Source organism: Miscanthus floridulus, chromosome 2, assembly GCF_019320115.1.
Source record: "Miscanthus floridulus cultivar M001 chromosome 2, ASM1932011v1, whole genome shotgun sequence".
Taxonomy (NCBI): domain Eukaryota; kingdom Viridiplantae; phylum Streptophyta; class Magnoliopsida; order Poales; family Poaceae; genus Miscanthus; species Miscanthus floridulus.
The window spans coordinates 64,424,218-64,495,557 of record NC_089581.1 but is presented as its reverse complement, the minus strand read 5'-3'; the positions used below and the strand labels follow the sequence as shown (position 1 = coordinate 64,495,557).

Here is a 71,340-nt window from a genome sequence, read left to right as displayed (position 1 = left end):
CTAGGCGACGAACTTGTAACAAGTGAACAAGCTTCTAAATTTTGTTATAGCTAAACAGATTTTTAGCCCTTCTTCCTTTTTGTATAAAAAGGTTAGTGCGTTTTGACCCCTTCCGTCATTAAGGCCATAAACCTCAGGGTGCGGGTGAACAAACTCTGATCTGGTGAGCAAAAATGCCATAGCCGTTGGGGCGTAAGTTTCTTATAGTCCAACTAGTTTTACTCAGCGTTCGTTTCCACAACCCTAGCTTCTAGGTCTCAATGTGAGGGAGGGTCAGGCATAGAGGATGTTCGCTAGGTGGATATACTCTTAGACACGTACCAACTCTTTCTGTAGTTAAGGCTAAAAAGCTCAGGGTACGAAGAAAACTCTGATCACGCTGGTGAGCAAAAACGTTGTAGCCGCTAGGGCGTAGGTTTCTTGCAGTTCGACCAGTTTTACTCAACGTTCGTTTCCACAAACCTTGCTTCTAGGTCTTAACGTGAGAAAGGGTCGAGCATAGAGAATGTCTACTGGATAGATATGCTCTTATCCACCCCCGAGTGAGGCCCGACCCTTTGCCATTGCAGGGGTCGGGCGTCACTTAAAGATCGAGGAGTTGATAGCAAAACTAATAAGAGAAAGTGTGTGTATATTAACGGTAAAAGCAGCATAGCTGCTCGATGTTCTAGGCATGGATGAAGACTATGCCGTCGATGGTCCTAAGCTTGTAGGCACCTGGTTGGAGCACCTCCGCGATGACGTACGGTCCCTCCTATGGTAGAGATAGCTTGTGGCGGTTCTTGTTGCTTTGGACAAAGCAGAGCACCTGGTCCCCGACATTGAAGGCCCGACCCCGCACTCGGTGGATGTGGTACCGGCGCTACGCTTGCTAGTATTTGGTCGAGCAGAGGAGGGCAATGTCGCGCGCTTCATCTAGCTAGTCCATGGCATCTTTGAGGGACTCCTTGGCTCCCTGTTTGTTGTACGCCCTGACCCTTGGCGCTCCATAGTCGAGGTCAGTCGGGAGGATAGCCTTGGAACCATAGACCATGAAGAATGGTGTGTAGCCGGTGGCACAGTTGGGGTCGTCCATAGGCTCTAAAGCACCGCGAGAAGCTCTATGACCCATTGTTCGCCAAACTTATTCAACTGGTTGAAGATCCTAGGATTGAGGCCTTGTAGGACCATGCCATTTGCGCGCTCGACCTGCTAGTTCATGTAGGGGTGCGCCATGGTGGCTCAATCAATGCGGATGTGGTATTCATCGCAAAATTAGACAAACTTCTTTCTAGTGAACTGCGTGCCATTGTCCGTGATGATGGAGTTTGGGACCCCCAAAGCGATGGACGATGTCAAGGAAGAACAGCACGGCTTGCTTGGACTTGATCACGGAGATTGGTCGAGCCTCTATCCACTTTGTAAACTTGTCTATGGTGACAAGCAAGTGTGTATGGCCCCCGAGTGCCCTTTTGAGAGGTCCAACCAGATCGAGCCCCCAGACCACGAATGGCCACGTAATGGGGATCGTCTGGAGTGCTTGGGCCAGCAGGTGGGTCTGTCGAGCATAGTATTAACACCCTTCATAGGTGTGCACAATCTGTTCAGTGTCGGCTACTATGGTCAGCTAGTAGAAGCCTTGTCAGAATATGTTTTTGACTAGGGTTCTAGGCGCGGCATGGTGACCGCAGACCCCACCATGGATATCGCTCAGGAACCACTTCCCCTGTTCGATGGGGATGCAGCACTGCAGGATCCCAGTGTGGCTTCACTTGTAGAGTTCGCCCTCAATAAGGACAAAGGACTTGGCTCGATGTGCAAGCCGTCGAGCCTCCATTTTGTCCATCGGTAGTGCCTTATGGAGGAGGTAGTCGAGGTAAGGTGTCCTCTAGTTGGCCAGAGGGTCGGGCTGTGTCGCTGGATCCTCGTTAAGCTCTATGACCTCGGGGTCGGATGGAGCCGATGGCTGGTTAGCCCCTGAGCCTAGGGCAGGCGGCCTGTCACCGGTTTGTGGGGGTATGACCTTAGATACCCACAACAGACTACATGGGCTATGCCGCTAGGGGTGGTTCAGCCCACAAGACGAAGACTTATGGTGCATGGTACTACTCGGCATGTACCGCAAGACATCAAGGGCGATATCATGAGGATGCTACGAGATCTGTTAGGATATGCTCGATCCCGTAATTCTTGTAATCTATTATTACTTACCGGTTATCTCCTAGATCTAACCGACTTGTAACCTTACCCCCTGACTATATAAGGTAGGTAGGGGACCCTCTCAAAACACATGCAATATCATACGATAGCCAATACAAACCAACATACCATAGGAGTAGGGTATTACATTGTACAGACGGCCCGAACCTGTCTAACTCTTGTGTCTCTGTTGCCTTCTTGTTCTTGATTACGCGCACCTATGCCGATCAATCTACCTTTGTGGGATACCCCTCAAAGGACTACCGATGATATTCTATCGATAGTTGGTGTGCCAGGTAGGGGTGTGTGTACTGTTTTGATGACGAACAAGATGGTACACTTTTCAGGCTCCTCATCCTCCCTAAAGCCTAGCCAGATCTTTATGGTCAGATCGATCTCCTAGGTCATCAATGCTGACAAAGATAGAGAGATCATCAAGCTAGTGTAGATCAATTCTATGTCGACCACACCAACACCTGCAACAGCAGATTCAATCTTGGAACTGCTTCCGAGGTCGTCTTTACCAACAACTCGCCACCAGCTACCCTGCTACTCGAGGAAGCAGGTCAATAACGACAATCTGATCGCATCTATCGATCTGGACTACCAGAAGCTCACCGACTACCTCTCCCTCACATAATCAGCTCTGACCACTCTGGTTCAGCACCGACCACCTTCTAGTTCTGATCTATCATAAGCTGATTGACAAACTCTAGGGGATTCAACTACCATCCATCAGGATGCCCTAAGGGACAAATTCGCCGACCAGATTGGAGATATCGATCCTCTCGTCGACCCAATCGCCGACCAGCTCTCACCGACTATCAACATGCTACAAATCGGCCAACATCCCGAAGAATCCCTCCACACCATTCTAGAGGAAAATCTAGACTCTGAGCCCCAGGGTTCTACGGAGATTGTCGTCGAAACCGCCGCGGCCCAACCTCCTTTTCTACCCTTCCATGGAGGTGGAATTTTTAGTGTCAGCATCGACAGCCCTCTACGGGATGGAGAAACCGATGAGGACCGCGTAGCTCGTGTCAACAGAAATGCCAACTATGTGCAGCGCCGAGCGAATGAGGCCACTATTGTGCTAGCCACGGTTGCTCACAATAGAGAACAACTCAACTCACAAGGGAGGCCACGCCCACTCCATCACAACCTCAATGATGAATTAGTCCATGTCGACGGCCACGATATCTACAAGACCCCAAGCACCAACCTAGTCGTGGCCGCTAACGAGCTTGCTCGGCTCGAACAAACTCTAGAGGTCACCAAGGTCGTCGCAATACTTAAAGTTGCGTACTGCTAGGTCAACATGATCTGCCAGGATCAGGGACCTTCCTACTCGACAAGCTCAAATTGCCGATCCGCCGTGCCAAGATCCAATCACCGCCCTAGTAGAAGCCATTTCGCCAACCAACATTGTGATGATAGACAACCCCTCTAGGGGGAGCTTCGAGGAACCATATCAACAACTCTCGCCAACATGACCAAGAAGTTGATCAAGATGTCCTAGAACACATCAACAACCTCTGGGATGCACGACATCACATCGATGGGCGTCGTTTCTCTTGACATGAGGAGGAAGTATGTTGGCGCCAAGAATACGACCAAGAATTTGGTAATCCGAATGTAGCCCTCCAGCCACTTAATGCCGGCAATGCTCCTGATCCCAATGGTGATGATCCTGAAGGGCCCCGAGCATTCACGAGAGCACTCCGAACACTCCAGTGGCCCGGTGGTTTCAAAATCACCGAGGTCGAGCCCTATGAGGGGCGGATGAACCCCACACAGTGGCTACAAGCTTATGCCACCACTGTGCGTGCCGCTGAGGGAGATACCAGTGTCATGGTGAACTATCTTCCCATCATGCTCACGCTGACCGCAATGAACCGGCTCACGAGCCTTACCCTAGATTCCATCGAATCCTAGGAACAATTGAAGAAGGTCTTCACTAATAATTACATGGCTACGTGTACTCGGCCAAGCACCAATCACGATCTTAATTGCATTTATCAAAAACCGCTCGAGCTCCTCCGTAGTTACATCAGACAATTTTCCAATATGAGGAATTCTATTTCCAATATCATGGAAGGAGAAGTCATCACCGCCTTCGTCAGAGGACTCCATAGCCTATAGAATTTAGGGTAGGACTATAAGAATAGCTTGAGGATAATGGAGGTTAGCAAGAATGCGATTGACATTACTTATCCAACCACTATTAAGGGGAATTATTATGCAAGGTGTTCAAACATGATGCATGAATCGATCTTACGAATCTAGGTACAAAAGATTTATATAATCATAAGTACTAGATTTTTAATACATAGGACAAACCTGATCATATTATCTGCCACAAACTTTCAAATAATATAGGATTGAGGCTAGATCAAAGGTAAGAAGAAAGAAATTTGAACTTTAAAATATCAAGTTTATTTTCTTTGATCCAAATCAATTTGAAGGTTTTCCAAAGTAACCTACAATGATCTTAGATAGGAACTGCTCTGATACCAGCTATGGTAGAACCTTCAAAGAAAATTGAGCCCACGTGCACCTATCATTGTCTCAACAGACCTTTGATAGCGTACACGAGTTCCCAACAACTTAACAGGTCTGTCGGGTGTCCTCGGGAAACCCAAATCATCCACGATTCTTTTTCGAATAGGATCCCAATCACAGACATTGCAGATTACAATAGTTTATTCAAATATATACATCAGAGTAAAAGATAGCAGAAGTCTTAAGATAACATAGTTTACAAACCAGTTGTTTTCAAACTTACAATACCATAAGTGTCATACAACCATAATAGCGGGATAATATTACATTAACATTATTCATCATACAAACTAGTGCCTTGTCCAGAGGCCATTCATCATTCCTTATCGCCATTGACTTCAAACACAGACATGCAGCAGGGACCAAAACAAGCCTGCGCATGCGACTCACCTACAACAAGGGTTAACAAACCCTGAGTACAAAAGTACTCAACAAGACTGACCCGACGAAAAAGGGGGTGAAGGACTTTTGAGATGCAGGTGTTGGGTCAAGGTAAGCATGTAGCAAGATTCAAAAGTTCTTTGCCAAAAGCTTACTATTCTTGATTCTATTTTCAAGTTTTACCCATAAGTACTTTAGTTCATTATCTCAAACTAAGTGTTCATATCCCATGTTCTAATCCTTCTCATTCCATTCCTTTTTCTCATGTTTTAGTAATTCACCAGTCCTGCATTGCTTCTGTAATGAATTGAGTCTCCATATCCGCAGAGCATCGGCAATTCGAATTGATTCAAGTCCCAGCTGGGGATTCCTTATCACACGACATATGTAGAACTTAATCTTGCATACATCAACCTCGCTACCGGATCCTCCTATACTAAGTCATCTCCATGCCACCCGAGAGCACAGCACACCCCAAATCCGGCCACATTCCAGCCACGAGGGTACACGCTACTCCCACCATCTCTCCATTCCCAGTGCGTGGGCATTCGTCTTAGTATCGGATTAGCCGAAGTAGGCTTACTAGAGTATGTGACCAGTACTACAAAGTGTCTCATTCAGAAGATCCATAATGAGTGGCCTTTAAGCAACATAGTCAGCAACATTACCCAACATTCAAGATAAGTCACCCGACTAGTCTCAAGTTCATTCTATCTTCTTTCTTTGGCCAGTATGCCATCTTTGATTGTATTAAAACTTTTACTTTGAAAGCCTACCATAAAGCATACTAAGCATTTTACGCCTTTGTAAATGAAATCATCTTCAAGGATGGTAAACAATTAACAAGGTAGGCAATGCATCAAGTAGGTAACATTTGAATAAATCAACTTAATGCAATAGGTAACATAGGTGATAAACTTTTCAAAGTAAACAAGGTAATGGTTTAATGCATAAACCGGGGCTTGCCTTCGTTGATGATCTTGGGTTCTGGATCAGTACCACAAATATCGAATCCCGAGGCAACCGGGGATCCTTCAACAACTTGCTCAACTAGGATCGGTTCACTCTCGGATTCTACACGAAATGATAACATATGCTTCAACATGATGACAATGTAAACATGATGCTTTCATGGTACATGAAATATAACAACACCTCGAATACAACTGTCTTTCACGGTACAGTTGCAAGCCAACAAAACCAACCTGCAATTCTACCATCAAGGACCACACATGTGACTTGACCAAACTGATCTTGAAACCCTACTAGTCACAAAACATGACCAAAACAAGATCAAAAACTAATCTAACACTTAGGGTTTGCTTTTATTCATTTTTGAATTAATTTGAAAATAAGCCCAAAAATGAACTTGTTCCAAATGACCTCAAAATTTTATGTAAGCTTCCTCATGACAAATTAGTGTACCAAAACAAATTTCATAATTTTTGAAGTTATACAGTGGCCTACAAAAATCATGGAAATCACATTTATCAATTAATTAACTGAATTTTTGAACATTAAAAATTTATTCAAATTTCAAGTTTCATATTTTTAAACCATACTAGAACATGTACAGAAGCTACACACAAATTTTCCGAATTTTTGGAGCTATGATTATTTTCCTATAAATTCCCAAAGTTTTAGCACTATTCAAAATTCAGAAATAACCAAATCTCACTGTTCTCTCTCTCTCACTGACAGCGAGGCCCTGCTCGTCAGTGACACAGAACAAGGATACAGCGGTGTTGCCATCATCGGTCGGCCAAAAGGCACCGGCGGTGATGCTCCGGCGAGGCTGACCGCACCAGCATGACCTACACAACCCTGTGAATCTACCCTAGTCCTCAAACTAGCAGTAGGCGCACCGGAGTGAACTCTACGCCGGCCATGGCGGCGCGACGGTGCACGGCACAACCTCGACCATGGTGCGGTAGAGGCTAAAGTGGAGCGAGCATCACGCTCAGGAGCTCACCACGATCACGCCGGTGTGCTTGGTGAAGGCGGAGACGGACTGGAACGACGTGGCCACGGTGAGGTCAATGGTGGTGGAGCTTCGGCCGGTCACGGGGAAGAACGTGTTGCGCCGGGCGATTCCGGCCAACCCAAGCGATGCGAGCAAGCCGAAGAGGAGCGCAAGGTCGAGGCAATCACGCTGGTGTAGCTAGGCACGACGGACGTGGTTCGATGGCGGCTACGACGAGCAGCGGAGCTGATCGATGGCGGAGCAGAGCAGAGGGGAAAAACAGAGGACGACGGCGGCGGTGCTCCTATTTATAGCAGGGAAGAGCGCGTCTGGTGTCGACAGCTCACGCACGAGCTCACCATGGAGCTTGCTGCGTGTCACCACGTGAGAAAGCGGCGCAAAACGATCGGCGGCGGCAGCTGCGTGGCGCCGGCGGCAAGCAGGGAGGTGGTGCTCGGCTTTGTTTTGATTTTTGAATAATTTACAGAATTGCCACTGCATTTATTTTACAAATTACTCACAATTTTTCTAAAGAAGTTGAAAATCTCCAAAAATGAAAGTTGCTCAACTTTTCAAACTCTACAACTTTGCTTCAAGGAACATTTTCAAATTCTACCTCTATTTTGAAATTTGAATTTGGGGTGCATTTGAGTATTTGAATCATTTCAAAATTACTCCAAATTTTATATGTAAACTTGAAAAACTTTGAATACCAAAGTTGATCCTTATAAAATAAGCTTCAACTTTGCTTTTTGTCACAACTCCAAATTCCAAATGGTTTTTGAATTAGAAAAAAGAAAGGGCAAAAAGGACTTTTATGATTTGAATTTGAATTCAAATTTGATTTGTTTACCTTTTTATTTTAACTTTGATTTTTGACCAGTAACATGGCCCATTAGGGTTATTTGAGTCAAATGACACATGGCCTCACATGATCACATGAAATTTGACCCTTGTGGTCATGATCTTTATTTAGAGTTTTGAATCACATCACATAAAATAACAACTTATGAAATAAGACTTATTTAGTGAATGCATTCAAAATTTTCTACTTTATGAATGCTTTGCAATGCATATGATGACATGTCAAGTTTTAGTGCTAGGTCAAAACACCAGAGGTGTTACAGTGTGTTTCTTAGTCTTGTTGCCCACGCCGTCGGGTATAAGGTGGTTTGTCGGTGCCCACAACACTATTGGTGCATGTGGTAGGCTCCATCGTGATCTTCCGGTATGGCCAATGTTGGCGCCTACCATACTACAGGATAAATGTCGGCGCCCACAACACTATTAGTGTTCTGACATGTCTGCAAGGTTGCGGTGCATCCTTCTGACATGGCCTGATAGTACTGTCCTACAGGTGCGTAGGGTACGGTCCTTGATATTGTGGTTGACTAGAGAGCCTTACCTTACTTGCTCTGTCCGTTTCCTGGGTCTTCACTGAGCGGGCATCCCTAGTCGGTCGTTCCACAGTCGGCTCTGGCCTCCTGATTGGAGAAGAGTTGTACGCAGAGGCTCGGTGTACTCCCGGTCGGAGAAGCGAGTCAGAGTTGAAGGCGAGTGTCGTCCCTTCTCGGCCAAGCCTTCCGGTCAGAGAGGCAGGCTGGAGTCGGAAGCGATAGAAGTGAGCGCTGGAGTCGGAGGCAAGCGTCATCCCTTCTCGGCCAAGCCTTCCAGTTGAAGAGGCGGGCTAGAGTCGGTGGCGATAGGAGCGAACATTGTTCCTCCTTGGCCAGGCCTTCTGGTCGGAAAGGGGGGCTGGATTCGGAAGCAAGCGCCGGAGTCAAAGGCGAGATGGCCAGGCCTTCTAGTCGGAGAGGCGGGCCGGAGTCAGAGGTGAGCATTGGTCCTCCTTGGCCAGGCCTTACGGTTGTAGACTAGATTGCCCCTAGCCAGTCGTAAGGTTTTTGGGCCAACTTAGGAGTTGCGCGTCATTCGCAACATCGTCTATTGGGCCAATCTTTTGCTAGGAAGCAGGTCCATGAGGGACCCTAGGTTTATGAACCCGATAGGAGCCCCCGAGCCCCTAGTGATTCGGGTAGAATCGTTTGGGGGTCTTTCATTTTGATAGTGGGTGTGTGCGAGCACACCCGTGGGTGTAGCCCCTAAGCCCTGGGACGATTCGGATAGAATCGTCTGGGGGGGTTTTCATGTTGCCAGCGGGGGAATTTTTGTTTTGATGATGGGTGCGCACGAGCGCACCTGCGGGTCTAGGCCCCGAGCCCGACTAGTGAGTCGGTTGGAGGCTGAGCATCTTGGTACTCTTTTCCTAGGGCCGCAGACTGTCATTCAAGGCGTTTGCCCATGTTTGTCCCGTCCATGACCTATGCGGTCGGTTGATTTCTCGAGTCAGTGTCAGGGGACCTGAGCCCCATTGGGCTCGGTAGGGGTTGGTCAAGTTCCATGCATTACCCCATCCACGCCGAGTCGGTGTCGGGGGACCTAAGCCCCTGAGCCCTATTGGGCTCGATAGGGGTTGATCGAGTTCCATGCGTTATCCCGTCCGTAGTTTCCACAACCAGAGGGGCTGAGCTAACGTTGCTTGCCTCGATGGCTCGAGCGACGCGCTCGGTGAGCTCACTGACGGGAACATTCGAGTGGAATCCAGGTCTATCGTTTGTGACAGGGTCGGCATAGCCCTCATGTGGCATTCCACTGCTCCTTAACCTGCGTCCTGGCAGATGCCTGGGTTGTTTCGGAGACTGACCCAGGTGGCCCACTGGCCTCCCCTCGATGGAGATTTTGTGGGCATGACTCAAGGTTAGGATCGAACGAGAAGGTTTGAGATGACCTTGTTTCCTCCTGGGAAGATTAGGAGAGGGCCACTGGGGCTCATCTACATTTTTCTCCCCTAGCTTTGTTTGACGCGAGGCGGCCTCGAGCCCTTTGTGGGCCAACCTTTGAACCCCGGTCAGTCGTTGCTCATGTTGAATGAGGCAACTGCTGCTTCATGACGCAACATGGAGCGTTGTGATGTGTCAATTGCATATGTGATGCCTCAGATGTATGGGATGAATGAATGAATGTGCGAATGCTTGTATGAGAATAGATGAATGAATGATCATGTATTAGAGAAAAAATAAAGTAGGTGGGATCGGTAGAGTTACCTTGACGACTCGAGTGACAGGCTTGAGGAGTTTTTATCGGATATGCCTGAATGGGATTTGTGCCCATCGTTCGTGATGGAGTCAGCATGCCCCACATGGGGCATCCCTCTGCTCCTTACCTGTCTCTCGGCATTCGCCTGAGCCGTCTGATCAACTTAGGAAACCTATTGGTCTCTCCTAGGCGGAGATCCCGTCGCTGGGCCCTTCCAAGTCTTGCATGGGAAGGTGGAGGGCCGCCTGTGTGCGGTTGTGCCTTGTTTCTCATGCTCGGCATGTGGTAGTGGTGGGCCATGCCCAAGCCATGTCCTGTCTATCCAGGCACCGTCTCATTGGGCAAGGTGCATCCCATCAGTCAGGGCGTGTCCCGCCACATCCCATTCGCATTGAATGGGGGAAGGGAGAGGGTTTTTTGCCCCAATCCTTCGCCTTTTCCCAACTGTTGCACCTCCTCCATAAATAGGGGAAGGGAGAGGGTTTTTGTCCCATTCCTTTGCCTATTCCCCAACTGCCGTCTCTCCTCCTTCCTTCTTGCCAAGAGCGTTCGTGTGTCGCGGTGGTTCCTAGGAGAAACAGGGTAGAGCGAGGGAGAGGAGAACTCATAGATCTGTTTGTGAGTCCGAAGCGAGCTGTCGAGCTGGAGGCCATCCAATGTGGATGAGACGGTGCTGGCCGCCTTCACTGAGAAGGGGCTGCCGCCGCCGAAGGAGGTGGCGCACTAGAGGGCTCCGATAGGGGAGGCTTTCTCGCGACCTTGGGCCAGCGAGGTCATCTCCTTCCTTGCATTTCATGAGCGCAAGCTAGGATACCCCACACATTGGTTCTTGTGTGGGCTCCTTAATGAGTGGGACCTAGAGCTACAGCACCTCAATCCGACTGGGGTGCTACATGTCGCTGGATTCATCACCGTGTGCGAGGCCTTCCTCGGGATGGAGCCGCACGTGGACTTCTTCCGGTGGATCTTCACCAGGCGGGCTTTGTCGAAGGGGAAGCCGGATAGGACCGCGCCGGTTGGTGGCTTCGCCCTATAGAAGAAGCCAAGTTCGTTGGGCTCCTCCCCACGTACACCCCCTATGACTCTAATCGGGGGTGGCACATGGAGTGGTTCTACATAAGGAACCTGATGGATGTGTTGTTCCCACCATTCACCGGTAGGAGGCCGGAGAGGCGAGAGAGCTAGTCATGGGGCCTGTCTAGCCGGCAGAACAGGCTAGAGATCATCGGGGCAGAGCTCCAGAAGCTGTTGCAGCATAGCCTCGATGGGGTGCAGGTGTTCCACACCTTTTTCCACCATTGGGTCACCCTACTGGCGGAAAGGACATGGCTGATGTGGCTGTACTCTATCCCGATGGACCCCGACCGTGCATCACCGGTGGAGTTGGCGAATGACGAAGTCTGGAGCCAACTCGACTGGGTGCTACAACTAAAGGCCTAGGAGACCCTCGAAGGAAAGCCCAAACCTCTTTATGCTGGGAAGCTGCCCAATCTGGTACATTCTTCTCTCCTTATTCCACGTCCCTTTCAATCTTGCTTTCCTATAATTTGACTTCAAGTCGATCCTCTTGCAAGGCCTCACCGGTTATAAATCCCGACCGTACCTTTCGAAGGGGTCGGAGGGTGTGGCCTGGCAAGCTGCCCTGAAGGAGGCGACGGACGGCAGGAAGAAGAAGAGAGCTAAGAAGGCTCGGAGGAAGCATGAGAAGGAGATGGAGATCGCCCGATGGGTGTGGGTCGGCGAGAATTGGAGCGACGTTGAGGTGGAGCTTGATCTGAGGACCCCATAGAGATGGGTGATGATGTGATCTCCGAGGATGAGGGAGGTTGGGAGGTCGTGACTTTGGTGGAGCGTCATGAGCCTACGGCCATGTCTACCAGCAGTGGGTGTGAGGCAGAGAGGCGTGGCGACGTTCCCGCGCCAATGAAGTGTGCCGCGAGCTCAGACACCATCGACGAGAAGGAGGCAAAGCGGACACAGTCACTGTGCCCTTCAAAGGTGTCGCTGGCCTTGTCCCCACCTACTCTAGGTGGGTGGTGATCGGAGGAGTGGGCTTGCACCCACGCATCTTCCGGGATGGTGCCGATGCACGACCCGCAGTGGGGGGATGCCTCGCCAGCTGCTCCGGTCGGCGTGCCTCGAGCCGGCAGTCGCGGCAACTCGTGGGCCAATCGGGAGGTGGCCGGGACGACTCCCCCTCGATCGAGGTGAGGGGGTGTGGCTCATGACCTGCGAGTGGCCCTCGTCCACTGGGCCCGTTGCTAATGGGTCAGGGCTTCAGAGCCCTACCACTTGCATCTCGGTATGCTTTTCTCTGTTTCTTTTTTTATCTCATAGTTTAAGTTTTTTGAACGCGACAGACCTGTTCCTTTTGATAGGGGCCAGATACTGACGAGGTGGAGCATCGCCCCACCTCCCATGTAGGAGTAGTGGAGGCCCACCTTGCAGCGCGTCACGACGAGCGGCGGTGAGAGTAGGGTGGCGGTGGTGCCTTCTCGACCGGTCGCAAGTATGGCGGCAGCGGCAGCAAAGGTGATGGCGGCGATCCCAGTGCCAACGGCAGAGGATGGGTCAGAGGTGACCCTCATGATCCCTTCTACATCGGTAGCAGCAGAAGAGAGGGGGAGATCAGACTCCCTACCTTGCCTGGTGGAGGGACGCATGGCTCGCCCTCTTGGTTAGAGCTGTCGGTGTCAGGAGGCGACACAGCCAGGCCAGAGGGAGAGCATCTGGCGACGGGCCACGGGGTTGAGGAGGTGGAGATCCCCTGCCCCGGCGAGGTAGGCACTAGGATGGAGCCATCGACCATTCAGCTGTTGCAGGAGCTAGCGGTGGTCCGGTCTACGGCTAGGCGTTCCAGCGGGTTGCAGGGGACCACTGACCTGGTGTGGTCCTGCCCTAACAACCCGAGGAAGGTGCGGTTCATCCTTCGGGATGAGAAGGAGGTGTAGCTCTAGGACATTCTTAGGGGAGAGGACTAGCCATGGAGTCCAATCTCGCCTAAACCAGGGTGAAGCTTGAGGAGGCCTTGGAGCAGGTCAAGTCCGTCCACCAGGCGGTTACGGTCGACCTGCCCTGCGTCATGGAGGTAAGTCTTCTATGTTTGTCCCTGACTCCTTGGTCTTTCAACAGTTGTCTCAGCACGCCTGCTACTTGCTTTGTAGGGCTTGGATTTGATGTCAAGCCACAAGTCCTATTTTCTTTGGGAGGAGCATGCTCGGATGGAGCGGGAGGCCACGGTGTCACAGCGGGTCACCGAGCTCGAGCACCAGCTAGAGTCCGCCCGGGTGGTGAAACTACTCATGGTGGAGCGGGCATCCGCCACTAAGCGGGGACTTGACGCGGCGAAGGTCTACCAGGCAAAGACTGAGGTGGCACTCCAGAAGTCCCTAGCAGAGACTGAGGCGGTGCTCAAGAGTTCCCTAGAGGCCTTGGAGTCAGAGTGGAAGGCCCGGTCGGAGGTTGACTAGGAAGTGCTCACGCTCCAGAGCCGGATGCTCGGGACAGAGGAGGTGAACGCTCGGCTGCGTGAGTAAGTGACTCAGCAGGAGGAAGGACTCTCCATCCTCAAGAACATCCACCCCGGTATGTACCTTTTCTGCTTTTGGTTGATGTCTTGGTTTTTTTTTCTTTTCCTTGCTTCTGAGCTATCATCCTTCTTCCAGAACTAGGCGGAAAGGTTGGTTCTCTAGAGCAGGACCTAGAGACGGCCAAGGCGATGATCGGTCGAAGCGCGGAGGCGCTGGCCAAGTCCATTGAGGAGCGACATGCTCTCGAGGGGGAGCTTGATCAGCTAAGTAACGTCACCCAAGTCATCGTCTCAGAAGTGTTTGGGTCGGCGCCGAGCATCAGCACACCTTCCATCAGACTAGCGGAGGTCCCGGATGAAGTTTGGGCAGTTATCTCCAATGGAATGTTCTATGGGACGTTGGGGGTGTTTACTTCGATGACGACACACCACCTGGACCTAGACTTCGCCGCCATCTATAGCGGGTATGCCGATGGCTGGAGCCCGGAGGCCATCCATGCGCTTGGAGAAAGCTTGCTGCCACACGCACAGTTGGTGGCAGAGCAAGTCTCCATGCAATGGGTGATGGAGGCTCGCCCATGCAAACACGGCTGAAGGCACGGGCTAGGAGGACGTCGCCCAGCCTGTGGATGGAGTGGAGCCTAGGTCGAAAGCGAACATCGCCCCGACTCCGATCGAGCCAAACGTCGTCCCGTCAGAGACTGAGCTGCCCCTATCTTCATCGGTCGAGCCGGTAGCCGATGCCACCGAGCCGCTGCAGTAGAAATTAGAGTAGAAGTACTTAGTATATGTAAAGGATAAGTTCATGGGGGAGCCCCCTGTGTAAACATTTTTGTGTATCCATGAATACATCAACTTTGTTTTTGTGATGAATCACTTTTTTCAAGGAAGCTTGTCCCATCCGTTCCTTGTTTTTACCTTAGCATAGCACTGTTTTTATTCTTTCTTTTTTGCACCTGCCCATTTGTCACGTAGGTTGCAACCTTAAGAGGCCGGGCATGGCCTGCGAGGCTCAGCTGCTCATAACCGTAGGTAGTGGCGGGATGCGATCGGTCGAAATGTTGAAAGCAAAGTCACAAGCTAATTAAAGGAACAGACTACCCTTTCATTCAGGTAAAAAACATTTACCATATGATAGTAACAAAAAGAGGTGGTATCGCACCCCCGTGGAGCCCCCGAGCGACCCGAGTCGAAAGTGGTCGGGCCGGGGTGCTTTGTAGGAGCAAACATTGAATGAATGAAAGCGGTAAGACCGAATTTTTAGGGGAAGAAATGACGTAACTGTTCGATGTTCCAAGTGTTGGTGAGAACATCGCCGTTGTCGTCCTTCAGTCGGTAGGCGCCCGGTCGCATCACCTCGGTCACCGTATAGGGTCCTTCCCATGGCGAAGAGAGTTTGTGCTTCTCCTTGGTCAATTGGGTCCTTCGAAGCATGAGGTCTCCGACCTCGAGGATCCTTCCTCTGATTTTTCTCTCATGGTACCTACAGAGAGTCTGCTAGAAGTGAGCGGAGCGGATGACAGTCGTCTCACGGGCCTCCTCGAGTAGGTCGACTATGTCTTGTTGAGCCTCCATGGCTCGGTTGTGGTCGAAGGCCTTCACTCTTGGGGCACCGTGGTAGAGGTCGAAGGGCAGCACTGCTTCAGCTCCATAGGCTAGGAAGAAGGGTGTGAACCCTATGGATCGGTTCAGGGTCGTTCTCAGGCTCTAGAAGATTGCTGGGACCTCTGCAACCCATTGTCCGACATACTTGTTGAGTCAGTCGAAGATGCATGGCTTTAGTCCTTGGAGGACCATGCCATTGGCCCGCTAAACCTGACCGTTCATCCACGGATGTTCGACCGAGGCCCAGTCGATCCTGATGTCATATCCATCACTGAAGTCCAGGAACTTCTTCCCGGTGAAGTTAGTTCTGTGATCAGTGATGATACAGTTAGGAACGCCGAACCGATAGATGATGTCGAGAACTTGACTGCCTCTCCCGAGCGGATGTTGGTGATGGGCTTCGCCTCTATCCACTTGGTGAATTTGTCGACCGCTACGAGTAGGTGGGTGAAGCCACCTAGGCCCTTTTTGAGGGGCCCTACCATGTCGAGGCCCCAGACCACGAATAGCTAGGTGATTGTGGTAGAACCTCCTGAATTATAGGGCCCACATACACCTGTCACTGTCCAATGACCTCTGACGACTATGCATATGTTTCCGGTAACTTAAGAAGACTGTCGGGTGTCCTCGGAGAACCCTGAATCATCCACGTTTTTTCCGAGCAGGATCCATTATAGAGTCATTGCAGTATTACAACAGTTTATTCATTAATGTACATCAGAGTAAAATAGCGGAAGTCTTACAATAACTTAGTTACAAAATAGTTGTTTCACAAACTAAGTATGATTATTATTACAAACCATAGTAGTGGAGTGGCATTAATATCATAAACATAACACACAATGAAAGTGCCCTACCCAAGGGCCACACATTTACTTATCATCTTCGATTTGAACAACCGCCATGCAGCAAGGTCCAAGACAGACCTACCCATGAGGCTCACCTGCAACAAGGGTTAACGAACCCTGAGTACAAAAGTACTCAACAAGACTTAACCGAACTTAAAACTGATAAGACTCAGGAATGCAGGCTCAGGGATTCAATGTAAGGTTTTAGCAAGAATCAAAGTTCTTTTGCGTAAAAGCTCTCTAACAATATTCTTTCTTTCAACATATAACCCTCATCAAGATCATATATGAATCTGCCATGATCTGTATTGAGATCATGAACTTCAAATCAAACTGTTTCTCAAATCTTCCTCAAGTTTCATTTATTAACTACGATGATGAACAGTGAGTTGAGTCTCCATAACCGAGGAGCAACGATGATTCAAACCGATTATAACCCAGCTGGGGATTCCCAACCACATGACATATGCAGGTCTCCGACCTACATATACCAACCTACCCTCAAATCCTCTAAAACAAGAATGGGTCTGTGCCACCCGATAATACAGTACTCCACCAATCTAGCCCATTGCCACGTGGGTACACGCTACTCTCGCTATCTCTCCACTCCCAGTGCACGAGTAGCCATTCTCGTAATAGAATAGCCAAGTTAAGGCTTACCGGAGTATGTGATTAGTACTACAAAGTCTCACCTCATGCAATTCAACAACGGACGTGTCTTAATCGACACAGGCGGAAAGAACCCGCTCACAAGACCTCCATGTCTTGTGGCTCCCATACACCGAGTCCGCCCGGTCTAGATTTATTACTCCACATGCTCATATCTCATGATAACATAAATAACCAGTCGTATCCAAGAAACCATTTATATCTCGTAGGTGACCGGTAATCACCCGACTTTTATCGTTCTAAGCATGGCTAAGCATAATTAAGCATTCACGGATTAAAACGGGTAACAAGGTTGATATAGAAAAACAAGGTTGGTAATGCACCAATTAGGTTTTTGCTCGACTCCTAATCACTTAATGCAGTACTGAAAAACAAAAGCGATATAAATTTGTAAAACACAAGGTAGGTTTAAATGCATCCGGGGCTTGCCTTGGTTGTCAGAAAAGTCAGGTTCCGGGGATGTTCCACAGATAACAAACCCGACTTCAACAGACGGATTAACTTCCTCCACAACTTGATTGACTACCGCGTTCTCGCTTTCGTTCACTACACGTAGTAACAATGCCATGTTTAATATGATGCGAGATATAAAACATGATGTTTGACGATGGATACAAAAGTTAATAATTTGAATACAATTTTTCTTCACGGTACAGTTGCAAACCAACAACTAACTAAACATTTTCATAAACTCAAACACTTACTTTAAGTACCAAGAATTATTTTATACTAATGACCCAAGGTCATCACTCAATCCAATATTCAAACAAAACCTAAGTCATTAAGGTTTACTATTTGCTTTTATGAATTAATTATTTAATTCAAAATTATGAAATAAATAAACTTCTTCCAAATGACCTCAAAATTTTTGTGAAGACTCATCATATGATAACTAAGTGGCAAAACAATATTCATAATTTTTGGATAATTATATAAGCCTAGAAAAATCATGGAACCCATTTATTAATTAATTTGAGCAATTTTTATCACATTCAAAATGTACTAAAAATAACATTTAATATTTTTTCTAAATAGTTTACATCTCAGAGAGGTCACACAAAACTTTTCAAAATTTTTGGAGCTCTAATTAATTCTATACAAAAATAACAAATCATAGCACTATTCATTCGATTCTGCAAAATAGAAAAATCCATTTTCAAACCCACGGCCACTGACATCGGGTCCCACATGTCAGCACCGTTCTCCTGCGCTGACCACGACGGCGAAACTTGCTGACCGGTGATTTCTCGCCGACGGTGAGGTCTCCGACGACAGCCAAGGTACTACCATGTTCCCCACATCACAGCGCGTCGATCGGTGGCACTAGCTAGACCATTTACGGCTTGGTCCGAGCACGACGCCGGCCATGGCGGCCACGACGGCGCGGCTGTGGCACGCCGGCGAAGGGAGGTCGGTAGCGGTTAAACACAAGGCTCGAGAAGACTCAGGAGCTCACCCCAAACACGCTCAAGCTGAAAGATGGACCAGAGGAGCAACGGAGTAGCTTGTCGTCGATCACAGCAAACACGGCGGCATAGGCTGTCATCGACGGCGGTGTTTCGGCGTCTGTAGTGGAGGAACAGGTCAATTAAAGGGCCATAGAGCACCAGGGTAGCATGGTAAAGATGAAACCAAGCATGAGAGACCGAGAAAGCTACCGAAGCTTGCTGGCCACGGTGACGCAAGCTCAACGGCGATGCTGCTGGCCGCGAGGAAGAAAGACGGTGCGCAGCATTTTCCGGCGGAGTTAGGCTTCAAGGACTGGTCGGCTAGGTTCGCAAAGAGTAGGCAGAGTTGTGACACGCTTTGCCAAGACTGGAAAGGCGCTACGGCGATGGTGCGAGCTCGACGGAGTTGGGCGGTGGCGACGAGAAAAACAGAGGAAGGAGAAAGAGCGACGACGACGGCGTCCCAGCCTTTATAACGCGGTCAAAGCACACGGAGACAACGCGCAGCAGCTTCTCCACGCCAGCGCGGAGCCGAAGATGGCCACGGGCGCGACTAGAATGCTGAGGAAGCTCACCGACGGTGAGGTGTCGCCCGTGGTTACTGTTCACCATATTTACCGAATTGCCACACATCTAATTTCCCAAATTACTCCCAAATTTGTATGGCAACTCAAAAGTCTCCAAAAATAAAAGTTGTTCCAAATTCAAAGTTCTACAACTTTGCTTTAATAACCATACCCAAATTATGTCTACATTTTGAAATGCAAGTTTAAAATCAAAAGGGGACACTTTAAGAACATATCGTCTTTTCAAATTACTTCAAATTTTATATAACAACTTTGAAAACTCTAACAAACAACTTTGAACAAAATGACAAGCTCTACATTTTTCCTTTTAGACTCAACCCCAAAATGTGCTTAGATTTTGAATTAGGTTTTCCAGGGTAAAATTAAATGCTGGAAATTAGGGTTTTCAGAAATTCAAATCAACACAAATGTTTTGAACTTGATTCAATCCATACAAGTCAATACATATCATCATAAAATAAACTTGTTTTAGTGAATGCATATCAAAATTTTCACTAACACAAAAATGATGTGCATTGCATATGATGACATGACATATTTTAGTATTTAAAACACCCAAGGTGTTACAGTGATGGGGATCGTTTGGAGCTCCTGTGCTGGCAGATGAGTTTGCCGAGCGTAGAACTGACATCCTTCACACTTGTGGACGACCTCCTCTACATCTCGTAGCACGGTGGGCCAGTAAAATCCTCAGTGAAAGGCTTTGCCGACCAGTGACCTAGGGGCCACATGATGTCCGTAGATTTCGGCATGGACCTCGAGGAGGAGCTACTTGCCTTGGTCGGTAGGGACGCATTTCATGAGTACTTCTGACCGACTCCATTTGTAGAGTTCATTACCGATCATGACGAATGTCTTGGCGCGTTGAGCGATCCATCATGCTTTAGTCCTTTTGGGTGGGAGAACCTCCTCGACGAGGTAGGCGAGTAGCGGCGCTCGCCAGTCGGCTTGATCGAGTGCCACCATGGCGACGTCGGTGGGCGACGTTGTCACGGAGGCACTGGGGTTGGAGCCCTCGAGCACCAGGTCGGCATCAGGATGTGTCTAGATTAGACCTTCTAGGATGCGGGCAGACGGTTCGTGAAGGTCGTTGATGAAGACCCTGTCCAAAGACAGAACCCACCTGGCAGCCAATTTTGCGAGAAAATTGGTGGCATCATTGTCCTTTTGGGGGACATGGTGTAGCTCGATCCCCTAGAATTTGTCCTCAAGCTTGCGCACCTCCTGGCAGTATGCTGCCATGAGGGGGCTTTTGCAAGAGGACTCCTTCATGACCTGGTCGACAACCAGCTCTGAGTCACTGTGGACGTAGAGCCACATAGCGCTGAGCTCAATGGCTTTGCGCAATCCGTTGATGAGGGCCTCGTATTCCGCAGCTTTGTTTGAGGCTGAAAAGTGGAGGCAGATTACGTAATGGAGCCTACTCCCATCTGGGGAGATTAGAACCACTCCAGCCCCTGAGCCGGGTGCCATTACGGACCCATCGAAGTACATCGTCCACTACTCGTGGGTGACGTCCAGGGTCGGGAGTTGGACCTCTGTCCATTTGGTGACAAAATCCATGAGAGCCTAAGACTTAATAGCGGAACGGAGGATATAACTGATGTCGTGGCCCATTAGCTCAAGTGTCCACTTGGAGATTCGTCCCATGGCATCGTGGTTGCGGATGATGTCTCCGAGTGGGTATGAAGTGATGACCAAGACTTCGTGGTCGGTGAAGTAGTGTAGGAACTTTCGGGTCACCATTAGCACAGCGTATAGGAATTTTTGTACCTGGGGGTACCGAACCTCAGGGTCGGTAAGTACCTCCCCGATGAAGTATACGGGCCGTTGGACCTTAAGGTGGTGTCCTGACTCCTCCCTTTCGATGACTAGGGCGGTGCTCACCACGTGGTTGCTTGCCACAACGTAGAGGAGGGGTTCTCCCTATTCAGGAGCGACGAGGATTGGGGCCGATGTTAGTGACGCTTTGAGGCTCTCCAAAGCCAGCTGTGCTTCCTCAGTCCACACAAAGGCGTCTGTCTTTTTTATGAGCTTGTAGAGGGGCATCCCCCGCTCACCAAGCCAGGAGATGAACCGGCTTAGGGTGGCCAAACAATCGGTGAGCCTTTGTACAACCTTGATGTTGCGTATAGGGCCCATGTTGGAGATGGCTGTGATTTTTTCAGGGTTGGCCTCGATGCCACGTTCGGATATGATGTATCCAAGCAGCTTCCCCTTTGGAACCCCAAAAACACATTGTGGCCAAGTTTGCGATCAGGTCGCAAGCTTGAGCCGTTTTGACCACTATGTCATCAACATAGACGGCGATTGTTGGTTTTGGCTTCTTGACTTGATCAGGCTGATCGAGCGGGTCGATTTGATCGACAAACCATTCCTACATGCACCATTGATAGGTGGCGCCAACATTCTTCAGACCGAAGGGCATTGTTACGTAACAGTACGAACCATACGGAGTGATGAACAAAGTCACAAGCCGGTCAGACTCTTTCATCGTGATCTGGTGATAGCCTGACTAGGCATCCAGAAAGGAGAAGATTTCGCATCATGAGGTGGAGTCGACTATCTGGTCTATGTGCGGCAAAGGAAAATGGTCCTTCGGGCACGCCTTATTGAGGTCGGTATAATCAATGCACATTCTCCATTTCCTAGTCTTCTTTTTAACAAGAACAGTTTTGGCGAGCTAGTCGGAGTGGTATACCTCTTTGATGAATCCGGCTGCCAGGAGTTTGGTGACCTCCTCGCCTATGGCCTTGTGCCTCTCGTCGTCAAAGTGACGCAGGCGTTGCTTGGTGGGCTTCGAGCCTAGGATGAGGCATAGTGCATGCTCAATGACCTCCCACGGTATGCCTAGCATGTCGAAAGGTTTCCAAGTGAAGACATCGCGATTGGCGCGTAGAAAGTCAGCGAGCTTGCGTTCCTATTTAGCTAGGAGCTAGGTCCCGATCCGCACCATCTTGGTAGGGTCAGTGGGGTCGATCCCCACCGCCTTAGTCTCCTTGAGCGGGCGGAAGGCAGTCGAGAAGGTTAGCTTGTTGCAGTCTGGGACTGCTGGGGTCGACAACTCCCCGAGCCTCGGGAGCTCAAACGAGTTGATGACGGTAGTGGCGAGCTCGTAATGCTTGCGGTCGCACATGTAGGCATGCAAAAAGGTGCTACCCACAGTGATGATGTCGTACGGTCCTGGCATCTTCAACTTTAGGTAGGTATAGTTGGGGACCGCCATGAACTTGGCATAGCATGGCCGCTCCAAGATGGCGTGGTAAGACCCCGGGAAGTCCACCACCTCGAAGGTAAGCACCTTCGAGCAGAAGTTGGCTCGGTCGCCAAACATGATAGGTAGGTCGATCTGCCTGAGCGGATACGCCTATGTCCCCAGGATCACGCCGTGGAAGGGAGAGCTCACTTGGCGGAGCTTCGATCGGGGGATGCGCATGGCATCGAGGGTGTCGACGTAGAGGATATTGAGGCCGCTGCCTCCGTCCATCAACACCTTGGTGAGGCGCTTCTTGCGGACGATGGGGTCGACGATGAGCAGGTAGCGACCCGGTCTGGCGACATGAGAAGGGTGGTACCTCTGATCAAAGGTGATCAGAGATTCCAACCAGCGAAGGAAGGTGGGGACGGCCGTCTCAGCGACACAAGCCTCTCTGTAGCGCACTTTGTGCTAGTGCTTGGAGTAGACAGCATCGGATCCCCCGAAGATCATGATGCATTCCTCGGGGTCAGGAAAGTCATCCCCATCCTTGTCCGTCGTGCCTCCTTTCTTGGCTACTCCTTCCTTGCCCTTTCCTTCTTTCGGCCCACTGGCCTATCGTGGGAAGCGCTTGAAGAGCTCGTAGTCCTTATAGAGGTGCTTGATGGGGTAGGCGTGGTTGGTGCATGGACTATCCATGAGCTTGTCGAAGTGGCCGGGCTGGCCCTGCTAGGGTTGTTTGCCCGCGTGATCGGCTACGGTGACCAACATAGAGTTGACCAGTCGGTGTCGATCCTTCTTGTTCTTTTTGCCCCTCTGAGTGGAGGGGCCCTCGTCTTGATCCTCGCGCTTAGCCTTGCCCATGTCCTGGCCCCCGTTAAAGACTGCTCTAATCGCCTCCTCGCCGAAGGCGTGGTTCGTGGCGACATCGAGAAGGTCGCAGGTGGTCTGGGACTTCAGACAACCAAGCTTGTGAATCAAAGACTCACAGGTTGTCCCGAAGAGGAACGCGCTGATGACGTCCGCGTCGACGACATCAGGGAGGCAGTTGCATCATTTGGAGAAACTATGGATGTAATCATGAAGGATTTATTGAGCTCCTGCTGGTAGCTCTTCAGGTCCCAGAAGTTCCCTGGGCGAACATACGTCCCCTGGAAATTCCCGACGAAGATCCTCTTGAGGTCCGCCTAGTCACGGATGCTGTCGTGAGGGAGGAATTAGAGCCACGCTCAAACATGTTCCCCCACGTAGATGGGGAGGTACTGAATGAAGTGGTCATCATCCACTCCTTCAGCTTGGCAGGCGAGCCAGAAGTCTTCGAGCCATATACCGGGGTTCGTCTCCCCGATATACTTGGCGATGTTGGTAGGCTGTCAGAAGCGCTATGGGAACGATGCTCTCTGGATGTGTCGGCCAAAGGCCCATGGTGCCAAGCCATCCGGGATGGGACTCCGGTCATTCGACCGATGACCACACCTGAGGTGCATCTTGCCGGTCCCCTTGATGGTCTGGTCAGAGCCCGTGCTGCCTGCTCTCACCATCGCCCGATGGATGTCATCGTCATGCCGGGCCTAACGCCGGTTGTTGATGACGCTACGAGCGTCTCAGTTCGGCCCGAGGCACTTGCGCATAGGCGGCTGGTGTGGAGCGGGTGCTGAGTCAGGTCATGGCATAGCTACGGCCTCCTATTCTGCGCCTGGCTTCTGTAGCGGCGAGCAGATGGAGCGATTTGTCTGGTGCGTCCCCACTCCCCTAGTGGGGAGAGAGGCCACGAGTCGGTATCACAGCGCGGAGCTCTCCATCTGCTGAACGGCGATGATTTCCACCAGTGCCCGGAGGTTCCGGTGGACCGCCTGCTCCTAGGGGTCAACAGGCTCTAGAAGGTCACGCAGAAGCATTGCCGCAGCGACAATGTTCTAGCCAGCCTGAGCGAACTGTGGGGCATCGTTCCCCATGTCCATGATGTTGCACTAGACCTAGCGGGCGTGGCCTCGGGTGCCACTCGTCGGGTCACGTGCACGGGGCGTAGCGTGCTGCACCGAGCGCACCGGTGCTGGTGGTGGCTGGTTCTGCCACCTTTGTCGTAGCTCCTCACCGCGCTCCTATGCACATGCAAGGGCCTCCACGTGAGGGTACGGAGGGGTGTGGGTCTGTAGAGACTCCACCACCGATAGCTGTCCCAGAGCATCCACCATAGCGCACTCCCAAGATAGATAGTCAAAAGGTGCTACGACGTCGTCGATGCTGGAGCCGTCGCTCTCAACAATGTCATCCATGAGGTCGTGAAAAGAGGCAAGAGCATAGCTCGCTATCCCCCATGAATTCGGATGCGAGAGGGGACGGCGCCAGCATCCTTTGGAGCCCCGGGCATACGTGTCCGCGGGAGGGCGCGAGGCCGTGGGGGAACCGGTCGTAAGGCGATCACGATAGGGACAACGGGGTCCCTCTAGAGAGTCAGCGGAAAATATGAAAAAGCAAGTAAAGAACAGTATGTATGTTACTCACAGCGGGGTTTGAGCCTAGCGTAGGCTCGGAGCGAAGCGCAGGCGCCTCATGTTGAGGTTGCCAGGTGGTCCGGAGCCGTTAGAGGGCACTCCGCCTCCGATGGGCGCCGGGACGAGTGCCCCCTCGCAGAGGTGAAGCACACCGAGCCAGTCGGCGACGAAGTCTAGGCTGCCGAAGAGGAAGGCCTGGGATGGCTCAAAGATGGGAGAAACCCACATCCCAATAGGTGGGAGAGCAGGAAACTCCAGTGAGCCAAAGCGAGTCATATCGCTTGAGCCTGCAATGCCGAAGATGGCAGAAAGGTGGGCCATCCGATGACCAAAAGCGTGAATGTACGGTGTCTTCCCCACGGATGGCGCCAACTGTCGATGCGAAAAGTGACCAACACGTAAATACTTATAGTTTTGTCATACGTTGTGATCGGATGTGGCCTAGCACTCAATGACATAGGGTTTATACTGGTTCAAGCAATGTTCCCTACGTCCAGTCTGAGTCGATCGGTGACTTTATTCCTAAGCCCAGGTGCTCGAAGTTTGTTGTGGGGTTACAAATGAGAGGGAGTAAGATGGGGGGTATCAAAGGTCTGGTCGATCTCTGGACTGAAGGGCCAAGAGTGACGGGAGCTCCGGCATGCGCTAAGTGTTTGAATGTCTGTTGTTTGTTGGAATCGTCTATGTGAATCGATGGTTGTTCTAATCGATCGTGAATCAATTGTCCCCCCTTTGGAGAGAGTGCATCCCCTTTTATAGATGAAGGGGATAGTTTTACAAGAGAGAGTGTGTGAGAGAAAGAGAGTGTATGTGTTTCTAGTCTTGTTGCCCATGCCATTGGGTACAAGGTGGTTTGTCGGTGCCCACAACACTATTGATGTCTAGATGCATGTGGTAGGCTCCATCATGATCTTCCGGTATGGCCAATGTCAGCGCCTACCATACTGAAGGATAAATGTCAGCGCCCACAACATTGTTGGTGTTCTGACATGTCTAGAAGGTTATGGTGCATCCTTCTGACACGGCCTGATAGTACTGTCCTACAGGTGCACAGGGTACGGTCCTTGATATTATGGTTGACTGGAGCGCCCTACCTTACTTGATCTGTCCATTTCCTAGGTCTTCACCGAGCGAGCGTCCCCGGTCGATCGTTCCCCAGTCGGCTTTGGCCTCTCGGTCGGAGAAGAGCTGTAAGCAGAGGCTCGGTGTACTCCTAATCAGAGAAGTGAGTTGGAGTCAGAGGCGAGCGTCGTCCCTTCTCGGCCAGGCCATCTAGTCAAAGAGGCGGGCCAGAGTCGGAAGCGACGGAAGCGAGTGCTGGAGTCGGAGGTGAGTGTCATCCCTTCTCGACCAAGCCTTCCGATCGGAGAGGTAGGCCGAAGTCGGTGGCGACGGGAGCCAGCACCATTCCTCCTTGGCCAGGCCTTCCAGTCTGAGAGGCGGGCTAGAATCGGAAGCGGGCGCCAGAGTCGGAGGCAAGCTGGCCAGGCCTTCCAATCGGAGAGGCTAGCCGGAGTCAGAGGCGAGCATTGGTCCTCCTTGGCCAGGCCTTCTGGTTAGAGACTGGATCGCCCCTAGCCTGTCGTTAGGTTTTTGGGCCGACCTAGGAGTTGCGCATCGTTCGCAACGTCGTCTGTTGGGCCGATCTTTTGCTGGGAAGTAGGTCCATGAGGGACCCTGGGTTTATGAACCCGACAGCCTGTGCCCCCTCCACAAGAACAGCAAGCACAAGATGAAGGACTGCCTTGGCTTGGCTAAGGAGTTCCAGGCCAAAAAGAAGGACGACGACAACGACAATGGAGCCAGAGGTCGCCGACCACTCGGGGAAAAAACAATAACGCCTTCTAGGATCACGACAAAGTGGTCGCCACTATCTTTGGGGGCCTCGCCGCCATCAAGAACAGAAGAGATCGAAAACTCACCACCCGCCGGGTGCTCACCGTCAACACATAAGACGCTATCGCTGACCCCATCTATCGCCCCTAGTCTGAGGTCCTCATCACCTTCAGTAGGGCTGACCAGTGGGCGAACATCCCTTACACAGGGTGTTCCCCCTCATTCTCGATGCAACCATCAAGAAAGTACTCTTCAAGAAAGTACTCATCGACGGTGAAAGTGCCCTGAACCTCCTCATCTCCGGAGCCCTAAAGGAGCTAGGCCTTGGAGTAGAAGACCTCACTCCCTCTGATGACTCCTTCTAGGGGGTGGTACCTAGTAGGGCATCCCGACCGCTTGGAGAGATCAACATCCTGGTACAATTCAGCACAGCTAGCAACTTCCGTGTCGAGCACATCAACTTCTATGTCGCTGACTTCAACACCGCCTACCACGCCATAAGTGGTTGGCCAGCTCTGGCCAAGTTCATGGTCATACCGCACTAAGCCTATCTAGAATTTAACATGCCTTTGCCTATAGGAGTTCTAGCCCTATGGGCCAACCTCTCCATCGCCTACGCCTGCAAAACAGAGAGTCTCTCCCTTGCTAAAGCCACCAACCTCTCATCCAGATGGTCAGTATGGTCACCGACACCAAGACGGTGGCCGCCAACGACCTAGAGATCCCAGCACTAGAGCCTCCACGTGCCTCCGCCAAGTCTAAGGAAACGAAGGAGGTCGGCCTCGACCTCGATGACCCCCACCAAGATCGCCAAGATTGGGGCTCATCTCGACCCCAAATTGGAAAGTGCACTCGTCTCCTTCCTATGTGCCAACGCCGACGTGTTTGCTTGGAAACCTACAAACATGCCGAGCGTACCACGGGAGAAGATAGAGCACTCCTTGAATGTCTCGTCGACCGCCAAGCCGATCAAGCAGAAGCTCTGACGATTCACGCTGGACAAGGAGGCTATTAGGGTAGAAATAAAATGGCTCCTAGTAGCCAGATTTATTAAAGAAGAGTATCATCCTGAGTGGTTGGCAAACCTAGTTCTTGTTCAAAAAAGAATAAAGAATAGAGAATGTGCGTTGATTTCCCTGATCTCAACAAACACTGCCCTAAAGACCCCTTCGGTCTACCTTGGATAGATGAGGTTGTAGACTCCACTGTCGACTACGAACTCCTCTCCTTCCTCGACTGTTACTCCGACTATCACCAGATATCTCTCAAAGAGGACGACCAGATCAAAACATCGTTCATCACGCCTTTCGATGCGTATTGCTATACCACCATGTCTTTCAGACTCAAAAACACTGGGGCGACCTACCAAAGGGCCACCCAGATGTGCCTTGACCAACAGATAGGCCGCAACGTCGAAGCTTACATCAATGATGTGGTCGTCAAATCCAAAACCGCCGACAGTCTCATCGCCGACCTCGAAGAAACTTTCGCCAACCTGAAAAGATAGAGATGGAAGTTGAACCCTTCAAAGTGCATCTTTGGAGTTCCATCCGGCATACTCCAAGGCTACATCGTCAGCGCCCACGGCATCGAACCCAACCTCGACAAGGTCTCCGCCATTACCAATATGAAATGGCCGACCTGCGCAAAGGATATACAGAAGCTCACAGGGTGCATGGCTACTCTCAGCTGCTTTATATCACGCCTCGACGAAAAGGGACTACCGTTCTTCAAACTACTCAAGGCCTCCGAGCGCTTCTCCTGGTTGGAGGAAGCTGATACGACCTTTGAGCAGCTCAAGTTGTTTTTAATGAAGCCCCCAATCATGACGGCGCCTCGACCAGACAAAACCCTATTGATCTGCATCGCCGTCACTTCTCGCGTCGTTAGTACAGCTATCATCGTCGAGCGTGAGGAAGTTGGACACGCCTATAAGGTACAACGTCCGATCTACTTCATCAGCGAGGTTCTTAATGAGTCCAAAACTCGTTACCCTCAGATTCTAAAGCTGTTATACGCCGTTTTGGTCACGTCGCGCAAGCTCCGCCATTACTTCGAGTACTATAAGATCGTCGTGGTCATCGAGTTCCCTCTAGGGGACATCCTCCGTAACAAAGAGGCCAATGGTCGCATCATCAAGTGGGCAGTCGAGCTTGGCACTTATTCCATAGAATTCAAAAGCAGGCCAACCATTAAGTCATAGGCGCTGGCTAACTTCGTTGCTGAGTGGACCGAGATCCAAGAGCCCATCCTATAGGTCGGCTATGACCTGGTCAGCCCGTTTGGACTTGACTACGATGTCATCCACGTAGGCCTCAACAGTTCGCCCGATGAGGTCCTCAAAACACTTGAGCATACAATGCTAGTACGTAGCCCCAGTGTTCTTCAGACCGAACGACATTGTGACATAGCAGAACTATCCGAATGGGGTGATGAAAGATGTCGCGAGTTGGTCGAACTCTTTCATTGTGATTTGATGGTACCCGGAGTACGCATCAAGGAAGCAAAGGGTTTCATACCCTAAGGTTTAGTCGACTACTTGGTCTATGTGTGGCAAAGGAAATAGATCCTTTGGACACATTTTGTTGATACCCATGTAGTCAACACACATTCTCCATTTCCCACACTTCTTTCGTACAAGAATAGGATTGGCTAACTACTCGGGGTGGTATACTTCCTTGATGAACCCGGTGGCCAGAAGCTTCGCAATCTCCTCGCCGATCGCCCTACGTTTCCCCTCGTCGAAGCAACGCAGGCGCTGCTTCACTGGCTTGGAGCCTGGCCTAGTCTTCAAGGCGTGCTCGGTGACTTCTCTTGAAATGCCTGGCATGTCCGAGGGTCTCCACATAAAGATGTCTCTGTTGGCATGAAGGAAGTCGACTAGTGCGCTTTCCTATTCAGAGGAAAGCATGGTGACAATGCGTGCCACTTTGCCCTTGGACCCGCTGGGGTCTATGAGGACCTCCTTGGCGCCCTCTATAGGCTCAAAAGACTTGGCTGGCCGCTTAGGGTCAGGTGCTTCGGTGACCTTCCTGATGGCCACGAGCTCTTTGTAGGCGACGATTACTGCGGCGTGTTCGCAGCACTCGACCTCGCACTCATAGGCGCGCTAGAAGGAGGTGCCGATGGTGATGACCCCGCATGGACCCGGCATCTTCAGCTTTAGATAGGTGTAGTTGGGGAAGGCCATGAACTTTGCGTAGCATGGACGTCCCAGGATGGCATGGTAGGTTCCCTAGAACCCGACCACATCGAAGGTAAAGGTCTCTGTCCTATAATTGGATGGATCCCCGAAGGTGACGGGTAGATCGATCTGCCCAAGTGGGATGGCCTACTTTCCAGGCATGATGCCGTGGAAAGGCGCCCCGGTCAGCCGGACACGCGCTCAGTCAATGCCCATGGCATCGAGCATTTTGGCGTACATGATGTTGAGGCTGCTGCCTTCATCCATCAGTACCTTAGTGAGCCGTTTCATGTCGATGATCGGGTCAACCACGAGCGGATATCGTCCCAACTATGGGATGCATTCTGGGTGGTCGGTCCGATCAAAGGTTATGGCGGATTCCGACCATCGAAGGAAGATAGGCGCGGTCGGCTCATCTGTATAGACCTCGTGGTGCCCAAGCTTCTGGCAGCGCTTGGAGTCATAGGTCGCCGACCCTCCGAAGATCATGAGTCAGCCATCCAGCATTGGAAAGCCACCATCCTTCTCCTTAGTGTCGTCTGCGGTCCTTATAGAGATGCTTGACGGACAAGAATAGCTTCATGAGGCCGCAGTCCTTATAGAGATGCTTGACGGAGAAGGCATGGTTCGGGCATGGCCCTTTGAGTAGCTTCTCGAAGTGGTTCGGGGTACCCTCGGCAGGCTTCCAACCCCCCTTGTGGTCGGCGGCGGCCATGAGCAAGCCCTCGTGTCGCTGCTTGTTCTTCTTGCTGGGACGGTTGGAGACGACTTCACCGGCGTCCTCGTCCCGCTTTGCCTTGCCCTTGAGGCAGTTGAAGATCGCTCCGACCGCCTCCTCGCCTGAGGCGTGGCTAGTGGCGATGTCGAGGAGCTCCTTGGTGGTTCGTGGGCCCTTATGTCCTAGCTTATGGACCAGGGACTCGCAGGTGGTCCCAGACAGGAAAGCTCCTATGACATCAGCGTCGGCGACATTGGGTAGCTCGTTGCACTGCCGTTAGAAGCGCCGGATGTACCCATGATGGGTTTCCTCGGACTTCTATCGACAGTTTTTGAGATCCCTGGAGTTCCTAGGATGTGCGTACGTGCCCTGCAAGTTCCCCACAAAGATCACTTTTAGGTCTGCCCAACTTTGAATTTGGTTGGGCGAAAGGTGTTCCAACCACGTTCGCGCTAAATCGGCCAGGAACAATGGAAGGCTGCGGATAACGAAATCGTCATTACCCGCTCCATCGGCTTGGCAAGCAAGCCGATAATCCTCGAGCCACAGTCCGGGGTTTATTTTCCCAGAGTATTTCAGGATGTTAGTTGGTGGTAGGTACCGTGGTGGGAAGACGGCGTTGAGGATGTGTCGACCGAAGGCCTAAGGTCCTGGCAAGTCGACGGAAGGCCTAAGGTCCCGGCAAGTCGAGACCTAAGGTCCACCACGACGAGGGTGGTAGCCGCGGCTAGCCCCCTCCCTCACATCGCCGTGGGCACACCTACAGGCATCGAGTGTGTCACGTGCGTCACGGTGGTGACTAAGACGCTCATGCACCGAGACCGCGGTGCGCGGCCTACCCCCTTGCAGAGCCTGGTGGACTAACGCGTCCTTGTTGGGTCACTCTGAGGGCGTGCACTGGCTGGTGTCGAGCTCATGTCATCGGGACAGCGAGCTCTCGGCCTGCTGCGCCACCGCACGCTCGAGTAGCATGCGAATATCACGATGGGCCCGATGATCCTCGGGCGTCGCAGGCCCCAGAAGCCCTAGGAGCAAGGCCACCGTAGCAGCGACGTTAGGCCTAAGGTCCCGGTAAGTCGAGACCTAAGGTCCACCACGACGAGGGTGGTAGCCGCGGCTAGCCCCCTCCCTCACATCACCGTGGGCACACCTACAGGCATCGAGTGTCGCGTGCGTCACGGTGGCGACCGAGACGCTCATGCACCGAGACCGCGGTGCACGGCCTACCCCGTTGCAGAGCTTGGTGGACTGACGCGTCCTTGTTGGGTCGCTCTGAGGGTGTGCACTGGCTGGTGTCGAGCTCACGTCGTCGGGACAGTGAGCTCTTGGCCTGCTGCGCCACCGCACGCTCGAGTAGCATGCGAATCTCACGATGGGCCCGATGATCCTCGAGGGTGAAGTGTGGGAGCGCTTCATCATCCTCGATGATCCTCTTGTTCACGTCGCGGGCCATGACGTGCGCGCGCCCACCGTCTCCGTGGCGCTCGATCTCTCGCTTGAGCTCCGCCCGTTCCTGCTCGAGCTAGAGTCACACTTCCTCGAGCTCCTGGTGCTAGGACTTCAGCTGCTCCACCCGTAGGCGAGGTAGGGCCCCTGCACCCCCCTCGACCTCATTGTCGAGGTCATTCGTTGGGGTAGCCTCTTCCTTGTGGATGCTTTCGATGTGTCCCTTGGGGGTACCTACCATGAAACATTCATGAGAGAGGTGATGGCTCCCCTTGCTAGAGTCAGAGGTGGTGGGTGACTCCGTTTCTCCTACAAGGAGGTCGTGGAAAAACTCTGCGACATATTCGGTCACCCCCATGAACTCATCATTCGTGGGGGATGGAGGCATGTGCCACAAGGTGGCCAACGGTCTCTGTGGCATTGCGGAGACCAGACAGGAGCGCTGTCGGGACGCTTTGGATGAGATATTTCGAGGAGAGCGGCTCCCCCCAGCAAGCTACGTCATGACGTTGGTGAACGAGCAGACGAGGTGGCACAGGTTCTCCCAGGACGGTTGGGGTCCCAGGAAGGCGTCGAGCTAGCGCTCTAACCTTTTGTAGTCGAAGCCGAGGAGCTGGTCGCTCCCGAGGGTGTGGGCCTCCGGTGCGTGCAGCTGCAGCTCCTCAAGCGCCTCGGCGATCGTGTCGAGGCTGGCAGAGTGGAGAGGTTGGACGATGATGGGAGCCCGCACCAACTCTCCCTCCATCATGATGATCAAATCCATGTTCACGAAGCGCACGTGCGCGTCCAGGACCCAGCTAACGTTGTGACTAGCCATTCGAGGCCTGGTGTGGATGTCGAGACACGCAAAAGGCCCCTACCTGGCGCGCCAACTATCGGTGTTTTGAGTGACCACCGGCAAGTAAATTTCTAATAGGTAAAATTGGTTCTATAGCACTAAAAATCACGTTTTCGAAAAATACCATTGAAAGATCTCCAACATGTGAAATACCACCGAAAGAGTCCTCCATTACCCATAACTAGCATTCTGTCATGGTTTAGAGGTAACACCTTGAATTCACCGTCCTCGCCGCCTTCTTCCCATCTACCCATCTCCCCTTTTTCCCTTCCGCTGAGAACCAGTGGACAAGCCCCTCTCCCTTCTGCGTCAGCTTCGGCTTAGATGGAGTCCATGCACGCTAGGGGCCGGATGATGCGCACAAGCAGACGGGTGATGAATATTTCATGCGGCGTAGCTCCTGCTCCACCTCGTAGCCGATAGCTCCAGCCTGTGTGAGGGCAGGCAGCTCGTGTAAGGTAGCGAGTGCGGTGGGTCATGGTTGCAAGCATGGATGTGCGGGCGCAGAAAATGGCGAGATGGGTCCTTGGCTGGGTGGCTCCGCCAACCCGCATGGAACCAGCGGCGGCTAGGCGGGTGGACGAGCACCAAGGCGAACGAGCACACAGCGCTGCGAGGTAGGACATCAAGTTCAAGACATAGGCGGCGTGCGGCGATGTCGGGCCGCGGCTGCACACCCTGGCACACAACGGCGACGCCGTTGCGTTCCACTTCCACCTGCTACTTGAGGAACACCAAATAAAACTTAACCTCGACGCCATTGAAGTACTGCTGCGTCTCGACATTTGCCATCGAGTCTAGGCCTCCAGCACCGACTGGCGCAAGAGTTCAACATCGGCGTAGCCGCGTACCTCGGCGCTAGCACCAACCAGCGTTCGCGCATGGGGGCTCTCTATCGCATCGTCTTCACTCGTCCCCATAGGCCGGTGGCCACACACGGAAAGCTTCGTCGTCGTCATCACCGAGCACTCCGACACCGGCACCATGGCTCCTTTCCCTCTACGTTAACCCAGGTTGGGTTGAGATCATTTTGTTTTGTTTCTCCCTCTTCTTTCTTTAGTCGCATGCATGGAGGCCAGTCGTCATCAAACCAGCATGTGATGATATATATCATCCTCTAATGCTCTACTGAACATGCCACACACATATGCGTAGGTGCGATTCGCACCGTGCGAACACCATGGCGCATGTACGGCTCACGCAGGGGCAACTAGCTCGAGGGCAGACAGCTCATGCGGGGCGGCGAGCGTGGAAGTCGTGGCCTCGCAGGCGCAGAGCATAGCAAGGAGGATGCTCGACCGGGTGGCACACTGCACGCTTGGCCAGGTGAAAGGTCCTTGTTTGGTTTTGGTAATTGAGTGACAACTTAGATGGACTAATTGTGTTTATGTGAGATACACAGGTGATTAGTCTACAGGTACATATGTGTGAGCAACATATGCCATGGAGGTGAAAATGGCTTGGAGATGTTGCAAAATTCACACATGTGATGATGAAGGAGCTTAAATGCACATGAGACATGACATTGAGTCATGTGATCAAGGTGGAGAAGATCAAGACAAGACTTGGCTTGATGGACCGGTTGCAAGCGTGAAGGGCAAGTCGAAGGCTTTGGAGTGATGGACCGCGTGGCGGTGAAGCTTGAGCAAGACTTGACGCCGATGGACGATGGCAACGGTGAAGAGCAAGTAAAGTCAAGATCGATGAACCAATATGATCATGTGATGATATGAAGTGGATCATATCATTGTTGATCGTATTGGTGCATGTGTTGCATCGACATTGAAGGAGATGGAATGGAATGCGCAAGGCAAAGGTATAACCTAGGGCATTTCATTTCACCGGTCATAGGTGTGTAGAGAAGTTTATGACCGGGTTTAGGATAGATGGCCGTACTATCAAGAGGGGCAAACTTGTTTGCATATCGATCATCTAGTGCCACTCGAGTGATCTAACTTTGCATTGTCGCTAGGATCGAGTGGCGTGGCAAGTTGAGTGGCTAACATCCTTTAGGAAATGATCGTGAAAATGCTAACACACATACACATGGTGGTGTACACTTGGTGGTGTTGGCACATTTACAAAGGAGGTGGTGTTTGCAGGGGTGAGATGGGTTTGGGTCCCTCTCTCCCTTGAGCAAATGGAATGCCTATTTTCTATTGCGCCAGATGCAATTTCTTGGTGGTTAGCACATTGGAGCAAGGGTGAAGAAGTTAGAAGTGAAAACGAGTTGATCGCGAAGATGCTGGCGTCGGTCAACTGACCGGACACTAGATCTGAATGCACCGGACGCTGGAAGGCTGCGTCCGGTCAGGCTAACGTACGATGACGCAGAAGCTGGAGTGTGACCGGACGCAGCCAGGCTGCGTCCGATCAAGTGTGACCGGACGCGTCCGGTCGAGGTCGGTACCTTACTGGAAACGACCGGACGCTGGGGGTTCAGCGTCCGGTCAGTTGAAAGCTGCTGCGTCCGGTCATGTTAAATGACCGTTGGAACCGGGACACGTGGCCGTCTATGGGCGACCGGACACTGAGGTCCAGCGTCTGGTCAACACAACCGGAGCGTCCGGTCGGCCCGACCGTTGCCCAGTGAAGGGGTAACGGCTAGTTTAGCCCTTGGGGCTATAAATAGAAGTGACCTTCGGCCATGGCTGGTGCTGAGCACCTCAAGGGACTTAGTGTCCATGCTTGTGAGTGTTTGGGAGCCCTCCATCACACATATACTTGATAGTGATCATTCGATTATGTGAGTGAGCGATTCTAGTGCGATTGCATCATGAGGTTGCATCGAGTGGCACTAGGTGATCGAGTTGCAAGCCGATGGTGCTTGTTACTCTTGGAGGTTGTCACCTCCTAGACGGCTTGGTGGTGGTCTCCGTCGAAGCCCGCAAGAAGCTTGTGCGGCGCTCCGGAGAAGTGCTTGTGAGGGGCATTGTGCTCGCCCCGCGGGAGCCACGAAGAGCAACTCTAGTAAAGCGTGTCATTGAGCTACCCTCACTCAAGGGGTAGGTTCTTGCGGCGCCCGACGTGCGGGCTTAGAGCCGCCAAACCACCAAGTGAGCGGTCGACACAACGGGGACTAGCGTGTTGGCAAACACGTGAACCTCGAGAGAAAAATCATCGTGTCAACCTTTGGTCTTCCCGTTGGTTTGCATCCCCGTTACACAAGCTTGCAATTACTTTTATACATATTAAGCTTGTGTAGTTGCTCTTGTAATTAGATAGCTTGTGTAGCTTGCTAATTACCTTCTTGCTTGTGTAGCATAGAAGTAGCTCCCTTGCGTGGCTAATTTGGTTTTAGTAACCTTGTTAGTCACATTGCTTAATTTGTGTAGCTAAGTATTTGCACTCTCTAATTAGGCATTGGTTGCCTTGTTATTGAGTATTGCTAGTGAGCATCGTTAGCTTTGTGCTTTTGCTTATTAGCATGTGTAGGAGCTCCCTTGTCGCTTAAAGTACTAGTGGCATAGATTTGTGTAACCTTGCTCCTAGAATTGTTTAGGAGAGCTCTAGCTAGCCCGGCACCTTTGTTGCATAATTGTTATCTTTGCAAGGTGCTAGTGAACATATATAGTGGGGTATAGTCTTGGCTAGACCTATAGTTTTAATTCCGCATTTGTATCGGTTAGCCGACACGATTAAGTTTTAGAAAAGACTATTCACCCCCCCCCCCCTCTAGTCGCCATCTCGACCCTTCACCAGGCTGCGCACCCGGACTCTAATACACCTAAGCCAGAGCTCAGGAAGGAGAGGGGCTTGTTTACTAGTGCTCACTGCTTAGAACATGGGATGAAAAGGAGAAGGCGAGGAGCTAAATGGTGGATTCGCAGTGTTTGCTCCAAATGGTTACAGAATGGTACTTTCTAATAGCGGGGATTGTTTCGATGGTATTTCACGTGTTTGACATCTTTTAATGGTATTTTCTGGAAACGCGATTCTTTCAATGCTATAGAACAAATTTTCCCTTTCTAATATTGCATGTTTGGCTCGGATGGTGTGCTTAGAGAACACGAGGTTTATACTGGTTCGGGCAGAATGTCCCTACATCCAGTTCATCGCTGCTGCTCATGTTACTAGCACTGAAAGTTTGTAGTAGGGGTTACAAACAGGCGAGAGAGGGACAGGTTACAAGTCTCTGGTGAAAGGAGTGAACGGGTCCCAAGAGCTCGGTTGCTACTCTTGTGTGTATCTGGATCTGATCGGTTTGGGGTCGGATCGGGTTCGGCTTTTTTCCCGTCCCCCTCATGGGACGCCCTGCTTTCCCTTCTATAGGCTAAGGGAAAGCACAGGTTACAGCAGAGGAAAAGAGAAGAACGAGAGAGAGAGAGAGGAAGTCCTTCAGGATCGCTGGGTCCTTTTTATCCTTCATGCGGGTCCCGCTGACCCTGTAGATGTCACTAGGGACAGCTCCACGTCGCGGTCCTATCCACCACTAGTGCCATGCGAATACGTCGTTTGCCGGTCATGGCGTTCTATTCCGTCGCAGCGGACGTCATGGTGAGTTGACGCGCTTGTCAGTGTTCGTACGGGGGTTAGGCAGAACAGCACCGGTATGCTCGACGATGTTCTTGATGTGAATCCTCAGGTATGGCCCATCATGGCCACAAGTTACATCGGGACGTGCCGGTCTCTTCCTTGGTGTCAGGGTTTTGACCTAGACCCATACGCTTGGACCTGGAGTGGTTGGCGATGGTATGGGTCCCCGTCAGGCGAGGCGGAGCTCACCCCTAGAGATCGGGCGAGGCGGAGCACAAACCCAAGGGTCGGGCGAGGTGGAGCCCGCGACCTCGGGGTCGAGCGAGGCGGAGCGCAGACCCAAGGGTCATCGAGGCGGAGCCCACGACCATAGGGTCAGGCGAGGCGGAGCCCGCGACCTCGGGGTCGGGTGAGTCAGAGCCTACGCGCCTAGGGTCGAGTGAGGCGAAGCCCGCTGCCTCGGGGTCGGGCGAGTCGGAGCCCACCCCTAGAGGTCGAGCGAGTCAGAGCTTGCGCGTCTAGGGTCGGGCGAGTCGGAGCTTGCGCGTCTGGGGTCGGTTGGAGCTGTAGTCGCGCCCTTGACCGCTTGGATGAATCAATGTTGATGGTCATTGGCTCCTCCTCTTTGGGTACCCTAATATTGGTCCCCGACAGAAACCCCCATGAACCGTCTCGAAACCTGCATTTGATGTACCTACATGTCTATTAAGATCGCCTCCTATAAAGAGCTTCTCGCTACTAGGGACAGCTCTAACCAAGCGATCTAAGTCTTCCCAGAAAAGCCGCTTAGCACTCTCATCATGGCCTACTTGGGGGGGCATACGTACTAATTATGTTTAAGACCATACCACTAATGACAAGTTTAACTAAAATGACCATATCCCCTTGCCTTCTCACCTTCACCACACCATCCTTAAGGCTCTTATCAATCAAAACTCCTACTCCATTTTTATTTGAAGTTATCCCTGTGTACTAGAGCTTGAAGCCGGTATTGTCCACCTCCTTCGCCTTCTGCCCCTTCCATTTAGTCTCTTGGACGCATAAGATATTTACACACCTCCTAACCACTGTGTCCACTAACTCTCTTAACTTACCCGTAAGGAACCCTACATTCCAGCTACATAAACGGATCATAACTGGCTCGATTAGCTTCCTTACCCTTCGCACGTAGGTGTGAAGACCCTTACTCATTTTGCATCACACCCGGACGCCGATATGGCGTGCCACTAAGGATACGACGACCCGATCCTTGCTCACTTGGCAGCGTGCCCAGATCGTGACACGGCGCGACAACCCGGCCCTTGCTCATTTAACACCATACCCGGGTTCCGACATGGCACGTCGCTAAGAGGATTACGCCCCAACGGGATTCTTTTGGGTTTCATCTCCATAAAAGTGGTTAAGTTTTTACATTGGCTCGCCGCGCCTAACACAACCCTCCTCTTTTACCAGGGTTTGGAACCTGCTATGCTAGGACACCAAAGGCGCCCCACCATCTAATCTAATAATTGGAAAGCGGAGTCTTGAAACAATAAGAGAAAGGGTTTTTACATTCCATTGAACTGGCACTTGTGTGCAGAAAAGCAAATGGCCAACGTGACTGTCAGGCACTAGAACCAGAAAGAAGAAGATTGAGAAATGCAAGCGCGCTTGAAGACTTTTAACTGAAGAGAAGCAGAAAGAGCAAGAAAATCGGTAGAAGTGCCGGTACAAGCCATCAGGGGGGGAAGAAAGGTTACAGTAGCAAACAATGCAATCAAAGTGGTTAGTAGAATTAACAAGGACAAGTGGGATAACGAGGAATGAACTCAAGAGGGGCATAAAGCGTCCTAGAAATTATGAAGCTGAAAGCAAATTATCAATTGGAACCAGTGCACCAATGGGCAACAAAATGATGAACCTGGGACAGTCAAAACAACTAGCAAAATCAGCAAGAATGAAAAGGAAAGAAATTGTTCAACTCAAGAGGAGCAGAAGACGTACTAGAATCCATACCCATAATAAGAGTGAAAGAAGCGAAGATAATGATTCCAGTGCTAGTAAGATATGGAACTTTGGGGGGGCCAACATGCATCTGCCAACACTGCCATGCGATCATGTGGCATGGAGAGAAACCAATCCATAGCATGGGGGGATCTTTTGGACTGCTGTGCTGCAAACAGGGGAGGGTTACCTTGCCACCACTAAAAGAACCTCCAAGTTACCTTGCAAGTTTATTGGCAGTAGACGGGGGCAAAAGTTCAGCAAACTACCAACAGAATATCAGATCTTACAACTCCATGTTTGCATTCACATCAATGGGAGGGGCTGTCGACAAAAACATAAACAAGGGGCGTGGACCTTATGTTTTCCGACTGAAAGGCCAGAACTACCACCGCATAGGCACTTTGCTACCTCACGAAGGAGACAAGCCTCGCTTCCAACAATTATACATCTATGATACAGAGAATGAGATCCATAATAGGCTCCAAGTGTCAAGATCTGGTGAATGTAGTGCCCCTCTAGATGAAAGCATTATCACGGGCCTCGTAACCATGCTCAACGAGAACAACACACTGGTGCAGTCATTCCGAATGGCACGGGATAGGTTTGAGGGTCACAAATACCATAACCTAACTCTTAGATTAATTGACAACAGGGAACAAGATGGGAGGGAATGCAACATGCCATCAGCATCAGAAATTGCTGCCTTGATAGTCAAAGATCCCGCCGAAGGAAGCCACGGACGTGACATCGTTCTTGAGTATAAAGATATGAGGCCTAAAAGGATACCAGAACTCCACCCAAAATTTATGGCCATGCAATACCCGTTGCTTTTCCCGTATGGAGAAGATGGTTTTAGACCTGGCATAAGATGCAGAGCAAACGGTGCAAGGAATGGCAAGAAATACATCACCATGCTGGAATACTATGCATATCGCCTCCAACAACGCTCTGATCAATCGACGCTGATGCTGATGTGCGGAAATCTGTCAATGCAATTCCTAGTTGATGTCTATGCATGCATCGAACAATCCAGGCTTGACTGGATAAGAAAGAATCAAGGAGCTCTAAGAACAGAACTTTTTCTGGGTTAAGAGATGCAATCGTAAAAGGAGATACAAGAACAGAACAAGTTGGGAGGAGGATACTACTTCCAGCAAGTTTCGGAGGAAGTCCCAGATGCAAAGAGCAAAACTACCAAGATGCAATGGCAATATGCCGTTGGGCTGGATACCCCGACTTGTTTGTAACATTCACATGCAATCCTAAGTGGCCAGAGATCCAGTGCATGCTTGATGAAGCTGGGAACCAGCAGGAAGCCAGCAGCACGACCTGATATTGTAGTTCGAGTGTTCATGCTAAAACTGAAGGAATTAATGACGGACATTAAACAGAGGCGGCATTTTGGAAAGACGAAAGCAAGTACAGAAAAACTCACCAAATAACTAATAGACTGAAGTGTAATATGCTTTTTATTTATAGACTCATTATGTGCTGACACTCTGGGGAAAAAATTGCAGTTATATACACGATAGAATTCCAAAAGAAGGGACTCCCACATGCCCATATTCTAATATTCCTTGAAAAAATGGAGAAGTGCCTCAGTCCCTCACAAATTGATGAAATGATATGTGCTGAGATCCCGGAGAAGGAAAAGGATCCAGAAACATATGAAGCTGTTAAGAAATTTATGATGCATGGACCATGTGGAGAGGCAAATCCAAAGTTGTCATGCACGGTGAACCACAGATGCACTTATCAGTTCCCAAAAAGTCTATGTAACGAGACTATCATTGATGAAAATGGCAACCCAATATACAGAAGACGAGATGACGGTCAGGAAATAGAAATAAGAGGAGTCAATATGAACAATGGACATGTTGTGCCATACAACAAATCTCTCCTGGTCAAGTTCCAAGCACATATCAATGTAGAGTGGTTCACCCGTTCTAGATCAATCAAGTACCTATATAAATATATCCGCACAGGTGAAGACCAAACAACAGCAGTGATTGGAGAAGCAAGTCTGTCAAAGACACATGATGAGATTAAAATGTACCTGGGATGCAGATATCTCACAGCATATGAAGCTTGTTGGAGAATATTCAGGTTTAACCTGAACTACAAAGAACCATCTGTTCAGAGGCTACGGTTCCACTTGGAGAATGAACAAGTGATTTTTCCTGACTCGACAAACCTTGAGGAAATAGTAAAACTGCCGGGTTCAGCAGTTACCATGTTTACAGAGTGGATGGAGACAAACAAAGAGTATGAGGATGCCAGGGAATTAACATACTCAGAATTCCCGACCAAATGGACATGGCATGCCAAAGAAAAGCAATGGGCAAGACGAAAAAGGGGCAAGAAAATTGGCAGGATCTACAATGCTCACCCTGTGAGTGGAGAAAGGTATTATCTCAGAGTGCTTCTCAACACTGCAAAGGGCTGCACATCATTTGAAGACATCAGGACTGTCAATGGAGCTGTGCACTCTTCATACAAGTCAGCGTGTCATGCACTAGGATTTTTAAATGATGACAAGGAGTGGATCAACTGCATCAAGGAAGCATCCAGATGGGCGTCTGGGATGCAACTACGGCAATTATTTGCAACCATTCTGCGGCATTGTGAGATTACCGATCCAAATAGGCTGTGGGAATCAAACTGGGAAACACTCTCTGAAGACATAGAGGCATAGAGCAAACAGAAAACTCGACCAGCCACCTTGCACGTTCCCATAAAAGAAACTGTGCTCTGATGAAAATTGAGATGCTAATGGAACAAGCTGGAAAATCACTAAAGGAGTACCCTGGAATAGAGATAGCTGATATGGTCAAGTTAAACGATACCGAAAACAGACTCATGAACGGAGAAATGATCCATGACAGAGACAAGTTGAAGGATGAGCACCTGCAAATACTAAAAAGCCTAAATACAGATCAGAAAAGGGCCTTTGATGCAATAACTGAATCAGCAGACCAATCACTAGGGAAGCTAATATTTGTGGATGGCTATGGTGGGACAGGTAAGACATACCTTTGGAAAGCAATCATAACGAGGCTACGATCAGAGGGAAAGATAGTAGTGGCAGTTGCCTCCAGTGGCATTGCAGCACTTCTGTTTCAAGGTGGTAAAACAGCACATTCAGCATTCAATATTCCAATGATCCTCACAGATGAATCGACATGCTACATCAAGCAAGGTTCACACGTGGCTGACCTACTAACAAAGACATCACTGATACTGTGGGACGAAGCTCCAATGGCACACAGAAATTGCTTTGAGGCACTCGACAAGAGCTTACGAGACGTGTTGAGGTTCACTAATGAGAACAGCCTTGACAAGCCCTTTGGCGGGATGACAGTTGTTCTAGGAGGCGACTTCAGGCAAATCCTCCCTGTTGTGCCAAAAGGAAGAAGAGAACACACTATAAATGCGTCAATTAAACGATCGTATCTGTGGCAACATTTTGAGGTATTCAAGTTGACAAAAAATATGCGGTTAAATTCTATGCCTGCCAATCGAGCACAGCTGCAGAGGACTGCGGAATTTGCAAAGTGGATACTACAAATTGGTAATGGAGACACGGTTTCATTAGATGAGGAATGGGTTACTATCCCCAGTGACCTGTTGCTACAAAAAGGAGATGATCCAAAAGCAAAAAATCATTGAAAGCACCTACCCAGGCCTGCACGATAACTGCTGCGATCAGAAGTTCCTAGAAGAAAATGCAATATAGTGTACAACAAATGAGGATGCCAAAGCAATCAACGAGTATGTTATGGAACAAATCCAGGGTGACACAGTGAGTTATCTGAGCAGTGACAGCGTGTCCAAATCAATGTACTACAACCATGAAATGGAGCATCAATATCCAACTGAGTTCCTCAACACCTTGAAGCACTCAGGAATTCCAAACCACCAGCTCAAGCTCAAAGTTGGCCTGCCGGTGATGCTTCTTCGTAACGTCAACCAAACAGCGGGGCTGTGCAACGGTACTCGAATGATAATCACACGACTTGGGGAAAAGGTCACTGAAGCACAGATCATAACTGGAGCATGCATAGGGGATAAGGTATGCATCCCTCAGATCATCATGACACAATATGAACCCAGGTGGCCGTTCATGCTAAAATGAAAGCAATTCCCTTTCTCTGTGTGCTTCGCAATGACAATCAACAAAAGCCAAGGGCAATCTCTGGAAAAGGTCGGGCTCTATTTACTGAGACAGGTTGTCACCCATGGGCAGCTCTATGTAGCAGTTTCCAGAGTCACAAAGAGGGATGGGCTGAAGATCCTCATCACCGATGAAGAGTGCCCTGGTGAAGGGACGGCGAGAAACATCGTCTACAAGGAGATCTTCTAAAATGCGTGCATATAATGTTTCAATAGAAGCTGTGTATCCCAGTGGCGGAGAAAAAGCCTCTATGTAACTGTAATGTAGTGGTAGTAGTACTGTCATTGTTTCATGCAGTAAGTTTATGCTAAGCTTGCCGTCTGCAGAGTCACAAACAGAGATGACTGAAGATCCTGATCGCTGACTCAGAAGCATACCAGGGCAAAAGAATCATGCAAAACATCATCTAAGAAGAGGTCTTGTAAAATGCCTATCTGTAGTATTATAGTATCTGAATAAGCGCTGGGTTTCCCAGTGGTGTAAAATAGCATGTCTGTAAATCTGTAATAGGAGTGGTAGTGGTATTGTAGCATGCTAGCAGCTGCAGCTCCATGTAGAACTATGTGATCAATATTTTCCAATGTCGCAAGGAAAATTGGTGATGCAGGTATGTGAGCCGATGAAGTTTGTCCTGCATCAGTGTTTGAATTGGTCTTAGTATTTTTAATCTCTTGACAAGCACCGGATCAAATTACTGTGATATCACGTTGAATTGTCAAAATACTCCCTACGATTCCAAATTACAATTCAGTTTAGCTGTTTGCTAAGTCAAATTTCTCTAAATTTAACTACATTTATAGGAAAAAAACTCAAATAACTAGAATACCAAATTGGTTTCATTAGATTCTTCATACAGTATATTTTTATAGAGCATTTATTTGAATTTCTAGAGATCAATATATTTTTCTGAAAACTCGGTGAAAGTAATAGCTAGAACAAAGTTAGAATGAACTGTAATTTGAATCGGATGGAGTAGCGTGTAAAGAGGGAGGTGAATCTTCGTACCCACGCGCTGGAGTTTGATCCGCCCGATGCGGCCGTGGACCGGATTCATCCGGGAAGGGGCACGCCGCCAGGGGAGGGGAGCCACCGAGGAGGACAGTGGAGGTGTGCCGGGGGAGTCCGCTGGTGAAGGCCTTGCCCGGAGACTGGAGGAGGAGGACGGGCGTGTTTACTATTTCCAGACCGCGACAGAAATCTGAGGGCCTCTAGCAGCCACCCTCTCAAATCAATTTGTGTTTATTTTTAACCCTTTTATAAAATTATTTTCAAATTTGACACCGTTTATTTTTTATTTTTCAAATCTAACATTTTTGGTCGTGTCTATTGTCCTAACGCGGCCAAACCACTCTATCGCGCTATGCATGGTGGCGCGGCAGAGGGAAACACGTGGCAGCGACCTGGCCCCTGACCGCTGACATGGCAGGCGTTGTCGTGCCACAGATATTGGCGCAGCAGTGCCGCACCACGCCGCACGGCACGACAAGACTGACTTAATGTCGCGCCGCGAGCCTCCCTCCCTCTCTCTGCCTTACTTCGAGGGCGCCCGCGCCGCTGCCTCCCGCCTCTCCCAAGGTCTGCCACAGCCCGGCCCTCCCTAGCCGCCTCCCTCCCTCCTTTCCATCAAGCTTCTCCTCGGCCTCGATCATGGTAATGATGCTCTTATTTTTTGTTTGAACGGTGGATTCAAATATTATAATTGGTAGCTAGGGTTTGGAGGGAAAGTATATTTGGAAACTATGGGCTAGGGTTCGAAGAAAAATATTAGTTCGATTTTTGTCAATGTTAAGATTAATTAGTTAGTTAGAAGTATGTTTACCATGTTTAATATAAGGTATATTTTTGTTCCTATAAGTGTTGGTTATATTTTTTTAGTTGTAATACAAATGGTTCTCCTTTACATTAATTTGTGATGTTTTGATTGGTGTTAAACTACAACCGTTTTGTTAGATGCAAGACATGTATCGAGAGCAGTTGTGGCGAAAACAGGGTCGTCCTAGATAATTATACCCCGACGTGTCTAAGAAAGATGCCCCCGTCCCTCCTGACCTCCCTGTCCCTAACTGTAACTGTGGTTTCGCGGCCCACGTGTTTCAATCGAGACCTTAGACACATCTGCGCGTTGCTTCTACACATGCAGTCATTTTAATATGGTAATTGTTTCCTTATCTTTTTTTTCTTCATTTGTGTCAGTAGTTACTAATATTTTGATAGAATCTTATTGTGTATGATCATGAGGGGTGCCTTTTTCAGTGGATCGACGGTCCAAATAAGTTTGATTCAAGGTACCTCATTTTCAACGATTGGGGAGACAGAGATATTCATGTGAGCACTTCGAGAGATGGGTTCCACCTCCTCTCAACCCTCCGCTAATGACGACTAAAGAGAAGCACCTAGCCGTAGTTAGACGACTCGAGAAACCTACTCTGTGCGATTGCGGAGATCGAACTGTGATAAATCCTAAGAATACGTTAGAGTTTATGTGTCCTACCAAGCACGAAGTAAGTGAAAATATATCTGTTTAAATGTTTAGCACTATGTGTGCATGTATTAATCTATTCTCTTTTAGCGCTTTGGATTTGCGAAGTGTCATTTAAAGGAGTGGCTCTATGGTCCTAAGAATCAAGGTAAAATTTGGTAGCGGACACTGGAAGTGGAGGTCGTTTGTTGACGGACATCTAAAATGAAATTATTTGCTGAAAGATACTCTCGTTGCTAACAATTATATACTGAATGCATCTCTTATTTTATTTATTTCCATCTCACAATGAGAGAGGAAGGTGAGAAAATATTATTCTTGCCTTTGTCTCTTTCTTCTTCCTCTCTTTTTTTTTTCTTGTGTGGCGTCACAGGCAGGACATGCTAAGCCGGACCAGTGCTGCCGCGCGAGGGTCGGCAGGCTGCGCCGCCGACAGGGGTGTACAAGAAGGACTCGGCGGGTCTGTCGGCTCTTCACGTCACGGCGCGAATGGGACACCACCGCGTGGTGAAGGACAGGCTAAGGATCTACCCGGACGCCGCGGAGCTCCGCGACGGCAATGGCGGGACCTTCCAGCACACCGCGTGCAGGGAGAAGCAGTCCTCCGTGGTGCCTGTTGTCATCAAGAGCCGCACGCTGCGCGGTCTCCTGCTGGATGCACAGGACAGGGACGGGAACACGGCGCTCCACCTCGCGGTGGCCGCGGGCGCGCCGGCCGTCGTGGAGGCCCTGCTGCAGAAGGGCGAGGCGCAGACCGACGTCCTGAACAGCGACGGCGACACGGCGTTCGACCTCACCGCGTCGTTGACCAGCTCCTTTACGATGGTGAGGCTGGTGGTGACGCTGGTCGCTTACGGGGTGCGGCTCCGGCCCAAGAGGCAGGACCAGCTGGCGCCGTTGAGCGGCCACGACGTCGTGCAGGGGATCGAGAGGACGTCCGACAGCCTGGCGGTGGTGGCCGTGCTCATCGCCACCTCGGCGTTCACGGCCGGGTTCAACGTGCCCGGCGGGTACAGTGACCCCACGGGCCAGGCGCACCTGGCGGGCAAGTTGTTCTTTGACACCTGTGGGATATAATATGGACTTGGCTCATATAATATTTAATAAATCAAATAAAATTCTATGTTACGTAATATTAAGTGTTGTATGGTTTAATACCATACGGAATTTTGACTGAACGCTGACTCAGCTTATATGGTTGGAAATTATTCATCTAAATTGAGAAGCTGATAAAAGGATAAAGACGTGTCACACGCGCGTGGGCGCCGCCATCGTCGGGCCGAGGTCGTGGCTGTGGCAGGCGGGTGTGGCCAGTCTTTTGCCACTAAAATCCACATTATCACGAGAGTTTCGCTCTTTGAAACTCTTTGATGGCGGAGGCGAATTGACTCCTAGGATTCTTCGCTGCCTTCGTATCCTTCCCCTGTCACAGCCATATATCCGTACCCCCATCAGTCTGGACCCGTATACCGCAACCGCTCCCGAGAGAATCCACATCTCCGCAGCCCTCTGTCTTTCCAGTCCCGTATCTCTGAGCGCACAGAGTAGCGGGAGAGCAGGTGCCTCCAAAACCCTCGTCCGCGAGAGAACCTTGCACGAGGTGCGCGGCGATTAGGTTTTTGGAGAGCGATCCGCGACTGCTCGTCCAGATCCCGTCTCCTTTCCGGTGATTGCCCACGGAACCGCAAGCTGTCTTGATCCGTTCGTGGGACTGCACTGTGAACATCTTCCTGCATCGACTGTGGTCTGCGACTTCGAGCAACGCACTGTGTCGACTAGTGCGAATGGAGCATCCAATGTCCTCGGCATGAGACCCTCCGCTGAGTACAGTCTAATCTCTGTGATTTCTGTACTTTGTGTTTTTACTGTATTCACAAGTATGTCATCTCTGTATGTTATAGTGTTCATAAAAAATATACAAATGCATATATATATCGTCACAAATTTGCTGATGTTATTTTTCTGAATTAAACTAATAATAAAATTACCTAAATTCCTAACAGTTCCTGAACATGTTCGCCGTGGCGACGTCCGTGGTCGCCGTGATCCTGCTCGTCTACGGGAAGACATCGCGCTCCGCCGTCAGCTCGTTTAAGAGCTTCGCGTGGGCGCTGCAGTGCATGTGGGTGTCACTCATGACCCTGATGCTGGCTTTCTACGTGGCTCTGGTGACCGTGGTGACCACAAGTGCTGTCAGTCAGTACGGGTTCATGGCTATAGAGGCGTGCATCTGTGCCTTGCAAATATGCCTAACGACGTGGATTATTAGGCCTGCAAAGACGTGGAGAACGATCAGGAGGTATATAAGACAGGGAAGTCCCGCTAAAGGAGGGAATGTGATCATCAAGCGGCAGTATCCTTTTGTTCGTGACGCCACACAGGGAAAAAAAAAAGAGGAAGAAGAAAGAGACGAATGACATTTCTCCACCTCCGGCTCTCCTTAATAGATGGAAATGATTAAAATAAGAGGTGCAGTGTTCAGTAGCATAATTGTTAGTAACGAAGGTGTCTTTCAATAAACGACTCTATTTTGGATGTTCGCCAGCAAACGACCTCTACTTTCAATGTCCGCTAGCCAATTTTGCCAAGAATCAATGGCTAGAGAGACAAAGAAAAGGAAGAAAGAAAGGAATAATCATCAAAGCACTTTCAGTCATGTGCGAATGTGGTGTCAAAGCCAACTACGGTCTAGTCCCTTCGAAGCTTGAAATAGACTATTGGTGCGCCAATTCTAGCCCATGAATCGTATGGGTATCATCCTCTGACAAATCTGTGACTAGTCTTTCCTGAGCCGACATAGCATGAAGTACCTCAGTTGGTACTGGTAATGGCATAGCATGAACCGGTACTAGCATAGCATCAACCGGTGTTGGCATAGCATCTTTGCCTCCTTCGTCATCGTCTGAATCCTCTGAATCACTGCTAACTACATTACCGATCCTGTCCTCCTCCTCCTGCTCCTCCTCTTCCTGCTCGAACTCATTCGCATCGAAGTCACTGCTTATAAGGCCTACTAACAACCGCCTCGAATCATCGACTGCCATTAAAGTTGAATGAATCTGCTCCTACGTCAACTGACCGTCCAAATTCATGTTACCCTGAGTTGCTTCCCCTTCGACCCTCGATTCTTGATTATTGCCTCCAACACCGTCAATGGATGGCCTGTCCTGAAGACCCTGCATCCTGTACCTATTCTCCACCACTACCTCAGCCATGGATACATTGAAACCTTAGATCACCCTATTGTAGCGGGACCAGTGAGCACGGTCGCACAAGGGCATCAAGACATAATGCCCTAGTCATCCCACTATCAAATCTCCTCTTCAGTGTGAAATCATCGCCAAACTTTGCATTTAAACGGATATAAAGGTCGTTGAAGCTAGGAGGTTCATCAAACCATTCCAATTCTTCTTCCATATCAACAAACATACCACCTTCTTTCCTAACACTTTCTCCATAAAAAACTCGGACACAACAATCCATCCACAAAAGTATTTGAGAAAACTTCATCAAGTCGTCCAAATCATCGTATCACGCACTACTAAGTATCAACACTTCAAAACTACTATATATACTAACTACTAGAAAATAACTATACCCTAACTACCTAACCAATCCCTAAACCCAAAGTCCTAACTAACAAAAATCTAAACCCTAAATCCTAACTAACAAAAACCTAAACCCTGAATTCCTAACCAAACCCTAAAACCAAAATCCTAACTAACAAAAACCTAAAGCCTAACTACCTAACCATACCCTAAAACCTAACTACCCAACTATACCAAATCACTAACCCTAATCAATTGATTCAAAAATTAATCACCAAAATGAGAGTCTTGGAGAGGGAATACCTTAGCAACAACGGCGAGAGCTTCTGGGGTCAGCCCTGACGACGGATAGGGCCGTCGCGTCCTCGGCGGCGGCCGCGGTGCCCGTACGCCCTGCCACCAAGGGAGGGGCGCGGGCGGCCAAGGGCTGACCCCCACCCTCTGAGCGGCTGGCGGAGGTGGAGGACCCAAGGGAGGGTGCGACGAGCGGCTGGCGGCGGCGGGCGCGGGCAACGAGCGTCTGGCGGCGGCGGACGCGTGAAAGGGAAAACGGAAAGAAAGAAATGGAGAGAGAGGGAAGAGGAGGCCGTGTCATGGGCCTCTACTGGGCTTTGTCGCGCCATGCGGCGTGGCGTGGCTCTGCCGCGCCAAGATCTGCTGCGCGGCAGAGCCGGCCACGTCACCGGTCATCGCCCGAGTCTGGCTACGCGCATGAGGCACGGCCAAAAGTGTTAGATTTGAAAATAAAAAATAAACAGTATTAAATTTGAAAATAGTTTTAAAAATGGATTAAAAATTAAAAAAAAATCCTCAAATTAGTTGATGCCTCTTTTATTTTTTACCTTGGCTCTCAAGGCTCCGTTCGGCTTGCTGAAACTTGGTTGGAAAATACTATTCTGACTGAAATGTTGTGAGAGAAAAACATTGTTTCGACCGAGAAAATAAGCCGAATTTAAAGTAAGTGGAACGGGACCTTGACGATGATTCAAGTAGTAGGGTCCCGTTGAGTTGCTGTAACATTTCTAGTCAAAATGGACCCACGAGACGACAGGCAACTAGCGGCGACCTATAGTTGCTCAAGGTGAGCTTTGGCTTTATTCTACCCCGCTTCCCCATCTTCGTCCTCCTTCTATTAGTTTTTATAGACTTGTTTGTTGCTTTTGTACCTTTAATTATTGAATCAAACAACTAGGTTGTTAATACAGATGCAGTGCAATAGCGAGTGTCTCAATTCTGAACGGAAATTACACCACTTACAAATGAACATGTGGTACGATCTACTTAAACCAGTTTGCTTGTAGCTCAACCTTTGCGCCACAGGTATGAAAGAAATGAATGTGGTGCCGTCTTATATAAGTGGCCTCATACAATCTTGAAACAGCTTAACATACGACCTCTGTCACGGGTTGTTTCTTTAGTTGTCTCTTAACAACTTTATAATCCATAAAAACGTGTATTAGAATATGATCAACTCCTGCTGACCAGGATCAACCGAAGACCTACAGTCCATCGCCAGATAGTCAGATAGCACCCTGTTCGCTGATCCTGAAATTTGGCTTATACTGATGTTTATGCTGAAATGTTGTGAGAGGAAAACACTGTTCCATGACTGAAAGTAGTTCTGAATAAGCTCAAGCGAACAGAGCGACTGAGTAGGCCCCGCGCATGACTAGCTGCACCAGTGAGAATCCAGGATTACAAGATGATCGATTGAACTACTAATAAACCACAGGTTAAGTTGGTACACACAGCAGACAAGTACAAAACAGAGAACGCAAAGCAAGTCGTACTTGCCCAGAAAAGAGAATCCATGATTTCCAGGTTTCCGTCATGTTTGACACAGAGTATTAAATATAAATTAATTATAAAACTAATTGCACCAATTAAACCTAATTAGTTCATGATTTAACAATATAGTGCTACAGTAAATATATGCTAACGATATATTAGTTAAGCTTAATAAATTCGTATCACAAATTAATTAATATATGTACAATTAGTTTTATGATTAGCTTATGTTTAGTCCTTTTAATTAGTATCCAAATGTCCAATATAATAGAGAATAAACTTTAGTCCCTAGATCACTCAATACTCTCGTTTCCTTCCTTTTTCCTTGTAAAAATGAACTGTGAAATTCCTTCACGATTCCTGTTTTCCAAAGGGACCTTAATCCAGAAGCAATAGAAAAGTTATGCCTTCCAATTTGCAAATTCCGCAAACACCAGGCTCAAAATGGCGCTGGACACAAGTAGTAAGGAAAAGAAAAATGACAATCACCTTGTTCGCTTGTTGATTTTAGCCAGGTTTATTCAACCAGCCAACGGTGTTTTTCACTCACAACAAACCAGCACCAGCCAACCTAAACCAGCCCAGAAACCAACCAGCAAACATGCCGAATAAGTGGATAACGAACATCTTGCCACGACTATATTCCATTACAATGTGATTGGTTCAATTGCATCTCATGCGTTCTACCATGTGGACCACAAGGGCCAATTTCATTGTCATTTCTACTTTCTACTCTAATACTCTCGGATACGCAATGTATACTACTACCTGGACGTCAGCATTTACAAAAAGAACCAAAAAAATCTGTCAATGCCACAGACAGGCATCATCTCGACCTACCATCTCTGTTTAGAGTCTCCCAACTAATCTCCTGGCCACACTCCTTACAGGTTGTCGTGCACCCTGCTTTCGTGCCATTACTTCTTAGAGTCAGCAAGTGGGTTAAGTTGTTGCACTTCTTTTGATTATTTGAGTTAACCTTAGGTTGCTGCAGTTGCCGGCTTCTTGAAGCAGGCTTAAGTGGCCGCACAAGATTAGGATACGTTGGAACTGCGCTCATGTTTGATTTTCTCTCGGGATCAGGTGCAGCTTTGCTCAATGACTCCCACTCTGACAAAGCCATATCCTGCTCCTCCTTTGTAAGCTTTTCCTCTTCATTTTCTTGGAGGAGAGCTTCATGTTCATGGTAACCTGAAATCCACCTGTAAATTCCAAACAGACGTTAACCAACAAGCAGCTACTTAGTACAGTTGTGACATATTGGCTGCCAGGCAATAAAGTAAGGAAATAAACAGGTGTGACATGTCTGATTAGATATAAATTAAAATCCTTATAGGATTAGCATGTAAGGCCCTGTTTGGACCTTGGATGCATAGTATTTTTGGAGTACTTTGGTTTTGGAGCGTGTGTTTGGATGCAACAAACTTTATGGTTTTGAAAATCATAGTATTGCGAGTTTCAAAAACTCCACTCTAGACCTCTTTTTTCTAAACCATAGTTTTTCTTTGCACATCTACAGGTTCTAAAACTACAGTTTCTTAGTACCATGTTTTTAAGTACAACAGCATCCAAACAGGGTCTAAGTATTCATAAGTAATAGGATGAGAATTACCGAGTTTGCTCACTGAGTAGGCTCAGCATGAGACTGTCGACAGGTACAGGCTCAGAGGTTTTAATAGTTTCAGAAGTGGATGGCTTCTCAATTATGGTAGAACCATTCTCATTCTGTTCCATTAATTCCTCTTCGCCAAATTCAAAAAGATGCAGCATCTCTTCTTTGGAGATGGTTCTTGAAACTTGCTGTCTATCCACCACCCTTGCTGCAAGGCCTTCTTTTGTCACCTATTAATACTCAATGAATTGATTTCAAACAAGGATGGAGCTTTATCTACCAGGTACAAGAGAATGACTTGGATAACTAAAACTGAGAACTCAAAACCAGAAGAAGAAAAATGCAAAATTACCTGGCGTTTATATATTTTCTCTTCCATTGTTCGATGTGCCATTAGGCGGTAGGCATATACAGGTTTGGTCTGGCCATACCTGGAAAGAACATCCCCACACACAAAAAATGAATAAATAGCAATATTCAAGTGCAATTAATGAGCAGCCCAGGTCTCTTGCCTCCAAACCCGATAAATGGCTTGCAGATCATGTGTTGGATTCCATGATCCATCCAGAAGAACCACGCGATTTGCAGCATGAAGGTTGATACCCAGGGATCCAGCACGAGTTGATATCAACGTGCATTTCACTCTTGTGTTTCCAGGGTCATTAAACATCTCCACAAGATTCTGCCGTTCAGAAGATGGAGTGCTCCCATCAAGCCTGTTCAGCATGATACGAATATATAATAATTTGCAAAATCAGTCATAATGATGATAAACAACTCTGGTAAAAATACTATGCCAAGAAAAACAATAGCCACTGCAGAAATAGATGCAGCAATGGTGCTATATTGCTATCCAAGCCTTTTTGTTTTGCGAAATGATCATGATTCATAAAGATTATATTGTCAAGCTAGCACTACTGAGTCTTCCAAACAGAGACATGACAATTTGCCTTAGTAAAAAAAAGGAACATGATGAAGTCTGGAGTCATAAAAGGTTACTCACTGACCAGCACACCTGAATATCCAAGAAGAGTTGAGATAGAAAGATTGGTGTCTTTTGTTGTGGAGTATGATGTGATATTACGATTGCAGATTTCCTAGTTCCTACTTGAAGCACCCTTTGCAGCCATTCATATTTTTTCCATTATTCACGATGGTAGATCAATAATTCCAAACACTCCAGAGCAAAACATAGCAGATGGCACTAAAGTGATACCAGCATCCAGGAACTACCAAAATGCAGATGTTCTCAGGTTTCACACTGGCTTCATTCCCAAATGAATTGGGAAGAAATACCAATTTGCAGGCTCACAGCCCAGCCTAGTTTTTCAGTTTACAGGAATAGACATCATACTATGGGAAGGCCGTGGAAACACATGCGTACAAAGCAATAGGTCCAGGATCTTGTTGAGGCAGTAGGTTATGGACAGTTTATCTCATGAGCATGTAGATACGAAGTACAAGAAAACAAAAGAATACAGATACTTGTGGAACTACCACACCAGTAGCTGCAAAGTTTTTGTGAACGAAGGGAAACTGTTAAGTGTGGAAGCATACCTGTACCAATCCTTCCCTCGCTTCCAATGTTTGCCTTCTTTTCCATTGATTTGCAGTTTTGCCAGATAAAACTCCACTAAATCCAGAGTGGTCAAACTCTGGCTAAAAACTAATACTTTGTCGCCTAATTCAGAACTTTTTGACAGGATATCAAGGAGCAAGGTCATTTTGCCACTGTAATCTGCTTCCATATAAGTATTCTCATCTAAAAGTTCCTCCCACCAGTTACTTTCCTACAATAAATATGAAAAAGAGACACAAAAGGGTAACAGAACCAAATGTTTAGTTTGTCATGCAAAGTATTCCACCCATTAGCATAGGTATCCAAAGTTACAAAAGGCGCTGGGCGGTCTCTAGGCGGTGACCCTCTGCCTAGAGCCTAGGCACGCCTAGGCGTTCCCAAGGCGTTTTTCTAGGCGTCTACTCTCTCTACTCTAGTCGCCACCCGCACACGCATGCGCCCACCGCCGCTCCCTTCCTCCTCCACCGCCGCCCAACATCCATGTCGCCCCTACTCGTCCCTGCCTTAGGTGGATCTGTGTGCCTTCCGCCGCTGACGGGCTGGATTGGCCGACTGAGTTTGGATTAAATTATTAATCATCCATTATCAAACATATGTAGAAACAAGAAAGATACCTAGTACACAGCTAGAGACAATATGTAGAAAATTTTGCATGCAGTCCCATGCAATACTATAGAACGGAAGTTTCATTTATGGGAACTTAGTTACTATGTGTGAGTGTGTTGGTGTGTGTTTGACCGCATTGCATTCTCTACATTTTCTTCTTAACGCAAGCACATTTGGAGACTTTCGGCTTCAGGAGAATACACGGCAAAGTCTGCATATGATGCGTTCTTTCAGGGCGCCATTTATTTCAGACCGCATGAGAGAACATGGAAGTCATGGCCCCTCCCAAATGTCATTTATTCATGTGGCTGGTTGCTCATAACTGGTGTTGGACAGCTGACAGGCATGCTCGGCGAGGACTTCCCACCCGGCCAAATGTCTGCTGTGTGACCAGGAACAGGAAAGCTTCCAGCACCTCCTGATTGGATGCGTTTTTGCTAGGCAGTTCTGGTTTTCTCTCTTGCAGCACGTTGGGCTCTCTTCACTCACGCCTCAGCCCACTGATTCAGCTAGGGAGGACTGATGGGAAAAAGCGGAAGCAATTACCGCTGGGGATGCAAGAAAAGGCCTAAACTATATCATTATCCTTGGCGCCTGGAGCATTTGGAAACACCGGAATGACTGTGCCTTCAATGGGGCTGCACCAAGCATTGCCACGACCCTGAGTCCAGCTAGGGATTAAGCTCATTGGTGGTGTATGGCAGGAGCAAAGGGTCTATCCTTGCTCACTGGGGCTTTTAGTTTTAGCCCGCTCGGTCGCTGTACACTCAGAAACAGGTGATTACGTCTTAGAAAATAGGGAAGGTGCGGAGGTGTGGGTGTGGGTGTGTTTGGGTCTATGTACGACTCCTTTTCTTCTACTAATACAATGATACGCAGCTCTCATGCGTGTTCAAGAAAAAAAAATATGCATCTCTCCTGCGTATTCGACAGAAAATTCATGGTGGGTAAGGTTAAGAACCTCATTCACAATGTTGCTTTTCTTGGACTGCTGATCAGCTCTATCCTTCTGCTTCTCTGTAGAAATGATAAAGTGTATATATCATAGGAACTTCAGATAATAACACAAAGTGCACTGTGCAGGTTTGCCAAACCCTGATGAGTGTTATCGACAGTGGGATATAATAAATTACCTCCATTAGGCAAGTAATTTTCAACATTATCATCGCTTGAACTGTCATCCATCATAAAATTCTCAACAGCGTCTTCACGACGCAAATTTCCTCTCTGTTCTTTAGCCATCTGGAGGAGCCCAGGATGATTCCATACCTACACTTCAACAGTATTACTCCCTCGCCCCTCCATTCCAAATCATAGGTCACTCTAGCTTTGTCCATGTCAAACTTCTTTAAATTTGACTAGGTTTTTAGAAAATTATATTAACAATGAAAAGTTCAAATACATGCACTATCAAGACATTTCATAAAGACTAATGAAACTAATTTAATGTTTTACATGTTGGCTCGTTATTCTATAAGACTTGGTCAAAGTTAGAGACGTTTGACTTAGGACAAAAGCTAAATTGACCTATGATTTGACATGGAGGAAGTAGACAGCAATTCCACCTAGTTTTTATCTAAGAAACAGCACAAAGATGCAAGGTCAACATACCTGGGCTAATGTTTGGTACTTGGCAAAGAAGGAACTGTGAGATTTTTCTGAATAACCACTACTTGAGAAACCATGAACATCTAAGAACTTTTTGTATAGCTTCCTCTGTAGCTCAGATAGCTTTACAGTAATAACAAAAACCTTCTTTGGTGGTAGATCATTCTTCACAACATTCATGCTCTTCCGCTGGACAAAACCTTTCAGTTGTTCAAACAAGATGTGTGATCGTTGGTTCATGATTTTGACATCATCTGATGTTGAATTCATGTGTTGCCCATTTTCAATGGGGTTCTGGAACCTGATAAAGCAGAATTCATTATTTCAACTTTAAATAAAACTACGGTGCGTGTATGGCAGAGTTCACCTACCTGTTTCGGAATTCATGAGTACTCCCAAGAAAACCTTCCCTGACAAAATCAACCATCTGCTCACAAGATTAAAAAAAAATACGTTGGCAAACTACTAGTATTAAACATCAAGGTAATTTCAGTAACTGGATGATTAAGCAAACAAAACAGTAGGGACGCACGGCTCCTTACACAATAATATTCCATCAAATTATTCTGCAACGGAGATCCAGTTAAAGCAATTCTTCTCTGTGTTCTTACTTGTTTCAGAGCCTGCGTAATGTCGGCCCTCCTATTCTTTATCATATGTGCTTCATCACATACAAGAATATCTGGCCCACACTGGCAGTACAATGAACTGTGTCAAAAACCCACAGCTAACATGTAACAAAGTTGGGAGAAAGCATACTATGTCTATATGTCATAGTGTGTGCCACATGCCCACATTACCATGAAAACAGAATATTTTTGAAACCTCAGTACATAGCCACAAGAAGGAATCTAACGAGTTTACTATAAGAACTTGAAACAGTACCAATAGCAGGGACATGGTACGTCACCTGCAAAGCATAAGCAATTTCGTTTGCAGAATTTTTGTCCTTCACATGCTTTCCAAGGGATAAGTTCCTAAATGATGAATAACCAATGAGAAGCACTCCACCCTTCACTCGCCATTTGGTTAGTAAATCTGGCCTTTTCACCCTGCAAAAAAAAAGGTCAGATGGACCATTCCATCCTAGCCGTAGTAGGTAAAGATTTACTATAGGGAAACAGTACTCCCATGTAACCAAAGGGGGAAAAACACAAACACACCATAAGTAAATAATTCAATCGTGCAATGCAATGAGAAAACATCCCTAAATAATGCAACATAGAGAAGGCCAATAAACCAATGAGGTGAAAGTAAGGCTTGTCCCATAATCAAGCGAATATTTGTAGAAACATTTGATCTAGTGAGATTGATAGAGGATCACACTAAAAACTACTTGAAGAAAGTATAAGAAAAAAGGCAATAGAGTAAAAGGATATTTAAGCAAACTTAGGAAGCTTTCATCTTTGAGTAGTGTTGACCCCAAATTCGAGAAAATCTATCAGAATGACCTAGTGGGAATGCCACTATTGAATTCATACATCAAAGGAACCAAATACATGCATTATGTGTACAATTTATAATATATGAAGTTCCAAGATTAAGTTTTCAATGTACCAATAAGTGTTAAAACACATGGGCCTAATCCAGAAATTTGAAATAGATAGAATATAAGTCATTTTGTCAGGTAAGACTACAGCAGGATGCCTACATCCAATTACAGGATTGAAGCAGCTTTCATAGAATGTTTGTAGCTGAGTTGCAACCCCCCCACCCTGATCCAACCGTAGCTGTTTTGACAATATGTGTTGTTTAGGGCTTGCAGTGTTTAATCTTCTTTCCTAACTCTGTCATTCATAAACATATGTACTACATATGTTGTCTTGGGGAAGGTGCAGGAAATTCTTTAAAATTTGGCTTCTTAAGGAAAATACATGGAAAAAGTAAAACTAATAGGCTAGTACTTAAAGTTTCATCTAGCAGACCACACCATCTCCAATTAGTTCAAGTATTCAGCATACACTTGTATAAAGATGGATTTTGAATATATGTGCAAAAATTCACAAGGAATCTACCCTACTTTTCGCATCCAGAGTGAACATCTTGTAGTCATATACAAAATATATTGGCACATAAAGGCTCTATGTCGCATCTATTAGGTGAGGAAAAAACTAGCTGCATGAATAACAAATTAACAATAATGCAACAAAACAACAAATTTATCTGCACCTTGCAACATCTTCCAACATAAAAACACGAAGAGGTTTCAGCTCTGCTGGACGCCACTTGCTAAACTCTTTCCTCCAGTTATGAAGAACATTGACAGGGGTGACAACAAGTGCTGTGCGCAATCCCAATTGAGCATGTCTCATAACACTATAGAGGAATGTAATAACCTGCAAGGTGCAAAAGAACAAAGATAAGAACGTAACTCCCATTATGTCATGTAATGGATCATGACAACTGCACAAGTATATGAAAACTAAATGTCAACCTAACAATAACTTCATCGCAAATATGAGAATACAAGTACAAAAATTGAAGTTGATTGACATGCAATGTAATGGAACATGATAACTGCATAAGTATGAAAATTAAATGTCAACCCAACAATAACTTCATCACAAATATGAGAATACAAGTACAGAAGTTGAAGTTGATTGACATGCACGGTCTAGTTCCAGCACATAATTGATTGCCATGGGAACAATAGTTGAAGCATACAACGAATGAATAACTCGAAGAAAATGTATATCCAAACTATAAGCCAACACAGACCTGAAAGGTTTTCCCAAGGCCCATGTTATGCGCCAAAATGCACCCAAGACCTTTATCCCCGGATTTGACCTTTTTAACAGATTGAATAACATTTTCCCATATAAACCTTATTCCTTCTACCTGCGATATCATAAAATCCAGTCAGACTCAGATATGGGTTCCCTGTACTGGTATCAATTGCTGGTGCAAGAGTAACAGCATAGCACTTGCAAACAGTTAAATCCCCTCATTAAGTCATCATGTATTCAGGATTAATTATGGAGATGAATAAGAGAGGAAATCTTGACAAGGCAGACCTGATGAGGTTTCAGTTTAGAAGACATGCTGCTTGGAATCCTAACAGGTTCCTCATCCTCCTCCCTGGCAAGGTTGACTATAAGTCCATCACCAGCATCCTGTAAACAGATTTCCGCTGGAACTTCAAAGGGAGTTCCAACATTCTCACTCCTTAACTTGGTGGCAGATTGTTCTTGCATGGACTTCAAATGGTCTTGCCTTGCCTACAAAATAATGTTACAGCCTAGATAAAACAGCTTCAAACAAGACTATATATCAAATAAAGATACAAGGCTGAAAGATCACAAACCTTCTCCATTGCAATTTTACGCTTTGTTTCCTCAGCAAGTTCTGTATCATCCATAATTCTTCTAATACTCTTCTTCATTCTTCGCTTGCTGATAACATGTTGAAGGAATGACCAGGAGCTGAGCTTTGGCATGCTAAATGAAATAGGGGAAAAGATCATACCTAACAGGACCATTATCCTCTGGTCCAGAAAGCTCTGTGTTGCTACTCTCTGAATCAGAAGATTCCACACCACTGAGGGCCTTGTCACATTCAGAAATTAAAAGTTCCAGTTGACTGGGTATGCAGCAGCAACACTGCCAACCAGTGGCTTTAGCTTCTGATAAGCATTCTTCACCTAAATTCTTTGACAGGCAATTTGTACAGAAAAGAAGCTTACAAGAACTACAACTTTGAAGCAGTTCACTTTGTGCACACCAAGTGCAATAACCACCAGATACAGGATCCTGCCCAAATGTAAACAGCGTCTCTAAGAAATCATTAATGCCTAGTTGATGACATCAATAGTCAGACCTAATTCTGTATAAAGTTCAAAAGTATCTACTATACTAAAGGAGGTAAGCATTCACCTCAAGACGATTCTTCTCTATCACAAGAAATCTGCATGATCCACAAACAACAACATCCAAGACAGGGTGGCGATGCACATCAGAGGCATTCAACATTTCAGAGCAAATAGTACAATTGAAAGTTTTAGGCAAACTTTTAGTAGGGAGCTTAGGGCTTTGTGAAGGGAAAAGATCAAGATCAATGATATCAACCACTTTTTCGACTTCTGCTGAACTACCTTCACCATCCTTTTGTAAAGCTCGTTTGTTATCTATCTGCATATCATCATCACTTTCTATTATCACAGTTTTCAATCTCTTCTCGTTCTCATCATCTTCAAATGTATGCTTCAATGTCTCAATAGAAACTTTGTTTTCATCAGTTTTGAGTTTTTTAGATGAAGGAAGGTCACTTTTAGCACCTAAGACACCATTTTCTGGTAGAGGTTTCTCATCACATGATGAGACCAAACCAATGTTCTCCTGAAAACAGGAAAGGCTGGATTAAACGAAAGAAATTCACCCAATAAATCACAGACCAATCTACAATGCATATTTATAACAAATTTAGTTAACACAAAACAGAGCTTGAAACCATTTAACTTTTAAGTAATTACCTTACACCAGCCTCTCGTCCTTTTTCCTTTCGAACGACGCTGCAAGAACTTCATTATTTTTGCATCATCCTCTTCCGTAACCTACATTAATGGTATAATTTAGTTTCCCATTAACTAAGGAAGTGCACGAAGGAACTCCCTATCAAGAAAACCTTATCTTTTGCTACTAGGAAGTAGGAACCCAGCAGCTAAACAGAAGCAGTGATAGTAGATTCTCATTCTACAGTTGGGCTACTTGGGTTGCAGTGGTGTTACCACTAACAGCAGTATCACCCAAATTTGCCAGTGCAACCAGTAAGACATGATAACTATCTACAGCCTGTCCACTAAGAGAGAAAGGGGAAGAATAAAGTCCAAACTAACATCATGGCTGTCAATGAAGTCACATGATCAAACAGTATTTGGTTAGTGCTTTTATAGATTACCTTTTGTCTGGTTCAATTGGAACTACATAAAACCTCAACATCTCCATGCTGCTCCCAAGCTAAGATCTTCAAGCAAGTTCTCAGAGATGAAAGCTTAGGTACTGGGTTTGAATAGAGGATGACCCACAGACCCAGTTGATCAGGCTCAGGCCTTAGTAAAGCAAAAACAGACCAGCACATCCATGAGCAGCACCTTCCTATATGCAGGCACTAAGGCTTGTTTGACTGACAAAATTTGCTTACCTCCTCCCACAATGGGCACATGGTCTCTCACTCAGTGAATTGGTAAAGAGTTGGCAGTAAGGCTAAGGAGAAGATGAAGAGCTCAAGGAGATGCTTCAAGCTTGATTACAGTTTCTTCCCACAAAAGACACTAGGGGCATATTATTTTCTATAGCTATTTTTCCGTTTCCTAGAGTTCAAATTAACCACATCTGTGCCTCCTAGAATGTTGCATCATCTAAAACCAGGGTGGTTTAAGGAGAAGGGGCTACTTGCTCTGATTTTGAGGGTCAAGGAGTCCAAACAAGATAGCTTGTCATTGATGGTTTGAATAGACAGGTGTATAAGTACTGGGTTAACGAATTTTGCGTCTCCTTTCTACACTATTCACTGATGCCTCATAGAGGATTCAGATTGGGTCTATAAATAATATGCAGATGCCGCTGCAATGTGGCAAAAACCTTAGACATGGCTGCCAACAGTACAAAAACGAGGTATGAAACAAAGAAGAAACTATTAGACTACCACTATGATACCTAGACATTCATATACTGGGAAGTGGGAATAAACAATAATGTGAGAAGCAAAGGTAGATATAAGGCATACCCAAGCTCTAAAGTGCATGTGCTGCAATTAAGCATAGGACCACAAGACCAAAACCAGTGGCATGTTTGCAGTTTTAACTAATTAACAGAGCTAAAAAAGTAGTCTCAGCCGACCTTTCTGTATTTCCTTCTCTGTTCCTCAGAAAGCTCTACTTCATCTACACCTTTTATATCATCAAAAACACCATCAACTTCTGATATCTCCTCTACCTACAGAATCGTAACAATGATAGCAAAGATTTAGAAGGAAGAATCATGGGTGGCCAGCAGATTCAAAAAATTCACACCATGCTAGTTATCTAAGAGTATAACATGAATAAAGATGTACTAACTGAAAAACATTCTCTATTTATCTGTTTAATATACATAAAGAATGTAGACAACAAAACACTTCAAGTTCCACGGTAGTGAGTAGTGACTATTGACAAGTACTTCTCTTTCTCAAAAATCTAAAAAAATAATAATACAGCTCCAAACACAGTACACGGTACAGCACTAAATAGCAATTACTTCCAAATTCATCATGTTCTATCTTGCAGTGATATTATTTTAACTAGAACAAACTACACTTGCTGTGCATACCATTGTGAAGAGATGAAAAGCAGGACTGCACGAACATCTTGGTGACATTCTTTTAAAAGATGCAAGATGAAATACTAAAACTGGTCAATTTAACCATGGTCAACACATAGGCATTGTGCACATGAGAGTTGACAATACAATAGACAGTCTCATTATAAAAATAAAGTTATTGCGCATTGTCCTAGTCTTGTCCAATACCTTTGTCCTAACATAGCATGAAAACAACACTTCAACACAGGGTGGGGTGGGTTTTCCCCTCTGTTATTCTTCAAATTATCAGATAAAATAAATTAAAAACATGTTTCTAAAATTAAGAGAAGAGGGTAGGATAAGATTTCAAGAAATCCATGAATGAGACTAATAAATAATCTAATGATTGCAACACAAAATATGAGAAAGTAATGGGTTGAAGTGGCACCTCGTCAACTCCAGGAAACTGGAGACCTAATGCGGCTGCTTCCTGGGGGGTGCTTGCAAGATAAACTGATGCCCAGTTACTGCTACCAAATGTATTCTCAGCATTCTCCTTAGATTTAATAAGTTCATTGAAAGAGCTCCAACTTTTCTCATGACACTTAACAGAATCATCATCCCCAACAGGAACTTTTCCAGCAAGAAAGCCACTAGCACCTTCCTCCAGCAACCTCCCGTGTTTTCTGATTGAAGAAGACAAAGCTGAGTCTCATACAATATACACAGAAACAGCAAAATTGTAGCCCCAATTACCTCCGTACAGGTCTGCAAGACTGGAGGTATTCATCAGCATTTTTAATGGATCGGTTAGCTTCTTCAGGCACTTGAGAACCAGCCCAATGTGTCCTGCTCTTCCATGCTTCAGTTTCACAAACATTTGGAACTTGACTTTCAATTGACTTATAGAGTCTGGGAAGTTCAATTCCAGCAGCATCAAGTTGTTCCTGCATCATATAAAAAATGCAAATTTATCTTCAGCCATGCAAATTTGTCTTCAGCCTGATGAGTAACATGGGGCTTCTCAAAATATTCTTTTCCTATGACAGATATAGATAAAAGCACATACCAAGCAACATGGGAGTAAACAATATGTATCAGTTTAACATAACCAGCCTTAAAGTCTAACACAGAACCAGTACAGAGAAATTTAATGAGACCATTTTCTTTGTGCTTAGCAAAGCCAAGTCCCCCAACAGAATTATACAAAAGAAAGAAAGACAGGTTGATTTGGTTCAGCACTAAATCTTCATATGCATTTATATAGCACAGGAATTTAGGAAATCTATCTGAGACAACACGTGCAAATGTAAGTTAGTAAATGTAACATGAACACAAAAAAATATACTTTACAAGGGAAAACATTACCAACAGAATAGAACTGCGGATCTCTAGATCATCAAGTTCATTTTCCCATTGCATCTGGAATTGATCCATCTCAGTTGACACAGCTGATTCTAACTATTTAAATAATTAAAGCAATATATCAGTGCACAGAGAGAGAAACAATTGAGGATTACAATTTACAAAATACGAAATAAATATGAACATGTTCAAAAACCTCATCTCCTTGAAGCCTCTCAGATAACTCCAATCTTACTTCAGTTTCAATTTTGTCCAGTGACTCCTTTTCAAGTGACTCTTGCGCTTGAGCTGCCTAAAAGTCGCCAGAAACACGATCAGTCAAACGGCGAAAAAAAGGTGTGCATAAAACAGAAAAGATTATATAGGTTACTTTGCTCTCGACTTCGAGGAATTCAGCAACCAATTCTTCAACTTCTTCCTCAGTCAGAGGTACCTGTTAGACAATCAAATTTCAAAAAAAAAAGATTTGTCAAATACTATTTTAATTTTAAATAGAAACTGCTAAATTTCTGCCCATAAAGATTTTAAACTTCTATGAAGAAACTACAATGTAGTTAATATTTAAGTGTAAATAACACAAAAAGGTACTCCATCCCAAATTATAGATCGTTTTGGCTTTTCTAGGTACACATAGATTTTGCTAGGCACCTAGATATATGGTATGTTTAGATACAGAACAAAAACTATGTATCTAGAAAAGCCAAAACGACATATAATTTGGAACGGATGTAGCATCAATGATATAGAACAGCATGTCAATCAACGATAAAATAAATAAAGATGGCCATCAATAAGAGTTCCCAAAATTCCACACCAAGTTATCATACTTTCTCTATGGGTGCTTATGGTACATAATAATATTGTTCCCTTCAATGAAAATATATGATTTACTAATACCAACAGAACTTCACAAAACTTAAGTAGACAATGATAGATATCGAAATAGTTTATAGGATTCACACACCTCAGTGCCTTCCTCGGATGCTGAAGCTTGTTCATTATCTGATTCTCGGAGAGAGAATTCATATGAATCGGCCTCTGAATCATCATCAGTAATGGATGTTTCTTCATTCGCATTATTGTCCATTGTTGTGCATGGAGGCTCCTTATGCTCCTTCAAGGAACTGTCTCTTATGCTAGTTTCCACACCAATTTTATTTTCATCACTTTGAGAGTCAATGATTATTATATCTACTAGCTGTCCATTTGGTTGAAAAGATTCCATCCTTGCCATCTTATCATCAGACAATATTCCATCCTTATTCATATCTAATCATCCAGTATTATATCATTTACTTCTACAGAAATACATCTGGTTCCACCTTTGCATACATTAACTATTTTACTGCAAAACAAATTAAAATGCAAAAACAAAAAAAAAGGAATAAGCAAAACAAGAATGCAGATTTGTGCAAGTACCAAAACAATAAAAAACAGTAAAAGGGTATTTTGACAACAGAAATAAAAACAACTGCAGGTTTCACTTTAGGGTTGAATGAAACAGGACCCTGTTTACTGCTGGATTTAAAATACTGAAACACAAATACAAGTTACCTAGACCAATTAAATCATATTCCCATTTGATCAACTTCAATACCAAATATAAAAGCAACCTAGAAATATTGGCCTAAACTGCAGATCGGCAGTAGTGCATTTTGATTAAATGGCTGCCTTCGTGAAGTGACTGTGTCTATACCCAGGACAGCATAATTCTAAAGAATAATGATAGGATTCCCATTAGCAAGTTCATAACATGACATAGTAGCTGTAAATTATACGTACAATGGTGCAAATTCGGTAATAGTTTTTATATGCTAGCCAGTCAAACTCGTAAATGTTTGGCTACTACTAATGCAGCATTAATCCACACGTACAGAGCAAAAATTGGTATTACTGCAGGTCCATGTTTTTTTCTTATTTTTTCACACGTACGGAGAAAACACATTAGTTTGAAGCCAACATGCTAGTGCTACCATTTCCCCCGTCGAAAGTCTAATTGATACAGTAGAAACAACATTGCAGGACTGAAGAAATGGTTGTTCGTCGACGCATTGCCTGCCCACCAGGGGCGGACCCAGTAAAGGGACATGGATGTACACATGTACACCCGATAATTTTTGCAAAAAAATCGAGGTTAGTAGGCATCAAATGGCCAAATAGCTTTCAGTTAGGGTTTGGGTGCTTGGTTTCGCACAGCAGAAAGGGAAGCGAAGAGGTGGGAATACCTAGTGGGTGCTCGTGGCCGGCGAAGAGACCAACCTCGCCTCGGCAACTGGCTTAGGGCGGCGGCGGCGGCGGTAGCCCACCCAGTTCGTAGCAGAAAGAGGGGGAGGAGAGAGGGGATGAACCGTAATTCAGTGAAGGAAGAAGTGCTCTCGACCCCTCAACTTCTACGCTCGTCCGATTCACCCCTCATAGTCATCTACAAAATCAATTTTTTAACCCTCTCAGCTTTATTATTCCCAAAAAAAAACTCTCAACTTTTAAAACAATTTCTTTTGCTGGCCAGTTTTGTTGATTACCGCTGACATGCCGCCCGACGAAAATCGGAATACATATCTTTTAAAAAATATAAAAAATCATAAAAATATTTTTTGAAATTATCTAAATATTTTTATATGGAAAAAAGTGTAATTAAAAATCTTAAAATCTAGTTAATCTTATAAAATTCATATAAATTTTGTTTTAGCTCAAAAGAGTATAAAACTAGTTTTGATTTTTTTCCCAGAACTACACTCTATTTTACGGTGCCTAGCTTAAAATTGTTTGAATCTCTATTTTGTTGCTTATCGCTTTGTCTATTATAATTACTTGAGGTTGATCGTCCAAATTACGTAGAAGCACCGGGGGAGCGTTGAATTGATCATAGTAGGCGCTAGTCCCTGCCTTGTATAAATTTTTAAAGTAGTTGTCTTAGCGAACGTAGATGCATGCACCCTGGGTTTATTTCATCTATATATTTTTATAAAGCTAAATCTCATTAGATAATTTTTCTTTTCATACGTGGTATCCATATTATTTTTTACTAAGTAACCCACTAGATGTTCTATCTCATCGTACAAGATGTCCACATCATTCTTCATTAAGTCCATGTCATCCCTTATTATTAATTACAAAAAATATCCATATCATCTCTATCATGTGCAATACTTTATTTTATCACATATTCCTCTATAATTAATCAAATATTTTATTGGCTTTTCTTCTATTAGCTTATCGATTTTTTACCAAATCTGATACCATAAAATAACATGCAAGTCAAATTCATATATATACACAGTATATAGAATACTATATAGTAATACTACATATATAACAGATTTATCTTTAAGAAAATTCCGTAGCAACACGCGGGATAGTCTTCTAGTTTAATTAAGTTGTAAAGACGCTCCATCGATGCTTCTATGTAATCTGGACAATCAATATCAATAATTATAATAAGTAATAGGAATTTCTACTAGCAAATAAGCACAAAAATGAATCCATCAAGAATTAAAAAAATCAAGCTAGCCACCATAAATTGGAGCATAATTTTAGGGGGGGGGGTTGACACTGGTTTCATAACTTTTCAAACTTATAACAAAATTTCTATAAATTTCTAAGCTCGATTTAAGGATTTCTTTATGGCATTGTTTTTCCATGTAAAAATATTTGGATAATATTTAAAATTTTAGTTTTTATGGATTTTTGGATATAGTTGATGAAAGGATCAAGATGTCCAAGAGGGGAGGTGAATTGGGCTAATTCTAAATTTCTTTACAATAATTAAATTATATTGTTAGCCCATTTAACCCCTTTTGCCTAGAAAGTGTTTCTAAAGCTCTATCGCACAAAAAGTCTTGCAATCTAACTTTTAATCCTACTCTAGCATGGCAATTCTATGAATGTAAAGACAAGTATTGAATTGCTCAAAGTAAATGCTCAAATTAACGAGAGAAGGAGGAATGCGGTGATATTTTGCCGATGTGTCAGAGAGTCGCCACTCCCCACTAGTCCTCGTTGGAGCACCCGCGCAAGGGTGTAAATCCCCTTTGATCCTCGCAAGAATCAAGTGCTCTCTACAGGTTAATTCTTCAATACTCCGTCACGGTGAATCACTCACAACCGCTCACAACTTAAGTTGGGTCATCCACAAGCTCTGTCGGATGATCACCAAGCTCTCAATCACCACCAAGCCGTCTAGGTGATGGCGATCACAAGAGTAACAAGCACGAACTCTCACTTGATCATGATAAGCCTAATGAGAAGGGTAGATGTACACTTTGCTACTCTTGATCTCACTAATGAGGACTCTCTTTGGGATTCTTAAATCTCAATCACCTCACTAGGACATTGCTCTTCTTGGCACTCTCAAAGGTGTTTATCAGCTGATGAAATAAGCAAAAGTACCCTCACTCACGAATGGAGGAAGTATTTATAATATGGGTCGAAAAACGAACCGTTATGTGCCTCTGCGGGGTGACCGGACGCGCTGGTCAGTTCACCCCGAATGCCAGTGTTTAAAGTATGACTGGACGCTGGCCAACGTCCGGTCAATACTGACTGGACACGTCCGATCGTGATTTTCCCTCTCTGGAACCTTATTGGAGTCGACCAGATGTTGGCCCTCAGCGTTCGGTCACTTTACCTCTCAGTATCCGGTCACTTCTAGACGACTTTACTTTGATCAAATGAACTGATCGGACTCTGCGCTAGTGTCTAGTCACACTGAAGCCAGCGTTCGGTCAGTAGTTGAGCCTCCATTCACTTCCAACTTTCGAACGTACGTGAATGAAGTTTGCTCTAATGGATCTAAGGGCTTTTTAGGAGCTACCTAGTGCTAGGTTTAGCAAGTGTGCACCACACCTAACCCACTAGACTCACCTAGGTCAAGCTACCCATCCATACCCTCCTTAATAGTATGGCCAAAGGAAAAACAAAGTCTTAAACTACTCTAAGTGTCTCTTCAACACCAAACGACACTTAGAACTAGTCCATCTTTAACCTTGTCGTTCATCCTTTGAAAACCAAAACGATTTCCATGGCTGAAAAAACGAACCGTTATGTGCCTCTATAGGATGACAGGACGCTCCGGTCATGTTCACCGGACGCTTCGGTCAGTTCTCCCCGAACTCCAATGTTTAAGATATGATCAGACGCGTCCGGTCGTGATTTTCCCTCTCTGAAACCTTAATAGAGTTGACCAGACGCTGGGACTAGGGTCGCTGTCACTGGGGTCGCTGTCGACCATCCCCTCCTACGGAGCATCTAACTGCTCATCCTTTGTAGCTGTTATGCCCCTGATGGTCTCATCCTGCTGGGCTGTAGTCTTTGGCACCTCTAGACGACGGCGTGGCTGACTAGGTGTCCTCACTACACTATGGCGGATCATCTGAGTCATATTGTATGTAGAGAACTCTATAGTAGCACTACTATACTCTACCAGCATCTCAGATGGCCTCACAGTAACTGCCCTATGGATCAAGAATGTAATCCAGTGAGCATATGGCAGCTGCCTATGACCCCTAAATCCCTCTGCAATAGTATCATCTATCTTTGATAGAAGAAGATCCCAAATGTCAAACACAGTCTGCTACATCAGAGAGTTTAGTAGCCATAGCTATATGCGAGTCAAGCCCTCGTGATACCCCATCCTCGAAAGTAGTGTCCTCCTCATAATAGCATCAAGCACTCTAGCAGTAGGAATGAGATCACTGGGTGTCCTGCTCGACCCCTCACCGAAAGGCTCTATGAAGCAATGACGGACTAAATCTATAGAGGGCACCATACCGCCATAAGGGCATCTAGGAGGCATTGTCTATCCATAGCAAACCTCATGAAGCTGGACTGGCTGCTCCTAAAGCCTAAGAATCTCTCTGACCCTTGAGCTTATCAGCATGTAATCTCTGCCTCTGAAAGCAAAGTGAATGAATCTGTGCTGTGGGTCAATCCAGAGTGTAGCATAAAACAGACAGACCCAAGATGGAACATATAAGCCTGTTCGTCCAAGTAAATCTATCAGCTCTGGCAGGTAAGTTAGGTAAGAGCGAATATGCTCTCCAGCTGCTGCTACAATGGACTCAATGTTGCACACCCTCTGAGATCTGAATACAGCCCCACTGTTAAGATATGCATTATAAAAATCTTCCTGTAGTGGTGTGTAAAAACCCTCTGAAGCTTGGTCATCTCTCCTCGGCGGGAACCACTGCTCAAAGTCCACAAATCTGAGCTGCTGCACCTGTTTGGTTGTGGTGGCCCTCAAATCCAAGTGAGTCACTGGAGGTAGACCCTATGGTCTTGGCGGTGAACGAGAACCCCTTCATTGTGTCTCTGACCTTGGTGTGACTAGAGCACGAGTACGACCAGAGCGACGAAGCTATGGCTAAGGTGCCTGCTCTGTCTCCTCGGCCTGCTCTCCCTCCTAAGTCTGCTCTGCTAGCTATGGCTGCTGCTGTGACTCCCCCTAAGACTAACTCTCATCAATAGCCACACGTCGTCCTCCAACCATGATAGTCCCAGCTAGACCACCATGACGGTGCTCAACCTGCTCAAGTGCAGCCCTCGTAGATGGAGAAAGCTGATCTACAATAACAACACCACTTCGAGTACCTCCTCTCTCTACGCGCTCTGCGGCCTCTACAACTACGGATGCTCTCGCTGTATCTGCATTAGGGTACTTGTGCTTCTTTGTCGCTAGCTTCTTCGTCACCTTGCCTTTTGTATCTATAGGCTGGCGAGGCAGGGGCCTCGGATCCTCATCACTGGGACCTCCTCTGACATTCTTAACACAAGTCATCTGATGAAGCTAAAAAGAACAACTGCCCTAACAAGAATTAACTGTCAATTGTCACTTTCGAGGCTTGGCCTCGATCCGTACTCATGAGCTTGGCCTCGAGTTGACTGACAACTACCAATGGGACCACAACAACACCAACTCACTGCACGTTAGAATAGATCGAATTTATAAATAATTACAACATATCTAGAGATACGAAACCCTAAGAAGCAAGCAATTAGATATGAAATTGGAATCGAGGGCTTGCTACCTGATGAACCGGCGATCCAAAGAGAAGAGAAATGACATGCGGGGAACCACTGAATTGGCTAGGGTTAGGGTTCTGGCTCGACGAAGTTCGATGACCGAGAAGATGCAAAGGTAGTGACTAGGTCGCCTATGAGGAGCAATGCAGGGGTACGCTAGCACTAGGGCACAACATGGCCTTCTTGTTGGCGTAGAGGCTCAGGCAAGGGCGGCGCTGCTGCTTGGTATAGCGGCGGCGCTGGAGCAC

General features: G+C 47.1%; 3 protein-coding genes and 2 long non-coding RNA genes across 6 annotated transcripts; 2 read left to right on the top strand and 3 right to left on the bottom strand.

Annotated features, from left to right (window-relative positions):
* The first annotated feature begins 40,626 nt into the window (after positions 1 to 40,626).
* LOC136536646 (uncharacterized) lies at positions 40,627 to 41,736 on the top strand. The gene has a single exon (XM_066528869.1). It carries the CDS (start codon positions 40,627 to 40,629, stop codon positions 41,734 to 41,736), a length of 1,110 nt encoding a protein of 369 aa, XP_066384966.1.
* A 96-nt stretch (positions 41,737 to 41,832) lies between these two features.
* Positions 41,833 to 42,301, bottom strand: LOC136539000 (uncharacterized). The gene is made up of 3 exons (XR_010779516.1): positions 42,258 to 42,301; positions 42,075 to 42,155; positions 41,833 to 41,948 (listed from the first exon to the last, which is right to left on the bottom strand). It is a non-coding gene; the product is annotated as an uncharacterized lncRNA (long non-coding RNA).
* A 48-nt stretch (positions 42,302 to 42,349) lies between these two features.
* On the bottom strand, positions 42,350 to 44,382 carry LOC136538999 (uncharacterized). Its single transcript, XR_010779515.1, has 3 exons — positions 44,221 to 44,382; positions 42,721 to 43,846; positions 42,350 to 42,435 (listed from the first exon to the last, which is right to left on the bottom strand). It is a non-coding gene; the product is annotated as an uncharacterized lncRNA (long non-coding RNA).
* Positions 44,383 to 46,183: 1,801 nt separating this feature from the next.
* LOC136536645 (ankyrin repeat-containing protein At2g01680-like) lies at positions 46,184 to 46,771 on the top strand. The gene has a single exon (XM_066528868.1). It carries the CDS (start codon positions 46,184 to 46,186, stop codon positions 46,769 to 46,771), a length of 588 nt encoding a protein of 195 aa, XP_066384965.1.
* Positions 46,772 to 51,639: 4,868 nt separating this feature from the next.
* On the bottom strand, positions 51,640 to 66,465 carry LOC136525487 (protein CHROMATIN REMODELING 20-like). Of its 2 annotated transcripts, XM_066518457.1 has the most exons (26): positions 66,298 to 66,465; positions 65,037 to 65,417; positions 64,443 to 64,505; positions 64,269 to 64,364; positions 64,076 to 64,168; positions 63,464 to 63,654; positions 63,156 to 63,393; positions 62,270 to 62,365; positions 60,904 to 60,984; positions 60,308 to 60,769; positions 59,901 to 60,184; positions 59,740 to 59,827; positions 59,450 to 59,653; positions 59,154 to 59,273; positions 58,605 to 58,771; positions 57,346 to 57,487; positions 56,978 to 57,127; positions 56,807 to 56,862; positions 56,439 to 56,736; positions 55,961 to 56,096; positions 55,789 to 55,844; positions 54,200 to 54,432; positions 53,155 to 53,358; positions 52,995 to 53,073; positions 52,643 to 52,872; positions 51,640 to 52,232 (listed from the first exon to the last, which is right to left on the bottom strand). In XM_066518457.1, the coding sequence occupies exons 2-26, from the start codon at positions 65,337 to 65,339 to the stop codon at positions 51,857 to 51,859; spliced, it is 4,446 nt and encodes a 1,481-aa protein (XP_066374554.1). In that variant the 5' UTR covers positions 65,340 to 65,417; positions 66,298 to 66,465; the 3' UTR covers positions 51,640 to 51,856. The 2 variants fall into 2 exon arrangements, with proteins under 2 accessions (XP_066374554.1, XP_066374559.1); XM_066518462.1 differs by lacking the exon at positions 56,978 to 57,127.
* Between the last annotated feature and the right edge of the window lie 4,875 nt (positions 66,466 to 71,340).

What these genes read in the sequence shown, in the direction of transcription:
- LOC136536645 (XM_066528868.1), top strand. Translation starts at nt 46,184, where the DNA reads ATGGGACACCACCGCGTGGTGAAGGACAGGCTAAGGATCTACCCGGAC.
- LOC136525487 (XM_066518457.1), bottom strand. Translation starts at nt 65,339, where the DNA reads ATGAATAAGGATGGAATATTGTCTGATGATAAGATGGCAAGGATGGAA. An exon ending in ATTTGATGGAATATTATTGT is followed by an intron (nt 56,863 to 56,977) that starts GTAAGGAGCCGT and finishes TCTTGTGAGCAG; the next exon opens with ATGGTTGATTTTGTCAGGGA. An exon ending in AAAGCAACATTGTGAATGAG is followed by an intron (nt 54,433 to 55,788) that starts GTTCTTAACCTT and finishes TATTTATTGTAG; the next exon opens with GAAAGTAACTGGTGGGAGGA.
- LOC136536646 (XM_066528869.1), top strand. Translation starts at nt 40,627, where the DNA reads ATGGAGAAGTGCCTCAGTCCCTCACAAATTGATGAAATGATATGTGCT.